At 52.2% G+C, this 68,716-nt stretch overlaps 3 protein-coding genes across 13 annotated transcripts; all 3 read left to right on the top strand.

The window, feature by feature from the left end:
* Window positions 1–10,582: 10,582 nt before the first annotated feature.
* On the top strand, window positions 10,583–42,458 carry Tcf3 (transcription factor 3). 10 transcript variants are annotated; one of them, XM_074054543.1, is made up of 19 exons: window positions 10,583–10,731; window positions 12,815–12,946; window positions 16,307–16,379; window positions 25,640–25,713; window positions 25,829–25,907; window positions 27,826–27,893; window positions 28,653–28,785; window positions 29,904–29,953; window positions 31,154–31,253; window positions 31,324–31,481; window positions 31,565–31,694; window positions 32,043–32,101; window positions 32,175–32,253; window positions 33,064–33,137; window positions 33,711–33,869; window positions 33,953–34,076; window positions 37,036–37,171; window positions 37,315–37,550; window positions 39,841–42,458. In XM_074054543.1, the coding sequence occupies exons 2-19, from the start codon at window positions 12,875–12,877 to the stop codon at window positions 39,981–39,983; spliced, it is 1,947 nt and encodes a 648-aa protein (XP_073910644.1). In that variant the 5' UTR covers window positions 10,583–10,731; window positions 12,815–12,874; the 3' UTR covers window positions 39,984–42,458. The 10 variants fall into 10 exon arrangements, with proteins under 10 accessions (XP_073910644.1, XP_073910646.1, XP_020039790.1 ...); XM_074054545.1 differs by lacking the exon at window positions 10,583–10,731 and adding an exon at window positions 10,754–10,886 and having other exon boundaries at window positions 31,154–31,172; XM_020184201.2 differs by lacking the exons at window positions 10,583–10,731; window positions 37,315–37,550 and adding exons at window positions 10,754–10,886; window positions 39,372–39,598 and having other exon boundaries at window positions 33,714–33,869.
* Window positions 42,459–44,703: 2,245 nt separating this feature from the next.
* Window positions 44,704–48,834, top strand: Uqcr11 (ubiquinol-cytochrome c reductase, complex III subunit XI). Its single transcript, XM_020184211.2, has 3 exons — window positions 44,704–44,801; window positions 47,968–48,092; window positions 48,662–48,834. Exons 1-2 carry the CDS (start codon window positions 44,752–44,754, stop codon window positions 48,086–48,088), a joined length of 171 nt encoding a protein of 56 aa, XP_020039800.1. The 5' UTR covers window positions 44,704–44,751; the 3' UTR covers window positions 48,089–48,092; window positions 48,662–48,834.
* Window positions 48,835–54,553: 5,719 nt separating this feature from the next.
* Window positions 54,554–64,056, top strand: Mbd3 (methyl-CpG binding domain protein 3). Of its 2 annotated transcripts, none has more exons than XM_020184210.2 (7): window positions 54,554–54,714; window positions 59,789–59,948; window positions 60,220–60,357; window positions 60,794–60,884; window positions 61,513–61,690; window positions 63,032–63,235; window positions 63,450–64,056. In XM_020184210.2, exons 1-6 carry the CDS (start codon window positions 54,701–54,703, stop codon window positions 63,228–63,230), a joined length of 780 nt encoding a protein of 259 aa, XP_020039799.1. In that variant the 5' UTR covers window positions 54,554–54,700; the 3' UTR covers window positions 63,231–63,235; window positions 63,450–64,056. The 2 variants fall into 2 exon arrangements, with proteins under 2 accessions (XP_020039799.1, XP_020039798.1); XM_020184209.2 differs by having other exon boundaries at window positions 54,559–54,810.
* Window positions 64,057–68,716: the final 4,660 nt, after the last annotated feature.

Below are 68,716 nucleotides of genomic sequence, written 5' to 3'. Positions count from 1 at the left end.
TCAGAGGTGGGAGCCGTATGTCCCCCAAGGGTCCCTGGGACCCCCCCCAGGCAGGGATGGTTCCCTGGGACAGAGACCCCAGAACCTGAGGCCACCCCCAGGCCAGGCAAGGAAGCTTTGTCCCAGCTTCACCACCTCACAGTTTCCTACTCTGCACCTTTAAAATACACAGCACAATTAGCAGCTCTGCTGTCATTAATATGCAAATATGTAAATAAGAAGGTGCCACAGCCCCCAGGATGTTTCTGTGGTGAGAATTCTATCCTCAGCCAGGTTTGGGAGCTGTAGAGACAAGAGGGCAAGGGTGCTGAGGGTTTCCCACCCCTGTGTCCAATGAGGACCTTAATGGGCAACCATGGGCAGAGGTAGCCAGGGCAGACTCACTGTGTGACTGACTGCCAGTGGGCACTAGGAACTTGACTAAGGGTGGTTGGGGCTTCAGGACCTTGGCACTGACTATGGCCCCAGCCATAATCACTCTGGCCTCCAGATTCCTCCCCAAGAGCCTCTCTGGTCACAGAGCTCTGACCCCATGACAGCTTCATGTGCCTGCAAAGTGACCCCTTTGTGATTGCTCTTTCCTTCCCCACCTGCCATGAGCCATGAGGAACAAAGACCTCCATCCCACAGTCCACAAAGGGCATCTGTGCCCAGCATGTCCTAGCCCAGAGAGTGCATCCTGCAAACACTCTACTGATGGGAAACTGAGGCTCATGGGAGGGGGAACAACTTGTGAAACTCTCAGGTGCCCAAGGAGAGAGAGAGGCCATAACAGGGGGCTAGAAACAGGAACAGTGGTGTTATGTACTCACTCGCTCAGGCACAGGAAAGTAAGTGGAAGCCAAGGAGCCAAATAGGCCCAACCCTCAGCCTTCGTGGAAGGGAGAGGGAGTCAGAGAGAGATAGACAGAAATAAAGACAGGGAGAGACAGAAATAGACAAGGAAAGGGAGATCAGAGATCGAGAAATACAGAGACAAACAGATATGGAGAGAGACAAAACACAGAGACTTAGAGACAGACACAAATGGAGTGAGGGAGAGATAAAAAGATGTTGACAGAGAAAGAGAGAAAGACAGAGAGAAAGAGACACAGAAACAGACTCAGAGAAAGAGAGAAGGCTGCGGACTGTGGCTCAGTGGTAGAGTGCCTGCCTAGCAAGTGTAAGGCCCTGAGTTCAGACCCCAGTAACCCCCTCCCAAAAAAAAAAAAAAAAAAGAAAAAGAAACAGAAACAGAGAAAAAGAGAAAGATGGAGACAGTGAGCAAGAGACAGAGACATAGGGACAGACAGAGACACAGAGAGAGACCTATAAAGAGACAGAAGGAAAGGGAGAGAGGGAAAGGGAGAGAGAAGGGGAGGGAGAGAGAGGAAAGGAGACACAGACAGTCAGAGGCTGAGGCCACAGAAGCTCCATCTGGCATGGGGCCAGCTGCCAGCTGCTGTCTCCCCCTCCCCTCCCCCTCCTGTGGGTGGGGGTGGGGAAGAGCTCCAGCTGCTGCAGCTACACAGCCACACAGGCAGCCTTTGGTTGCTCCACCAGCTGCCCTGGACCCCAGCACAGCCACTGAGTCCAGGAAGTGCCTTCCCCTGGACGGAGCTTCCAGGTGCCCTCACTGTGTGACCTCTAGCCTCCCTTCTGGGAGCCTGTTTCCTCACTGGTGGCGTGGGGATTGCCATTCTTTGCCTCTTCACCCACTGAGGGCCAGACCTGGAGTACCCTCACTGACAAGCAAGACAGAGGAATCTAGATGATCCTGGATTCAAGGGGAAAGATAAACAATAAACTAATGTAACAGCTAGCTACCAAGGGGAAGAGCAGCCCATGCAAAGGCCCTGTGGTTGTTGGACAAAATAAGGCCAGGGGCATTCAGCATGAACATCATGCCCCCCCCACACACACCCCAGTCTGCCTCTTCTGGATTCTTCCTTTTCTCCTGGGCCTGCCTGACCCAGTCCTGGCTCTGGGTGTCTGTGCCCCTTTCCCTAGCTGGGCTTCCCTGAGCTCTGGCAATGCCAGGTGGGAAGGAATCATGAGTTGGTGGGTGAGTCCTTTGCTGCTTTCTGGGGACATTTTCTTTAGAAGAGGGACTGAGAGACAACAGGCCAGGCTTAGACCCAGTCTTCTGCCCTGCCCTGGGGCCAGTTAGGTTTGAATGGGGCCTGAACCCAGAAGACATGGGCCCCACAGGAGTCCAAGGCCTGCCTTCATACAAGTAGCATAATGGGACCATCAGAAGTGTCCCCATGGGTTCTGTGACCCAGTTCCTCCTGAACATCACTTGGGGCCGTCCCTGCTCTCTGGGAAGGGGATGCCCCTCCTTGCTCACCCAGCACCTGCTGGGGACCCAAGGGCCATGCCCATGCCTCAGCTTCGTGTTTCACCAACTCCTCCCTGGGCAGGGCCACCCTGTGACTTCACAGGGCCTGGGCACTGCTGTCCCAAGCTTCTTCTAACAGAAGAAAAGAATTAGAGCCATGTGTGGTAGCACTGCCTGTAATTCCAGCACTGAGGAGGCTGAAGCAGAAGGATCTAGAATTCTAGGCCAGCCTAGGCTCAGCACTGAGCTACATTCCTCAGTCTTTCTTCTGATTTTAGAAGTTAAAATGGAAAAAGCAATTAAAAAGTGAAAATGTTTTCATGAGCCCCTTATACTCCTCGGCCCTGGGCCACTGCGTGTGGTGTAGGTCAGTTTTGACCCTCTCAGGTGGTACGGATGCTCACCCTCTTAGCAGGTAGGAGCCATGAAGTGACCATAATGTGGGTTCACTCTACAACCTCCTCCTCCACAGCTGTTCTCAGGAACAATCTGTGGGGGGTTTTCCCCCAAGGACCCCAGAATAGTTGGAAGCCCTTCCCCTAGAGAAACACAAGTGTCATTAGAGGACCCCACCCCTGATTCTGACACTGGCCACTCCAATCCTGTGGCTTCAGTTGGCGAAGTGAAAAGTTCAACTATCTTTTAATTTAAAAAATATTGAGCCAGGCGTTGTGGTGTATTTCTATAATCCCAGCACTTGGGAAGCTGAGACAAGAGGATGGAAAACTTGAGGCCAGCCTGAGCTACACAGTGAGACCCTATCTCAAACAATGAAAACAAAACAAAACAAAAGTACTGAAGCACACCAAGAAAAGATAAAGTCCAAAATAAAGTGTCAGCTATTCCCACTTCTTAAATAAAAACATAAAGTAAGAACTGAAAGTTCCACCCCCCACACACCGAGTAACCACTAGGCCCTTGGGACCTTTCTCTCCTGCACTTTTTCAACACGCTTTTTTTCTTTACAAAAACCTGACCCTGAGAATGGTGTTGGGTCTCCTTCTCCCAGGCAGTCTGCCTCAGGCACCTTTCTTGCTCAGAGTACACTTATGAACCTCAGGTGCTGAGTAGTCAATGACAGTATTCTTTGTACGGCTATTTCAAATTCTTCTTATGCAGCCTGCTGATGGACACTTAGGTTGGTTCCAAGTACTTGCTGCCACAAACCACAGTCTAGTGAGCATCCCCATTCGTGCTATTATTTGTATTAAATTATGAGGAATGGAGTTTGGGGTGATTAAGGAGACATAGAGTCTTTTTATTGTAATTAGCACTCCAATTAGTGATTCCTCCACACTTATTTTCACCAATTTGTTTTTAATGGTAGTAGGGTTTGAACTCAGTGTCTCACACTTGCTAGGCAGGCACTCTATTGCTTGAGTCACTCCGCCAGCCCTTTTATTGTGTTGAATTTTTTTGAGATAGGGTTTCATGAACTATTTTCCCAGGGTTGGCTTCAAACCTCGATCCTCCAGATCTTTGCCTCCTGAGTAGGTAGGATTACATACACAAGTTACCAGCACCCAGTTAACCAATCTTTGATAATTTTGACAAACATAAAGGCAAAAAGTGCCTTCTTGCCTGCATATTCATTTGTATTACTTTCACTGTGGGTGGCTTTTAATTTCTTTCTCTGTTTACTCAGTAATCATTTGTATTACTTCTTATTTGAGTTAATTGTTCATTTCTTTGGTTCTGGAACATTTTTCTTATTGATTTTCAAGCACTCTTTGTATATGAAGAATGTAAATCCTTCATGTGTTACATTATATTTTCTACCCAGCTATCACATCTCATATAGCTTCATCTGAAAGTCTGCTATAATTCAGTATTTAATGTTTATGTAGTCAAATTTAAAGTTTTTCCTCTTCTTCTTTTGTGCTCTGGGCTTTGTGCCTTTCCACTCCCAAAGAGGGGAAGGATGAAGGAAAGGTGCCAACCTTTGCTGCATCTTTTCTTATCCTAGGAGTACAAGAAGCTTAGTTGAGACCAGAAACTTCCTGCCTATGTGATCCTCCTCCCCCCTCTGGCACACACACACACACACACACACACACACACACACACACACACACACACACACACAGAGTCATTTGAAAACCTGCAACCACACAAAGACAAGTAAGGGTCAGGCCTGAGCCCAGAGGCCTCAGATCCTTCAGACAGCAGGCTGTAACAACCCTCAGAGGAGGAATAAGACACACTTTCCCTCACTGGACCTCTTGGACAACCTATGTGTGCAAATTTTTTTGTTGTGTTGTTTTGTTTTGTAAGATAGGGTCTCTCCCTATGTTGCCCAGGTTGACCTGGAACTCCTGTCTCAGCCTCCTCCATACCTGGCTTTGTACAACTTATTTTCTCTGCAAACACCCAAGGGGGGCAGCCCCAGCTAGGAGAAATCACACGGGGTTGGTGCAGTCCCTTGGAACTGGATGTCAGCTTCCTCCTCTGGGAAATGGAGACCCAGGGCATAAAAACTTCATTGCAACACCACAAGCTCTGGATAACACCATCCACTTGCCATTTTTGTAAAACAGGCAAAAATGTCCATGCAGAGACCCAGCCTGGATGTATGCCTCAGTTTCCCCATCTGCAAAGTTTGTGTCATAACTTTCCTCGCCTCTCAAGTCTAATGATACAGGGAGAGAACCAGTCTCTTTGGGAACACAGATAGGGGACTTGGGAATGGTCACTGTAGGGGCATGACAGCCCAAGGACCACACAATCAAGCCCTGATGGTGTCAGGATTGGAACCCAAATCCACTGGAAAGCTGGGCCCCAGGTCTGGGTTAGGACTTACACTCCATGCCCCAAATCTGTCCCCAAGCCTGGGAGCCCTGCAGCAATGCACTTGCGTCAGAGCTGCCTCCAGGCCAGAGTCTTGGAGTTTGATTATGCCTCACACCTGGTGGCTATGAGAGTGAACAGTACAGGGGTCCCTGCTGCTGGGCCTGGGGACTTCCCAGATGACAGTGGCATTCAAGCTGAGTGGAAGAATGGAACACAAAGAGGTGAGTGAGGGGGGTCATCCCAGGGAGGGCTGCATACAACCAGCCAGCCAGTGTCTGGAGGAGCAGCAAAATGGGGACAGGATGGACGAGGCAGGCAGGTGGGCAGGGGCCCCAGGGCACTGATGAGCAACCAGGACACAATGTCCACAGGGACACAGCTGCCTCTGGGTGTGTGGGGTTGAGCTGAACTGGGACAGAGGAGGTGACTGGGAGGCCAGGACGATCTCCAGATACAGTGGCCTGGGCTAGGGTGGGGACATCAGTGGGTGCCATGACAGCATCCTCAGTACAAACCCACTGATCCAACTCCCATCTTGCCTCCCAGCCTGTGTCTTGGCTGTGCCCTCTACCTGACTGACCTCCTGCCCTCCAGGCTCAGTTCTGGCTGGCTCCAGTCAGTCGCTCCCCTAGCCCCCAAGCACCCCAGCACTGAGTCCCCACCTTAAGCTGAGGGTGTTTGTGTTCTGCTCTGACATAGGATGCTCTTCTCCCAGGGATGCTGCTGCTGATTTCTGTTGCCCTTCCCCCAGGCATTCACCCCACAACCAGATCTCTGGCCTCCACCTTGGTGCCCAACCTTCCCCACCATTCCCTCCATGAGACCCTGGGGCCCTCAAGTAAAACTCTAGTCCTTCTCTGGCCAGTGGCCAGGACTGACTTCTGGCCTCCTGGCCTATTCATGCAGGTCCAGCTGCTCTATGCCTTCCTCCTCTTCCACTAAGCACAGGGAGCAGGTGGAGGCCTTCAGCCTGGCTAAAGGCAAGGGGCCTCTTGAGTCCTAGCCTCAGTTTCCTCATCTGAACAATGGGATATTTTCCTCAATCTTCTGGGATGGAAGGAGACCCCCACTATGCCTCAGAGTGGACAGAAGCACTCTCTACCTTGTCACTGAGGGTAGAGGTCAGCAGGGCAGCCTTGTGGGTGGGTGTGTGGGCAGGAATCTGGCTAGGCTCCCTGTCCCTTGCCCCACCTCCCCCTGGGGTCAATGGGCTGGATAGTGCCTGTGGGGGCTGAGGGAGGTGCCTCATGTTTGCACTGGCTGCCCCGGAATGTGGTGGGACAGGCCTGGGTCCTGAGTCAGGAGTCAGGGCACCTGGCCAGGAAAGGATAGCTGTCCTTATCCTCAACAGGTGGTGCTGTCCTGGGAGGGACCAGGCAGATGAGAAGGAACTGGGGGGCACAGCAGAGTCTGTGTGGCCCAGGACATGGTTGAGCCTCAGTTGGGGTTCAATCCAAGTAGAGGGACTCAGCTAGGGTTGGGGTCCAGTCTGAGGTCACAGTTTAGTCAAGGTCAGGGCTTAGGTTAGATCTGGGGCTCAGCTAAGGTCCGAGGCTCACGCAGGTTGGAGCTGAGCCCCGATGTTGTCTCCTTCATTCATTCATTCACTTTTCAACTGTCCTCCTGGCTCTGTCCCAAGAGGCCTGGACACTGTCCAGCACATGGGCCACTCTCCACATTCATTCCCTCACATGCCTCAGTTGTCCCAGTTCAGAGAAGGGCATCAGTACTCAGTACCCCACCCTGAGCACCAATGGATAGCTGTGCCTCACTTCATTCCTGTCCCTTCCAATATCCCTCAAGGCCATCCCATACCATGTTCACTCACCACCCCATAGTCCCCCTTCTCCCTGATAATAATCCCTTGTCCTTCCCCTTTCTCCTCCCCTATGTGGCAGCCATAGGGGTCTCTGTACAGCACAGACCAGGTAAGGTTCCTTCTTGGTCACACCCCTGCTATGGCTCTCTAGTGCCCTCACCAGAAAGATCCATTTCCTTCTACCGTATCTCTGACTGGCCCTCTCTCTGACCTTGGCTCCTCTCTCCATTTCTCTGGGGTCCCATTGACTTTGGTCCCTAAATGTACCACACTGGGTCCCCACTCTGCCTAGAGGGCTCACCACTCTGCCCATTGACCCACTATACTTGTGATCATGGCCCAAGTGTCACTACCCCAGAGAACCTTCCTCATGGTGCCTCCTCACCTCGTCATACCTACGAGGAGAGTGCCAATAAGTCAGGACCGATTGCCAATTTGTCTCATGCCTATGGGGTTACATCCTGCATCTTCTTTTCTTTGTCCCTTTCCTGTCCCTTTCCCTTTCCTTTTCCCTTCCCTTCCCTTCCACTCAGGGCCTTGAGCTTGCTTGGCAGGCTTGGCCATGCCTTACCCATTTTGACACTAGTTTTATTTTTCAGATAGGGTCTCAGGCTTTTTGCCAAGGGCTGGCTTCAGACCATGATCCTCCTACCTCCACCTCCCCTATAGCTTATATTACAAATGCCTTCCACAATACCCAAATTGTTTGTTAAGATGGAGTCTAATTTTTGCTCCAGCTGGCTTCCAACCTCAGTCCTCCAGATCTCTTCCTCCTGAGTATCTGGGATTGCAGGTATGTACCACCATGCCCAGCCCCCTTTATTTGATTTCTTTTTGAAGTGCTGGGGATGGAACCTGGGTCCTTATTCATGCCAGGCAAGCACTAACCACTGAGCCACACCCTAGCCTCATCATCCATCTTACACCCAATATAGCCAGTGCCTCCTTCCTCCGCTGGAGGAGGATAATAAACTCCCTGTCACTCTGATTTCCAGGAGGCCCTCAGGCCCAGGCCCTGCCACAGAGCCTGAAGAAAATACTTCAGGAAGCCAGGACCACTGCAGCCCAGACCACTGTGGAGAGTTCATGGTGAGCTCAGCATCAGGGATCTGAGTGAAGCAAGTAGCCCTCACCCTTGGATCAGCCCCACCCTGGTGGCCCTGCTCCCTGTAGGTTGCCATGAGGGGGTGGTAGTCAGTGATGGCCCAGTGCCCACCCCACCCCTGCCAGGCCTCTTACCAAAAGAGCAAAGCAAGAGTCTGTGTATTGGGGGGGGGGGGTCAACAATTCAGGAGATGTCAGACATCCCTGGTTTGTAGACAAATGAAGAGACAAGTGTCTTAAGTCCAATTCTACCCACTGAGTGAACAACCAGGACTAGCACACCTACTATCTTCCAGAAGTTTCCACCACTATCCTCCAATTCTGTCTTCTCCCCTTCCCTAGTGGGAATCTGTTCTTAGCATTCATTTTCCCAGCAGAAATCAGTTCAGGTGCCAGGCTGTGCGCATAGTAGGTGTGGCTGGAAGAGAATGGACAAGTGACAGGTAGAGAGGCTCCCGAGGCACTCAAAGGAGAACAAAGGTTTCAGTCAGGAGGGTGGGGGCGGGGTGCCTGTAGGCTGCCCTTGAGGGGCCCTGGCACCAATCACTGGCTCTCTGTCCCTGTTCCAGGGTCCTGTAGGGCGCACCCAGGCCTCAGGGCTAGGCAGAGGTGGCAGCAGAGTGGGGCCTCCATGAGCTGTTCTGCCCTGTGACTCAGCTCCCAGACAGGCCTCCCAGGAAGGCAATGGTGACTTGTGGGTGCCTGGAGAGCTTCCTTGAAGGTGTGTGCTCCAAGGGTGGACTTGGCCCCCTGGGTCTCTTTGTCTGTGCAATGGATTCATACATTTGGGCAAGAAGACCTGACCACCAACACATGGCTGAAAAGAGACACATTTGGGATGAATATGAGAGGGTCTCTGATGGCTCATCTTGCCTTGCAGGGACTAGAAGGGTTACAGCCAACAGGGTCCCAATGCCCAGCACAAAGGCTGGCATACTACCAGGACTTGTCCTGAATGGATGACTTCTCCCCCTTGGGTGATACGCAGGGCTGCTTTAGTAAGGTCAGACCTGACTTTATGGTTTAGACCCTGGACAGCAGTTGAGTGGGAGGTAGGCTGGTCCCAGAAGTCTCAGCTACAGCCTCACCTTCAAGAAACCCTAAACTGGATGGGGGACAGCCAGGACCGGCTAGGCACCCCAGACTCATAGGGTCAGGGTTGGGCCACAGGGAAGGGCTGGGAGGTAAGGGGACTGGAGTGGGAGTGGGGGATCCTGGATCCAGAGTCCCAGGGCCCTAAGTGGAGGGATGCTAAGGGACACAGGCACACGCTATGAACTTGGCACCTGCTGTGTGCCCATGGCTGCTCCCTTATTTTCCTGTCCAGAAAGTAGCAAGAACTTGCCCAAGGTCACAGGTGGGGAAGGATGAGGAATTAGAACTCAGACCTCCAGACCCACACCACTCTCTCCAGAGCTGTGGAATGTGGGGATTCCCCAGATCAGAAGGGGTCAGACTGGGTGAGCCCAATTGGGATGTAGAAGAAGGGAGCTTGTGGCTTTATTAGTAGCACCCTATACCCCTCCCTGGACACCCAGCTCCACTTTCTTCCTTTCAGCTCCACTGCCTGGGTTGGAAGCGACATTGAGCTGAGAAGAGCTGGGGTCTGCAGCCAGGCTGCGCAGAGGGTATAGACAGGGCAAGGGCCCAAGAGCGTGGCAGGGTCTCTCTGGAGCCCCTAGAAAGTCTTAGACGACTTAATCCTTACTTACTGTTCTGATTCTGAAGGGTCTATGGTCCTCAAAGGCTGAGAAGCCTCTCAAGGGGAGAACGTTTGACTTGAATAGTCACAGAGTATCAGAAAGTCTCAATGATACTTGAGTATCAGAAAGTCCCACTGACTCTTGGTTCTGTTCAAACTCAGGTTCAAATTCCACTTCACAAATGAGGAAACAGACTCAGACAGGTACAGACACAGCCAGGAAACGGAGCGAGCCACGGTTTCCCAGCCAGTAATACGGGTCTGATGTCCCTTTCTACCCTGGGATGCCAGCCCTAGAAACTCAGATATAAACAACCCAACACTGCTGCACGGGCGGCCACACCAACCTGAGAATAAAACCCCAATATTCACCCCACCCACCCCCCTCGGCTTCTTGAGGACTCTGGTTGGGAGAGTACCGCCTCTGCCGCGGGGCGGGAATGAAGTGGGGCGGGATCTTATTACGAATGGTCGAAAGCCCCACCAATCACATATTCGTGTCCTTCGATTGGTGAAGGCCTCTGTGCCTTATCTTTCAATCTCACGGTCCTTCCCGCTTGCGTCATAGACGATGCGCTCAGTTCATGTACGCCTCCGCGCAGGAAGATAGTCCCTGCCTCTTTCCCGTGCCTTGGCAATCATATCTCTCCACCGGGTGAACCCACTCCCAGATATCGGACGCCTAGAGCTTTAGGGTTCTCTAGTGGGTACTAGGGACTGAGTCCGCGTCTTTCGGGGACGCGCAGGCGTGGCGGAAGAATCTGTGGAGCACGAACGGGCGGGGCGCGATAGGGGAGGGCCCTGTCTATGGGCGGGGAGTGGGCGGGGCGGTGTCGGAGCGGGCGGCGCGGGGCGGGGGGCGGAACATGTCTCCCGCCGCAGGAAGATGAAGCGGTGGCGGCGGCTGCGGACGTAGCGGGCCGGAGCGGAGCCGTACCCGACGAGGGCGGCGGGCACCGCACGCCGCTGCCCCAGCGCCCCGGCCGGCCGCGCGGGGTAGGCGACGCGGCGGGGGAGGGGACCCGGGCCACGCGCGCTGTCGCCGCCCACGCACGACCCTCGGGGACCTGGCCGTGACGCCCCTTTGTCCGGGTGGGGGACCGTTCATGCCGCCACCTCCCCCGCGCCGCGTGCCGAGCCGCGCCGAGCAGGTGAGCGCTCGGAGACTCGTGGAAGGCAGGCGGGAGGGGCGTGCGGCTTTTGGGGGCCGCGCCCGGGACCCCCGCCGCTTTGTGCAAAGTTGGCCCCAGGCCCCCCCTCGAGGCCCGTGAGGGGTGCGGCAGGGCCTGGACGGTGGCGCTGAGGGGTGCGTGCCCTGTAGGGTGGCCGGGGGCGGTGGACCGGCCCGGGAGGCATTGTTCTCCAACTTTGCGCGCCGGAGGGGGCGGCCGACGTGGAGGGCCCGCGCCGCCCCCCGCCGCCAGCAGTTCGGAAACTTTGCGTAGCCCCAAGCCGGCGCGCGAGGGGCGCTCGTGAGGTTGTCCAACTTCTTGGTGGGGCCCCAGACCCCAGCACAGAGATCCCGGGGTTCCCCCTCCCCAGGGAGGGGCCCAGCCGGGGCTGGAGTTTGGAGGGGGAGCGAGGGAGGGAGGAGAGTCCTTTTGTCTGCGCGGGGAAGGTGCCGCCGCGCACACCGCAAGCTCTGGGTGCTGGGCCCGGACTGGGGGCTGGGGGACCGGGCGGGAACATCTGCTCTGCGTTAATGCGGGGCGCGGTGCGGCTCGGGGTCGAGGACACCGTGGTGGGGCGGCGAGCTTCAAAGGGCTCCCAGGCCGCACCGGCTGCCCGGGAAGGGGGTGTCCCTGGGCCTCTTCCCCTCCCCCCTCAATGAAAGACGTTTCAGTCTGTCCCCTACCCCCCAAAGTGGTTTCAAACATTTTCCAAGTCTGTCTCTAGTCCTCCCCCAAGTCCTTGTGACACCCTGAAATCTTTCACCTCCCTTCTAAAAGCCTCTTTTAGACCTCCCCCAAGTCAGCCTGAAAATCGGTTTCAACTAACCCCACGAAAAAGTGCGGTTTCAAACAACTCAAAAAAAAAAGTTTCACACGCTCTCTAAAAAAGACGAAAAAAAAAAAAAAGACAACGGGGGAGGGGATGAGTTGGGGCGGTTGTTTCACACCCAGTGTGTGAGTTGGCAAACAAAAGGGGGTTCCTCCGCTTTTGAAGTTGGGTCTCCCCAGACCTCAGGTCCCCCTCCCTCAGCCTTCGCGGGTTCTTGTCAGCCGTGGAAAAAGTTTTTTAGGAGAGGGAGACTGTGCTCCCTCTACTGGCGTGGGACAGGGCCTGGCAGGTGGATCCCCCTCCCCCATTCAGAGTGGAGCCCCCTGGGGCCGCCCAGGGAATCCTCCCCACCAGGAGCAGGAGGCAGGGACGATTTCAAAGTTGCTTAGAAATAATTCCCGGATACATCATGACAATAAAAAAAGCCCGAGATTTTTTTTTTACTTTTATGAATTCAGTTGGGTTTTGGGAGGAGGGTTAGGGTAAAGGGATGCTTTGTGGGTCCACAGATAGGGCTTCCCCCCCCAGTCCCAGTTAAGTCCGGAAGCGGGCTGGGGGGAGTGCTTCTGGTTTTTGACTGAATTTCTTTTGCTTTGGATTTGAGAATGACAGGAGCGTTTCACTGCCCTGTGACAGCTGCTGGGAGGGGGGGGGGTCCACCAAACTTTCTCTGAGGGTGGGATCTGGGCCATCCCTCCTCTCCAGGCAGGACAGTGGAGCAGCCTGGAGGGGGTTGGAAGTGAGATTCTGAGCACCCCCATCCAGTTTAAATTGTGCATCTTGATTCTCTAATGGTTGCCCAGGGAGATGAGAGAAGGTTATAGTCACATCACCTCCCCATTGTGCAAGCTCCCCCTGGGCTCTGGGGTTGGTTGTACAGAGACCCAAATGGGAGAATCCCAGCATAATTCCTGCATCCTCCCCCAGAACTCTCATAGACCATCTGTCCCCCCAGACCATTGCTTTCCTATTCTTTTGGTTGGGCTATGTTACTCAAACCTTTCTCTCCCTGTTTCTCTATGTGTGTCTGTCTGTCCCTGTCTCTCCCTGTGTCCACTACCCTGGGGCCACTACACAGGGCTGTCTTTAGGCCTGGGGTAGCCACCCCAGTTCCTGCACCTGCCATTGCTGCTGGAGGATGAACCAGTCGCAGAGAATGGCACCTGTGGGCACGGACAAGGAGCTGAGTGACCTCCTGGACTTCAGCATGGTGAGCCAGACCCCTATACTCCCAGAGATTATGAGCAGGTTTTTAGGGCAGGGAAGCACATATCACAATCACTCTGAACCTGGAAGTACTGAGCTTCTAGCTTGTCTGGATGGAAAATCTCCCAGGTGGAACTTCCCACCTTCCCCCACAGGTTGACACTCCCTAGCAGCACCCAAGCTTTACTCAATCAGGAAATGGGTACATCCATCACTTTACAGAGGGAAACTGAGGCCCAGAGATGGGACTTCCTAGCCCCCTTATGGCAGGGGACTGTACCTCAAGTGTGCTCAGCCCAGAAGCCCCAACCTAGCTGTGTGAACTGTTGGTAGCCTTAAGCTTCTGATCTGTAAAACAAGGACAGTCAGGGTCATTTGCTTCATCACAGGTGCATAAAGCCAAAGGAGATGATACCTCAAAGAGTGGGCCTGGCATATCCCCCTGCACAGGGCTCTGTGCAAGATAGGACAGACTGATTCCTTAGTCATTCACATGCAGTATAGTGAGGTCGGGGTGCCAGGACCTCCTTGTGAGAGAATGAGGATGGTGGCCAGAGCCTGGCCTGGAGGAGGTGCTCAGCATACTGTCTGAGTTAGTTATTGTCACTATGTCACTGTTGGGGAAGATCCATGCCCTCCCTAGGAGGTCTGATCGACCCTGAATGGCCCATTTTCCAGTTGTGCCAGTGGATGCTCAGAGAAGGTGCTGGCTTCCAAAAGACACAGCTCAGACAGGCCTGGTAAGGTAGAGAAACTAGAGTCCTCTGAAGTGCGAGACCTGATAGGCATCTCAAAGGCCTAGGACCCTCAGTTTACCCATCATGTGCAGTGGAGCCCCTTCTGTGGATATCAACCCACAACTATGATTTTTTGCTTCTGACACATGTGTGGATGATTCCCGAAATCCTGGCCCCCATCTGCTATAAGCACCGTTTTGGTTTGAAACAGCTGGAGGGGAGGCACTTTCAGTCTGAATTGAACCCTCCCCTGTGTATGGCTCATGCTGCTAAGGTAATGTCAAAAACAAAAGTCCCAAAGCCGAAACAGCACCAGCCACTCTGCCGATAAACAGCCTGCCGGACGGAGTAACCAAGGCTCCGGAAGGGCCATGCGGTATTTTTAAGCCCTGTTTTCTTTTCCCTCCGTGGCTGAGTAACCAGAGGTGCAGTTTGGTTGTTTTTTTTGTTAAACTGACAGGTCACAGCCTACTGGGCTGGAACACACCAGCTTGGGGGTGGTGCATAGGCTCAGGCCCACAGTAACATGGTCACCCACACATACACTGTGCTTCCCATCCCAGCCCCCTGAGTCCCTTGTCCACCACCTTCCAGAGGTCCCAAGGTCTCCCCCAGCAGCCCATTACACAGATGAGAGACTGAGGCTGAGGGGTGAGAAGCTGGCCTCTCCAGGTGTTCCCTCATTGGGTTTGACGTAGCACTAGAATTTGGTGGCCCTCCTTAGTGTTACAGGGAAAGGCCTGTGTGGCCAGGTTGGGGAGCAGCGACAGTACACCCCTTTCCCCTAGCTGCCCTTGCCACCTGCCCCAGGCTCAGGGAGTTGTTCTTTTGAACAAGATCTTTTAGTCTGAGATACAGACCTTACAGGGGAGCACTTCCCTGGGCCAGGTTCACTAGAGGTAGAGAAAGGGGCCACTGTCAAAATAAATACAAAGAAAAAAGTTGCAGCGTTTAAATCTCACTGGCACTGGAAACTGGATTTAGGTTTCTGTGGTTAAGAAGACTAAGAGGTGCCAGGCGTGGCGGCTCACACCTATAATCCTAGTTACTTGGGAGGTAAAGATCAGGGGGATTGCAGTTGGAGGCCAGCCCTGGCAAATAGTTCTTGAGACTCTATTTCGAAAATACCCAACATAAAAAAGTGCTGGTAGAGTGCTGCATTGAGGCCTCGAGTTCAAACCCCAGTAGACAACTGAGATGTGTAAAGGACCCGTAAGCATAGAGCAGGCATTCTAGGTAATGCCCCCTGCATGAATCTAGAATGGTCCCTGGGCCCATCCCAGGGCAAGGTGGTGGGGGCCTGTGCCCCTTGCTGCTGGTGACCAGCACCCCAGCCATGTGCTGGGTTTCATGATATCCCACACATACCGTTCCCTGAGTCTGTTTCCCAGAAAAGGAAATCAAGGCTCCCAGGAGTGTGGGGGTGGGTCTGGGCCCACAGAATATGGCATAGTCCCCCTCCCCACCAGCAAATATCTTGCCTGTGACAAGATAAAAGTAAATAGAAATGGAATCTACCCATTTCCCCAGGGGCCTGGCTGTAGACACCAGACCTGAGGGCCTCAGTTTCCCCAATGAGAGTGGGGGAATGAGGCATGGAGAGGCTGGGCCAGTTCCCACTTGACAGGGACATAGACCTGGTAAGGACTGCCTGTAGCCTGGACACCCCTCCCTGAATGTTACCCATCTTGGTCTTGCCAGAGTTGGGAGAAAATAAGGGCTCAGGATCCCACTTCCTAGACCTGGAGAAAGGTGGGGCACGTCAGGGATGTGCCTTGTTTTTTATGTGGCAAAAGGGTTTGTTGATGCTGGTCTTTGTGTAATGCTACTAAGCTGTTTAATCTTTAGGGACTTAGCGCCCTGGGTATGGGTGAAAGGGGGGAAGGAAGTCCCATGCCCTTGGCATCTGGGAAAACTGCAGAGCCTACATAGGGGTTGCGCCCATCCTTCACCATGGTCCCTGTGCACGGGACCACCCATGTGCACATAGGTGAGTGGGTGGGGGTGTTTGGCCTATTGGGACAGCAGAGCCCACAGTGATGCAAGTAGGGTATGAGCATTTGGGCCTCTTGTATGGGTGCTTTTTGTGGCTTTTTTTTTTTTTTTTCCTCATTACTGAGGCTTGAACTCAGGGCTTACATCTTGAGTTACTTCACCAACCCTTTTTTTGTGATGGATTTTTTTTTTTTTTTTTTTTGAGATAAGGTCTCAAGCTATTTGCCTGGGCAGGCTTCAAACCACAATCCTCCTGATCTCTTCCTCCTGAGTAGCTGGGATTACAGGCGTGAGCGACTGGCGCCTGGTGACTACTGGCTTTCCTAAACTGAAATGAAAGGAACTTTGCATTATTCCTCAGAGCTCATGGATTGTAGCTCCTTCCTAAATAGGTTACCTCCGGCCCCCAACCAAACAGCACAGACCTGGGGGGCTTGGAGTCCTAGACACTGTTGTCAGGGTGGGCAGTTCAGAGTCATACCTGGAGCCCATCCAGCTTCAGTGCAAGGCAGGTCTATGAGTCTTTGGTCTCGGGTGGGCAGGACAGCCCTGCAGAGAATGTGGTCCCCAGATCGTGGGTTTGGGCTTGCCAACTGCCCCTACTCACTGCTATCCCTTTCTGTTCCTTGCAGATGTTCCCGCTGCCTGTGACCAATGGGAAGGGCCGGCCTGCCTCCCTGGCCGGAACCCAGTTTGGAGGTTCAGGTAGGACCATCTGGAGAGAGAGGCATGTATGAAGGGTCAGTTGGAGACCACACAGGATGTGTGAGGGGTGGGGGGGTGGGCACACACTCGTGGGCATGGGGGCAGCGAGTCCAAGAGCACCAGAGAGTTGCTGCCTGCACTTGTGACTGACTGGCCTGAGGATGGCTGGCAGTCAGCTCTGTGGACAGGGTTGGAATTGAGTGGGGTTTGCTCTTAGGATCAGGCTGCACTGGGTCCAGGAACAAATGGGTCTCTTTTCTCCTTGTCTCCTCCAGATCATGCACAGCAGGAATCTTACAAGCCCAACCTCCCCCTCTGTTTGCATTCGAAGCTGCATTGGGCACTTGCTGTGCACAGGACCCAGCACTACTGTGACTGGCCACCCTGTTGTGCCCAGGACTGGGGGGCTTCTGGGATCAGGGAACACTAACAGCAGAAGCATCCCAGGCTGATCTGGGTGAATTGGTTACCCTTGCTGATGGGGAAATAGTAGGATGGGACTGAAGATTAGCTAACAGAAGGGCAGCAAGCTCAGGTGTTGCATAGTGAGGGTCGTGGGCTACCTGAGCCTCCAGGAGGTCTCCAGGGTGGCAAGCAGAGACCAGAGGGAGCGATTATGAGGGAAGCAGACTCATGTGGGTAGGGGGAGCTAACCAGGTAGTACAGTCTTGGGGAGCCACAATGGGAAACTACCTGTTCCTGCAGCTGCAGGGAGCCATGGAAGGTAGAGGGCAGAGGTCAGTGTGAAAGTTGGAGCCTACCATAGCTGTGGCCAGGGCCTGGTGGGCAGGCTGGGCAGATGTCCCAAGGCGTTTCAGTCCCCATTCACCTCTGGCTGTCCTTGTGGCCAGCCTTGAGTGTCTTCCTGGGGCTCAGATTAGAGCCTCCATGGCTTTATCCTTCCCATTTCTAGGATAGGATGAGAAGTTCTGTCTTATGGTCATATCTGAGACTTATTAAGGGTGACCTGTGGACTGTGGCCAGACAGGGTTTGGAGACTGGCAAGGAAGGTTTGCTCTTATGTACCCCACTCCAAAAGTGAGGACCATCAGCTGCTGCTGCTGGCCTTCCCCTCTGCCTGAGGAAGTGGCCGCAGGGCTACCCGGGTGCTCCCGGAGGTGTGGAAATCCCCCATGGCACCGGAAGCAGCCCCCAAAACCAGGGACTGAGGCTCTTAGCCTCAGACAGAGGGTCAGGCCAAGGGCTGTCAGACACTGTCCCTGGTCCACCTGAGGATGGGGTGGAGTGTTTGTCCTCATTCACTGTCTACCTATCCTCCCAGCCCTTCTGTAGACCCTCTTCAGTCAAGGTCAGGACCATAGTGCATGGGTCCCTGGGCCCAGGACTGTTCCTCAGGGGTGCCACTGCCCATTCCCTGAGTGCCTGGCTAGCAGAGCTGGACCCTGTAGACACTGCAGGCTGGTTTTCATGATTCCTGGCCAGTTTCTTCCTGCCCCCCAGCTCTGCCTTAACCAACTATCCCTTTCCTTTTCCCCATCACACAGCAGGGCTGAGTGTTTGGGGGCCTAGCAAGGCCCATCGGGTTGTGTTTTTTACTTTGGAGGTACAGGTGCACTGGTCCCTGTCCTGCCATGCCTCTTGGTGGCTCCCACCCCCAGTGTATTTGTAGCAGGTAGGGGCAGAAGCCCTCAGGGCAGCAAGGGACTCAGAACCCTGAGACACAAGCCTAAGTCACCCCCTTCTTATCACCAGTTACCAGATAGGCTTTGCCACCTGTCAGTTGATGTCACTTTTACAAATAAGAAGAGGATTTAGCTGGGTCCATGGGTATGAGAGGGCCAAGTAAACTGCCACCTGGCCCTGCTCTGAGCTCATGGTGAAGGACCCCAGGAGCCACAGGAGCTAGATGAGCCAGGGTCTCTTGCTCTGAGGCATCTGTTTGCCTGCTGCTCCTCCATGTTGCTGAGGACCCCAGAAGGGCCCTTGTGGTCCACCAGCGGGTGATGGATTGTGAGTGACTCATCTCAGGTGACGGGTCACACAGTCTTTGTCCCCTTACTGTCTTGAGCCCTTGTTTTGGTTTCTCTCAACTTTTTTTCTGGCAAGCATTTTATTTTAAAATCATTGTGCAGTCACAGGAAGGCACAGAGATGTGTGTGTGGAGAAATTCCATGCACCGAGGGTGATACCTGTGTGTATGCTATATAGTAGGAGCTCACGGATGATGGGGCGGGGGCATTCACAGTTACTCAGATTGCACTTGTATGTAGGTTTGTGTGGTAGAGTCATAGTGGCCACTGAGACCATGCTTGTGCACCATTGTAGTTGGCAACGCCCCCCTTCCCCTGCCACCCCTGACCCTAAGCCACCCTGCTGTTCCATGTCTGCTGTATAATAGAGTCACGTGGCATGAGAGCCTCTGAGATGGTCCCTTCCCACTCAGCATAATCCCTGCAGATTCGTCCAAGTTGTTGCTTGTATCAATAGTTTGTTCCTTTTTATTGCTGCCCGATCAGCTCTTTAACAGCCACATGCTAAGAACAACTTGCATCACCATATGTGTCATATGCTAACCTCAGGTCATATTCAGGGAATTCTCAGTCTTCACAAATTGAAGACAAAATTGAGGTTATTATCCCCATTATACCAACTAGGAAGCTGAAACTTAAGAGTTTCATTCCAACTAACTGCCTTGTGATGGCACCCTGTAATGTCCCAAACCCCACTTTATATGGCTCTTGTTGATTTTGCAGACACTCTTTATATAGGGTGGGAAGAATGAAAAGAAAAGGATTAAGCATTGAGGATGAGAAGTTAGCCAGCCACCAACAGAATAAACTAAAGGAAACATTTTCAGGTGGTTTGAAAAATGCATCATTACACTTCCTAAGAATTTTTTTTTTCCCCATCTGTTTTACTTTTGAGTTATTACCTCAGTACCGTTTTAGTTGTGCTAGCTTTATTGGGCTTGTTTGCTTTCTTTTTCTTTCTTTCTTGCTTCCTTTCTTTCCTTTCTTCCTTTCTCTCTCTCTCTCTCTCTCTCTCTCTCTCTCTCTCTCTCTCTCCTCCCTCTCTCCCTCTCTCTCTCTCTCTCTCTCTCTCTCTCCTCTCTCTTTCCTTTCCTTTCCTTTCCTTTCTCTTTTTTTCTGCTGGGACTCAAATCAGGAGTCTCACCTATGGTAGACAAGCACTCTAACAACTGAGCCTTTCCCCAGTCCTTATAGTTTTAAAAATAAGCCTCAAAAATTGAAGTAGCAGACACATACTTTGTTGTTTTCATTTGTTCACACATTCCCAGATAGGTATGCCTGTGGGCATTTTTGCATTTTCCTGGTCCCTTTCACAGATTTTCCCTCCTGTCTTCCACTGCATCATTTCCTGCCATTCCTTAATTTGCTCTTTTTCCTTGGTTAGGTTTGCTATCCTCCTGCTTTCAGTCTCTCCCAGATCAGTGGTGATGCTCTGTACCCTGTAGCCTTGTCAGTTGTTTGCAGGGGTGACCACCCCAGGCAATCACCAGTTGCCTGTTGACACTAGGCCTGCTTGGTGCTTGCCGCCAGCTTGATGCTGGCTGTTGACTCCTGATAGGCCTGTCTGTCTGTCTGTCTTTTTCATGTTCAGGGTCCTTCTTACCCCTTTTGCTGATTCACAATAAGCAGTGGGCACCATCCTGTGCGTGGTGCCTCATATGGCCTCCTCCACATCGGGTGGTCCTGTGGACCACCTTTCTCACGCTGCACTCTCAAGGAATTTCATGTCCACCAGCCTTGCCTTCTTGCCCTGTGTTCTAGATGGTCTCGTCCTTTGCAGTGTTCTGAACCTGTCAGCAGCTCTTCCTTGGGAGACATTTGCTTCTGAAACTTCTGGGGAGTGTTCTCCAGCCGGTGGGGGTCATGTCCACTCCTCTTGCTCACCACAGCATTTTCTTAGAAAACCCTCTGTATTTCAGCCAGGTTTTAAAACGTGCCAGTGTGAGCCTCTTTCATAACATAAAATCACTGTGGTTCTGTCTGTGTCTCCATCTTAAGTCTACTTACTTTTTCTTCTTTTCCTTTGTCCTTGCTTCTGCTCCTTCTGCTTTAGTTGTTTTATTGAGTTTTCTTCCAGGGATCCATTGCATTGTGGAATCAATAGTTATCCATCGATGATGACTTGCTTTGTTTCCTCTTTTATCTTAATTCTTTTTTTTTTTTTTTTAAAGTTTGTTTTCTTCTTTCTTTCTGGACTTGCATTGAAGGCCTTGTTTGCTTATTTCTGTCTTCTCATGTTTGTGAACCAATGTGCTGAAGATCCTGTTTTCCTCTGAGGACCTTATTTTAATAATGGTATTTTTGTTATATGATTGATACTTGATAATTAAAATTGTTTCTCTCCTTGAGTCAGGTAGTTTCAGAGGTTTGAGTTCAAAGTTGGTGGGAGGAGGGTCCTTTTTTTTTTTTTTTTTTTTTTTTTTTTTTTTTATTCTAGAAATTGAACCCAGGGCCCTGCCCTAGCTGCACTTCTAACCCTTTTTGTTTTTATATTTTGTTTGTGAGACTGAGTCTGCTTTTGAGATTGAGCCCAGCACATAAGAGGCAGAAACAGGAGGATCCCAAGTTTCAGGCCAGCTTAGGCTACATAGCAAGACCCTGTCTCAAAAAAAAAAAGCTTTTTACAAATATCTCAATGCAGTGGTGGTTACCCTTTAACTCCCACTTTCATCTTTGGAGGTAAAATGACAGTGGCTAGGGTCAGTAAGTTGCTATTTAATGAAAATATTGTATCTTTTCCTGGTCTTTGTTGGTCTTGCTTGGCAACATTTGTATCCTTGTGATAGTTACCATCCCAGTTATCTGCATGCTCTGAGAAAATGCCTCAGTTTTCCCATCAGTAAAATGGGGGCAATAGTAACCACTGCAAGGAGCCCCTTCGATGCAGGTACAGTGAGGCTCTGTGGTCTTGGTACTGAGGCCAGGCCTTAGATATACGGTCCAGCATGCTCGCTGTTCCCACCCTGCTCATCTTCTACCTTGCACACTGTTTTGATTCCTGCTCAGGTTGTGTGGTGTTTCTTCGGGAGTCCTCTTTTTCCAAGAGGACTTGGTAATGTAGGTCTTTCCATGTGAGCAACATTGAGGTGGGATGAAGATTCTTGGACTCAAACTCTACTGAGAATGTGTATCTACTTGAGATAGTGTCTCACATTTTTTTGCCCAGGATGGCCTCGTGATCCTCCTGATCTCTACCTCCTGAATAGTTAGGATTACAGGTAGGAGCCCTTGGGTTGATTTTAATTAATTACTATACTAATTTACAGACAGGGCAGAGTGGCTCAGGTGGTAGAGTGCCTGCCTAGCAGGCATGAAGCCCTGAGTTCAAACCCCAGTATCACCAGAAAGAAAAAAGAATATATATCACAGACAGTCTCTCAGTTCTTGGCCCAGTTTGGCCTCAAAGTCACTGTCCTCTTTTCCATTCGGAGTTTGTCTCCCTCACGAATCTTTTTCTTGTGCCAAGCCTCAAAATGGCTCTGAGCTCTCATTCAAGGGTAGACTTTCCCATCCTGCACTCGGACCCCACATGGGTCGCTGATACTAAAGGTTTCTGTTGTCCCTGAGGTCAGTCAGCTGACTTTTGCAGCAGGGAGGGGCCAGGTGGCCTTTGTAGCTGCGAGCTGTTTCCCTTGTAATTATTACCTACAGACTTGTCAGACCCTCACTCTTAAGCTGGCTCTGTGCACTGTGAAGGCCCCTGGGCTGGGGGTTCTGCTCTAGGGGCTTGACAAGGACCCAATCCTTCACTATCCTGGAGCTATCCAAGGGCAGATTGGTTGACTCCCCAGGTGTAGAGCCCATGGATACTGAGGGTGGCTACATTTTAGTCAGTGTCTTTGGGGATGCACCAACTAATACAGTGGTCATTGGCCACATACAGTTGTCCCCAGTAGTTAGAATCACGTTAAAAGATGGGTGTGGTGGCACATGCCTATCTTAGCTAATAGGGGAGGAGGATTCTGGTAAGAGGATCATGGTCCAGGCTAGGCTGGGCAAAAAACATGAGACCTTACCCAAAAAAATAAAAACAAAAAGGGATAGGGGCTTGGCTCAGGTTGTAGAGCACCTGCCTAGTAAGCGTAAGGCCTTGAGTTTAAACCCTAGTACGAAAAAAAAAAAAATCACATAAAACTGAATGTTCTTTCTCAGCCCTGCTGGCCATATGTGAAACTCTGAGTAGCTTCTTAGCTGCTATGTGCAACAGCACAGGTGGAAACCATTTTGATCCTTGTGGAAAGTTCTTTTGAAGACGTGAATTGCTGGGCCGTTTGTGGCCTCAGCCCTGTTCCAGGCAGTGATGGGGACACAGAGGCCTCAGACTGGAGGGGGATAGCAAGGTGACTTCCCTGAAGGTCAACCAAGAAGTAGACCTGGAGACCAGGGGGTGAACCTCTGAAGGGGGCACAGGCCCCCAGTTCAGGGGAGAAGAGAGTGCTAAGGTCAGGGAGAAAGGAATTTGGTCTTTACCCTGAGGGTCATGGGGAGATATAGGAGCGTTAAAGGGAGAGAGGACAGCCAGATTTTGCTTCTGAAAGCCCTCTCGGGTTACCTAGGGACAATCAGCAGGCCCCTGGATGGAAGCTGCTTTCGAGAATGGCTGACCCAGGCTTTAGCTGCCAGGAGGGTGGGCTGTAGGAGTAAAGGAAAGAGAGGAGGTTCCTGGGGTTTTTGCCCAAGAAGACTCATGCAGGCCACCTGGCAGTGGACCTGAACGCTGTGGTGGGCCCTGCCCCGGAACCCAGCCCCAGGCCTGATGCTGAAGTCTGTAGATGGGATGGGCCTAGCAATCTTCCTCCATGTGGAAGTCTCCATGTCAATGATGGGTAGATAGTGAAGATTTCTGCTGGTCTCTCGTCAGGACTCAGTTCTGCCATGGTGTTCAAGGGAGCCACAGGCAATGTAGGCACAAACCGGCTGTGTGCCAGTAAAACTTTATTTATACAAATGAGCAAATGAGGCCTTGATCCAGGGACCAAAATTTCCAAGCCCTGCAAATGAATGGAGCCCGGGACTGAAGGCATGGCTCAAGCAGTAGAGCACCTGCCTAGCATGTTTGGAGCTCTGACTTCAAGCCTTAAATCTCAGTACTGCCTAGGGGAAAAGAAAGAAAACAAAAAACTTCAAAAATGGAGCCCTAGACACAGGCCACACAGTCCTAACCAGGGTTACTGAAGGCTTTCAAAGCCTCCCCTACTTGTAAAAGGGACATCAAGCAAGGGCACCTGAGGTCCAGAGGCCAAGTACATGGTTATTCCTGCAGCCCTCTGGGCACCTGTCTTCCCTAGTTGACTGGGATTCTTGAGCTCTTGATGGGATGGGCAAAACCCAGCCTCTGCCTTCCACACCCCACTTCCAGCATGGAAAAAAAGGAATCAAAAAAATTCGAGAGCAATGCCTTATTCTATTAGTACATTTTAATTAGTGGAGGAGTGAGCTCGTGTTATGAATATTCATGGATGGGTTATTAAAATACATAATTGATCAGTGGGGAATTTTAATAACTGTATTAATGGGGGTAGGGGAGGTTCTTCCCTATTTCTGTCATTTCTAGAAGAGAGGATGAGGACTGGGCTTAGGGGTGGGGGGGTTGTTGTCTCTGCCAGGGGCTTATCTATGGACCCCTGGAGAGCCTCTCACCTCTGCCAGACCTTTGGAGTAGATACTTTGGGGCCTGGGTTCTAGTACTGTTCAGTTTAGTTTTTGTTTTTTGGTGGCACTGGGGTTCGAACTTAGGGCCTCACATTTGCTAGGCAGGCGCTCTACTGCTTGAGCCACTTTGCCAGCTCTCTAGTGCTGTTCACATGCACCCTGGCTGCTGTCTTGGGGAAAAGTCCCTCAATTTAGTACTTCTAGGTTCCAGTGTTTATGAGAAGGGGGCTGTGGCCCCTATAGGACAGCCAACAGGTGTGTGCAGAGGTAACCTCAGAAGCCTGAGGGCCTGGGCACTTGGCCCAAGCTCACACTGCCAGCCCACCCCTGCCTTGTCAGAAGACCAAGTTGGGGCCTAAGATCATAGGTTATAGATACCTCAAACTGAGCAACGCATGCCAGCTGGATATCTAGAGCCAATGGTAACCCCTTGCCCAGATCCCAACTTGCTGAGGCAGCATCCCAATCCCCCACCCATAATCACATTGGAAATTTTTTATTTGAAAACAAAAATCTAAACGAGATATGAATATTCATTTGACTGGGAGATTAATATGCATGATTATGCAAATTAGACAGCAATTAAACACCTGTTCTCTAGGGGAATGATTAACACAAAGGCACCAAAATAAAAGAATTTGGTTTGAAAGAAGTTCCTGGTGTAAGGAGCAGGGGAGGGAGGACAGAAGGCAGCGCAGGAGCCACTGGCGTGCCATTGTGGGGTGAGGGTATGGAGGGGCATTGAGGGGCCTCTGACCCCAAGTTGGACAGGGACATCCCAGGCATGCAAGACAGTGACTACTCATAACCCCTGTGGCCAGGCTGAAGAGTCTGGGGGCTGTTCTGCTCCTTTTCCAGGAGCTCTGTAGCCCTCATGGATAGACACGAGACATGGGGAAGGAGCCAAGCTAGCTGTCTGTGGAGAACATTCCAGAGTCCTAGGCAGTTGCCTGTGAGAGTGGTGGGGGAGATAAGGGCCCCACCCTGCCTTGCCCCACCCCTTGGGACAAGGTTCTTTCCCCAGACCGATTAACCTCTGCCACACTGCAGGCTCCCCAGCTTCCCCAGAGGGCCGGACTGTAGGAGCCCCAGGACCAGGGTACCTGTGTGTCCTCTTCAAGTGGGATTCTGCCCCATCCACCTACTGCCAATTGGCCTCCCCAGTGGTGTCAGCAGGACCCCCACTTTCCGAAGATTACAGCTCACTATTCCTTACCTGTTTACCAAGGCCCTAATAAACCTTTCTTGAAAGGTTGAAAGAGAGTATGCCTGACGCAGACACCTGTTCCTGTGTGGTTCAGAGTTAGGCCTGAGGGAGAGGCATGAGGCTAGGAAAAGAAGCTCAGAATAAGAGCTTTGTCCAGAGTGGGCATGGTGTCTGGGGCTTTCATAGATGGGTAGAAGTTTGCCAGCAGAGACAGCTGATGAAAGAGATAATCAGCTATATACCTGAAAGGATTCTAAGGCCCTGGGTGTCTGGGGCCTTGGCTGCTGACCATGGCATTGGTTCCAGCTGGGTTGAGTACCTCGAGGTTCTCCCCTGTGGCAGGAGAAGCTAAAGCTAGAAATGGACTGGCTGCAGGGACCCTGTCTCTCTTTCTTGCCCCCCCCCACCAGGACTTGAGGACCGGCCCAGCTCAGGCTCATGGGGAACCAGTGACCAGAGCAACCCGTCCTTTGATGCCAGCCGGGTAAGGAACCCCACACAACCCCAGGCCTCCCTTGGGTGAGGAGGTGAGGGAATCGGGGCTAGAGGGGGAAAATTACATGTGCCCAGTGCACCCTCACCCCACCTGCCTCCCATAGACCTACAGTGAAGGTGCCCACTTCGGCGAATCCCACAGCAGCCTCTCTTCATCCACATTCCTGGGACCCGGGCTCGGAGGTGAGTGTGCAGTCTGGGAGCTGGTGCAGGTGGACACAGGCCTTCCATGGCTCAGTTTCCCTGTCTGGGAGTTGAGTCAGGAAGGTGCTGTGGTTGCTACTCTGCCTGGGTGATTGTAGCTCTGCCTTCTTCCTTAGAGGGCACTGGACAGTGGGCTCAGGAGTCCCCAGTGTAGGAGAGCTTGGGTCCTTCCACAGACAGAGGCATCATCCTAACCAAGGTCTGCACTCACACTCTGTGCAGACCCTGGATTCTCTGCAACCTCAGTTTCCCACCTGTGATATAGGGACTTCCCAGAATCTTCCTGGCCGAAGGTGGCAAGTGAGGCTCACAGAAAGGGCTGTCCCAGGGCTGGGACTGGGTCCAAGCTGACCAATCCCATTGTGGTTATAGAGTTGGGGGAGCATTAGATGTGTCATTGGGGCTGGGCACTGAGCATGAACTGTGGCTCTCAGTGTTAGTGGTCAGTGGGGAAACTAAGGCCTGAGGATTCTTGTAAAGACCTAGTCTTTTCCCTGGACTGTGAGGGACAGTCTGAGCTTGGCAGGTGCTAGTGCCCTAAACAGGAAGGGAACCCAGTACAGGGAGGGAGTTGAGCATGCACCTTATCCTTCACTGCAGACAGCACTGGGCCCATTTCCCAGAAGGGAAGGCAAGGCCTACCCCAGGGCCCAGGTGGCCTGCATACCTACTAGAATGTCAGGCTTTCTTCTTAGCTTTCTTTCTCAGGTGTCCTGCTGGCAGGAGTGGCTCAAGGTCAGCAGTGTCCAGAGCCCAGCCGTGTCCTGGCCCACCCTGCTTCCTCCCTCTCCCGCATCCCTGCTGTGTGTGGGACTTGTGAGCAGAGAGGGCAGGAAGGGTCCCTGGGAGCCTTAGTGTTCTTCTAGCATGGAGATGCTGGCTGCCATGTGCAGAGCTCCTCTGGAGCCTCTTTTGTCCCCAGTCCCCAGGGTCACTGATGAACCCAGAGGGAGTAACATTAGGCTCCAGCAGCCCTCTTTTGGGGGGTCTGATTGAAATTGTTCTGAAGTGTGTTAGATACTCCTGTCGTCTCAGCATTTATGAGGCAGAAGACAGGAGCATTGGAGTGCCAAGCAAGCCTGGGTTACACAGCATGGCCCAGTCTGAAAAAAAAAAAAATGGAATGAACAATCAATCAGAGTCCTCACGTAGGACAAGACTGTTTGCTGTTCACCCTTCAGTCAAATTTGGCACCCAGGGCTGGGGTGTGGCTCCTGCCTAGCAAGCATGAGGCCCTGAGTTCAAACCTCAGTACCACAAAAGGTAAATAAATAAATAAAAACTTGGCACCTAGCTTAAGGTCAGAGGGAACCTTTGGCTTAGATACTAAGTAATCCGGGGATTCTGCTTCAGGTGAAGCTGGATCCAAGTGTCTGTGGGGAGAGCACATTCACAGGGTCCCCCACATAGCTCTTTGGGCAGACGACCTGACTCTTCTCACCAAGTGGTTAGAATCAGCATTGCTGGGGCGGTGCTCGTGGTTGAGCTGGCTTACAAAGTGACCCCTCACTGGAAGGCTGGGCTGCTGTGTTGGCAGACTGTGAGACAGGAGTTGAGCCTTGACACGGGTCTGATGGGTGCTGTGTGCACACAGCCACACTCTCCTAATGGCTCCCTGCCAAGGACCCCGCAGGCCTGTCCCTGGGACAGACAAGGGCCCTGTGTGAGCCCAGTACCCCAGAAAGTGCCAGGCATGTCCAAGGTTAAGGATGGCCAGCAAGAGACTGAGACAGAACAGAGCTCCCAGTCAACTTGGTCCACAAGCACCCAGGGACCCACTCTTGTCCTGAGCCTGTCTCCAGGGGAACTGGGAGACTGGGTTGTATTCAGGCATGTGTCAAGGACCAGGTGGACCCAGCCTGGGATCTGCTCCAGTGACCCTTTTTCTCCCCTGCAGGTAAGGGTGGCGAGAGGAGCACCTACACCACCTTCGGGAGAGATGCGAGTGTCAGTGGCCTGACTCAAGTAAGTGGTGGCAGGGCACCTGTCATGCCCCTCAGTGGTAGAAATATTGGGCGATCCTCCAGGTGGCTCCACAAATCTGAGCCTGTGCTTAGCTCCTGGCCCTCCCTTGTGAGCCTCAGTAGCCTAGCTTGGCCTCCTGTCCTGGTCTTTTGGCAGCCCTGTCCCAGGTGGCTCTACCTGTCTGCCTTGTGCCTAAGCCAGAGCAGCTGCAGCTGTTGAGGACAGTGGGTGCCAGGCCCTGTGATAAGGACAGCACCTGCAGAGCGTTGGTTCACAAGCAGAGTATAGTGAGGTGCCTCCTGCAGTAGCCACCCCCATGAGGAGCAGAGCTTCGTGACATTGGGTCTTGAACCCTGGGCTCTGCTGCTCACCGGGTCCACTGGGCACAAGTTCAGAGAGCAGAGGCCGCTCACACAGCAGTGGCACAAAGGCAAGAAAGAGCACAGACCATGCAGACGAGATGTGGGGCATGATTCCTAGGGAAGGAAGCTTGTTCTCCAATAGTGCACGCAGTAGTAACTGGAATGCTTAGAAAGAGAGGCCACAGTAAATAGCATCTCTCACTGGCCAAAGACAGCCACTCAGCCAGCCTCTTCTTTATGAAGATGCTGAGTGGCTCAAGGCCTGCTGTGTTTGGATCAGAGGCAGGGAAGGTGTCCTGCATGGGCTAGTGGTACCACTTCTACAGTGGTGGGTTTTAGCAGGGATTGGCCTGGGAGGTATACACCAGCCCAGTCTCCTGATGCCCTGTCCCCTCAGCCTGGTTTCCTTCCGAGTGAGCTGGGACTCAGCAGCCCTGGACCACTGTCCCCCTCTGGCATGAAGGGAAGCTCCCAATACTATTCCTCGTACCCCAGCAACCCTCGGCGGAGAGCTGCAGATGGCGGCCTGGGTGAGTCCCCCTTTCAGGTCCAGCTGAGCCTCACAGTTCACACAGTTCTGATCCCCAGAGTTGTATTTGTGGTGACAAATACCACTGGGATTAGTTCCTGAAAGCATCTGGTCACATGACTATCGCCAAAGGACACTCTCATTTTTGCATGTTTCCATCATCAGCATCTGGTTGTCACTCTCTCTCATTGAGCCTAGCTAATCTCACCCTGTGAGGCTCAGCACAGCCTCTGTCAGAGAGACATTGCCCTGTCTTTCATTGTGCTTGGGATGTTTTAAATAGCAAAGTCGCAAACAGAAAGTGCAAGAACATGACAAACCACATCTCTGAGTAGGCTGGAGCCAGGACCTTTGTTTATAGTGTGAGCTGCATGAGGCGGCCATGCATGTACTCATTGGTGGTTCAGAGTCTTTGCCACCCTGTGTGGGACCTGAATAGAGAAAGGGTCTGAGGATAGAATCTACCTAGCATGATTTGTATGTGAACCCTGAGGACTGGCTGTACAATGGTTGGGATGACATTGGTTGATGCTGTTCTGAAGAGGACCTTGGGGCACATCTGACTCTAGAGCTGACTTAGCCCAGATATCTGTTAATGCCTAGCTTCTGAAACTCCCATGCAAGGAAATCTTCTCCCAGACCCCCATGGTGTTTTACGTCTTTCAACTCACGTAGGTGGACCCAAGGTTTTTCCTTTTTTTTTTTTTTTTTTTTTTTTTTTTGAATAGTACTGGGGTTTGAACTCAGGGCCTCACACTTGCTAGGCAGGTGCTCTACCACTTGAACCACTCCTCCAGCCCTGAACCCAAGGCTTTTATTTTGTTTTATTTTATTTTGTGCTAGTGCCTTCACCTTGAGCCATTCCACCAGCCCAATTTTTGTGCAGTGTTTTCTCAAGATAGGGTCTCATGAACTATTTACCCAGGCTGGCTTCAAACCACTATCCTCCTGAGTAGCTAGGAGTACAGGCATGAGCCACTGGCACCTAGCCATCCAAGGTTTTTAGTAGTGGGAGTTTTGAGCCTCTGGGGTATAGGCAGGGCTGCTCTTGTGACCTGGCTACACCTGGGCGGGGGGAGGGCTATGACAGAGGTCGCTTTCTGCTCTTGCTCCCAACAGATACCCAGCCCAAGAAGGTCCGGAAGGTTCCACCTGGTCTTCCCTCCTCGGTGAGTGGTGGGACTGGGTACTCCACAGACCAAGTGCCTCTCATGCCTCTTAAGTCTTGGGGCTCTTCCTGCAAAGACCATGCATGTCCTGAGGGCACCAGGCTATGGGGACCCTGATAAGTGGGAATCCACCCCTGCACACTCTGAGCCATGGTCCACTCTCAGAAACCAAGGTCCTTCCTTAGGTCCAGCCTTGCTCTCACTATAAGGGCGTGAGTGGGGCCCATCCCCACCCACCTGCATCTCCACCCCATTCCCGCTGCATGGTGGTTGGCCCACTGCCAGGCCTAGCAGATGGTGCTGGCTCACAGCACCACACTTCTGTGATGTAATCACACTGGAAGAAAGGCAGTTTGGTGAATTTCCTGGCTTGGTCACCACTGTCCTCCCTGCCTGGTCTGTGTTCAGCAGCCAGGAAGCCCTGGACCAACCAGCCAGGCACATGTGCCCCGGGGCTAGCTGTGCTCATTCCAGTCAGGCCAAGGCCATCAAGCGAGACCAGGCTTGGGTTGCTGGTTGTTTTAAGACTTAATTTATCAAGACAGCCTCCTCCCTGCCTCCCCCAATGCATTTCCTCACGGCCTGCCATACCCCATTTAATAGTGTAGGTCAAAGGATACAGAGCACAGGCCTGGAGAATGGATAGATCCTGTACGACTCATGTACAGCATAAGAACTGGGGTCACAAAATCATACAACTGTCAGAGTTGGGAGCCCTAGCCCGATGCCCTGCTACCTACTCCTGTGTTGAGCAGACATCAGCAGTGGTTCCAAAGTGTCCTGTTGGGCCCAGCTTCTAGGTGGGACGACCTGCTAGGACTTGGTACTGACTGTGAACCCCTTTGTACCTTGGCTGCCTCAGAGAAGACATCACTCCAGGGCCCATGGTCTTGTGTGTCTAGGCAGGGGGCTAAAGAAGGTTCCAGCACTGGTATATTCTAAACAGGGGAGCAAGGAAGAACTGAGGGCATTAGAACTGAGACTGTGATGGGTCAAATGAATTGTGTGGATGAAGGAAGATGGGGCATCACAAAGGCCTCAGCTGCAAGAAGCCAGAACTATGACAGGGGGGAAGCAGGGCAGCATTGGAGGAGTGGTGGAGAGACTGGGATAAGGGATGGGATAGGGAAACAAGGTAGGGGACCCTTACTGTAACCACCCATCCTATCCCTCCTGCCTGACCATGCCATCCTGCCACAGGTGTACCCACCCAGCTCAGGTGATGACTACAGCAGGGATGCCGCCTACCCCTCCGCCAAGACCCCCAGCAGCACCTACCCCGCCCCCTTCTATGTGGCAGGTGCGTGGGGACCCCTGGGCTGGCATTATGGGCAGGTCCTCTGCCCACGCTCACCTCCCCCTCTCTGCAGATGGCAGTGTACACCCATCAGCAGAGCTCTGGAGCACCCCCGGCCAGGCAGGCTTCGGGCCCATGCTGGGTGGCTCATCCCCACTGTCCCTGACACCAGGCAGTGGCTCTGTGGGCGGCAGCAGCGGGTTTGGCAGCCTGCACCAGCATGAGCGCATGGTAGGCCTCAGTGGTGGTGGGCCTGGTGGTTCCTGGCAGACCTTCAGCCCACCCTCATCTGACCCCTCACCCATTCTCCTCAGGGCTACCAGCTGCATGGAGCTGAAGTCAACGGTGGTCTCCCTGCAGTGTCCAGCTTCCCTTCAGCCCCAGGTGCCTATGGAAGTGCCTCCAGCCACACGCCACCTGTCAGCGGGGCTGACAGCCTCATGGGTACGGCCACCCTCCGGATGCACGCCCTGCAGCCAAGGGACACTTGGCCCAACAGAAGCCAGGGGGTAGCATTGGGGGCTGGGTGGGGACACAGTGTTTCCAGGGCCCCAGGACTGGTGTCACATCGCTTCCGTTTCTGCCATTGGCATCCACCCCCTACACAGCCAATCTGTGCTGGCTTGTAATTCAGGAAACAGCTGTATAAGGAGTGGGTTTTCCACTTCACAAGGGCCACGAGGAATAGGGCGTGGAGGAGGCTCACCACAGAGGTAGATCTTGGGTATCAAGGAACCAGGGTGTGGCTTCAACTGACAAGGTTCACGCTGAACTCACCTCTCTTCCCCACAGTCTCCCGCGGGACCACAGCTGGCAGCTCTGGGGATGCCCTTGGGAAGGCACTGGCCTCGGTGAGTGGGGCCTTGGGCCAGGGTGGGCTGGGGACCCTTTGGTGGCCCTGACTTTCTGTCTCCACCACTGCAGATCTATTCCCCAGACCACTCCAGCAGTAACTTCTCACCCAGTCCCTCAACACCCGTGGGCTCCCCGCAGGGCCTGGCAGGTATGTAGGGGACGAGTGCTGTGGGAGGCTTGTGGGACCAGCAGGTATTTAGAGGTTTAGAAGCCAAACTGGAACAAAGCCTGTGATGGACTCTCATTCACCCAGCGATCCTGGCAGTCCCCGAGGAGGTGGCATCAAGGCTGTCCTTGTGCCACAGTGCTGGCCAGGCAGTGAGGTGGTGTCTAGCCAGGTTGGGTCAGTGGGAGCAGAGGCTGGGAGGCAGAGTTTGTAAATCAGTGCTGTGGGAACTGTTGAGGCTTACGTGAAGGCAGCCGGACCGTGCTCTGGCCTGGTGTCCAGAGCACGCACCTGTTAACGCTCACCTACCTGACAACTACTAGATACCAACTGTATACCCAAGGTTTGGCTCTGGCAAGGGGGACAGAAGCTGTTGTCCCTGCTTGGAGACTGAGGCATCAGCTGGGAGCCAGGGGAAGTAGGAGCTGGAGATTTCTAGAATACCTGGGCAGTTGCTTTAAAGTACCACCAGGTCCTCCCTTTGCGCTGTGGGAAGTCTCAGACTTCTGCTTCTCCTTGACCTTCCTGGTCCTCCCTGAAGCTTCCCACCTCCCTGCTAGAGCCTGAAGTAGTCGGCCAGGATAAGGCATTACAAGGAGGATCAGAGATCAGAGATGCAGCCCTCCTGGGCTCCCAAGGCAGGGGACTCTGGGGATTCAAACTGAGGCCTCCTAGAGCAGCTTTGCAATGTTGCATGCCTCAGAGTGGCCCTCTGAGGGCACTCATTCACTCATGAGTTCCTCCTGCTCTGCACCCTGCCTTGCCTTGTTCATCTGCCTCCTCCCCTTCCAGGGACATCACAGTGGCCCCGAGCAGGAGGCCCTGGTGCCTTATCACCCAGCTATGATGGAGGTCTCCATGGCCTGGTGAGTGTCCTGCCCTGCCACCATGGGGCTGGTCAGCATGGGTCCCTTCGAAGAGCCATTAGGCTGCCCAGCAAGCACAAAGCATTGAATTCAAACCCAGTACCACAAAAAGAAGAAGAAGGGGAAAAAAAGCTATCAGGTCTCTTGTGACTGACAAAATGCAATGGTCCAACTCCCCTTGGATGAGAAGAGAGTTTAGACAACTCTCAGGAGTGCATTCCAAAGTGGGTGGACACCCGAAGGCATTGCCAAGGCACTGCTTGGTGAAGGCATACAGCTGAGCCAACCAAAGCAAAGCACAGAATTTCTTGGGAAGGGGAGATTGGGATGGAACCACTCACTGTACATGTGCAAAAGGGTGTGTTATGGGTGGATTTTTGTGGTGTTGGAGAATAAAGACCCAGGACCTCACAAACATTAGACAAGTGTTCTGTTGTTGAGTCACAGCCCAGCCCAGTGTGTGTGTGTGTGCATGTTGTGCATACACATGTGTATGCCTGCCAATTGCAGAAGGGCTGTGCGAGATTTCTGGGGCCCAGGCCCCTCACTGGTCACCCCATGCCCACCCCACAGCAGAGCAAGATGGAGGACCACCTGGACGAGGCGATCCATGTGCTCCGCAGCCATGCTGTGGGCACAGCCGGCGATATGCATGGGCTGCTACCCAGTCATGGAGCATTGACCACAGGCTTCGCTGGCCCCATGCCACTGAGTGGACGGCATGCCAGCCTGGTGAGCATTGTGTCTCGGCTGGGCTGGGTTGGGTGGAGGGTGGGGACCCCTTCCAACCTGACATGTCCCTGCTTCTTCCACAGGTCGGGGGCACCCACTCAGAGGACAGCCTCGTGGGCACCGCCAACCTCTTGCACAACCATACTGCCCTCCCCAGCCAGCCCAGTACCCTCCCTGACCTTTCACGGCCACCTGACTCCTACAGTGGTAAGTTCCCGAGGCAGGGCAGCCAGGTTGTGTACCCTCCATCCCCTCATCACTAGGGGACTCAAAATCATCTGCTCTATTCCTGGCATGGGGTCTTGGTGTGGCCTCCTGTTACTTGGCAAACCTTCACTGTGGTCCTCTGGCTTGGGACTGTTGGACTCCATTTCTAGCTAGGGGAACTGAGGCAGGAGGTCAGACCAGAAATCCCAGCAGGGCAGGGCAAACCCCTTCAAGACCAATGGATCCTGCAGGGAGAGTCCCACAGGGAAGGTCCCCAGAGCAGGTGTCATTCCCAAAGGGCATGGTGTTCCCTAGTGGCACCTTTGGGGCAGTAGGATCAGTATGTCTGGTGTCAGTCTCTCAGTGGGTAATGATGTCACAGCCTCAAGGCCACTACCTCTGCATTCACAGGTTCCTGCGTGCCATTCATTGACCCTGCTCAGCAGGCATATATAGGTTACCAGCTGTGTGTCTGGCACTATCTTAGGCACCAGGGACTAAAATGGAATGGAACAGAGGAGCTCCTTAGGGGAGACAGACTTGGAGCCACTGTGCAAGACAAATGTTGGAAGGAAAAGAAATGGGGGGCAGGGGAGTCAAATCTGTGTTCTTTAAGAGATGGTGGCACCTCAGCAGAGCATGAGAGGGGAAGGGCATCCTTCCCATGCAAAGGCCCTGGGGCAAGAACCTGGCTTGTGGGAAGGGGAGCAAGGAAGCCCATGTGGCTGGAAGCCCATGTGGGAGGAGGGGAGACGGAGGAGGTGGGGCCTGCAGGACCTTGTTGGCTGCAGGGAGGACTTGGAGGGCTATGAGCCAGGCAGGAATGAACAACCTTGGTGCTCACAGGTGCCCTCTGTTGGCATGGGGATGACACTGGCACTGGGAACACTGATTGTCCTACTGGAAGTTCTCTTGACAAGGAATGGATACAGGCAGGGAAACCTGCTCAACCCCTTACAGGGCTCAGAATGGCCACCCCAGAGAGCTGTCCAGCCCCAGAAATCAATAGTGGCCTCAGGCTGGTTCCAGTGGTTCACACTTGAAATCCTAGCTACTCAGGAGGCAGAGATAAGGAGGATCATAGTTCAAAACCAGCTTGGGCAAATGGGTCTCAAGAACGTATCTTGAAAAAACGTATCACAAAAAAGTGGGGGGAGAGGCTGGTGGAGTGGCTCAAGGTGTAGGCCCTGAGTTCAAAGTCCAGTGCCACCAAAAAAAAAAGGTGTGTGTGTGTGTGTGTGTGTGTGTGTGTGTGTGTGTGTGTGTGTGTGTTTGACAGAGCTGAGAACCTGCAAACCATGCACTTTCCTCTTCTGGATTTTTTATTGTTTCGGTTTTGTGGTCTCGCTGTACAGCCCAGGCTGGCCTTCATCTTCCTGCCTCCTGAGTGCTGGGATCACAGGCAGGGCCACGTCCCAGCTGCTTTCCCAATTTTGTGCTTCATAAAAATGACAACCCACATGCAGTACATCCTTCACCTGGTTTCTTGCATGTGCTGTGTGTGTGTGAGATCTGCCCATAGTTCCTGTGACTGAGGTCACCCAGCCTGTGTGCTTTTCCTCAGCTAGGGTGCATGTCTCGAGTGTGTTGCCTGATGTGTGCCCACAAAGATTTTGCAATATACACACTGTTCCTTTCAGAGCAAGGTTGGTCACTATGCTCCTGTATTGCATTTCTTCAGTTTCCTGATGTTCAGGATTCCCATGCATTCTGCCATGTGACTTCCTTGAGTGAAATGCCCAGTCTCGAACCTTTCTGTTGGGCTGCTTGTCTTCTGGTTGATGTAAGGACATTCTTTGCTTTTTTTTTTTTTTTTGCTGTACTGGGGCTTGAACTCAGGGCCTATACCTCGAGCCACTCCACCAGCCCTTTTTTTGTGATGGGGCTTTTCAAGATAGGGTCTCACGGAACTATTTGCCCGGCTGGCTTTGAATCGTGATCCTCCTGATCTCTGCCTCCTGAGTAGCTAGGATTACAGGCGTGAGCCACTGGCACCTGGCCATTCTTTGCATATTTTGGAGACCAGTCCTTTATTGGTTACAGGGTAGCAGCTATCATAGCCTCTTTATTCTCTTGGTACTAGTTTTTGGTGATTAGAATGGTCAATTTTGATACTGTCTGGCTTATCTGTCTGTTTTTTGTTTATTCTGGAGGGGTTTAAACTCAGGGCCTCATGCTTGCTAGATGGATACTCTACCATTTGAGCCACTCTGCCAGCCCTTTTTTGTGAAGGGTTTTTTGGGATAGGGTCTCTCGATCTGTTTGCCCAGGGCTGGCTTCGAACCATGATCCTCTCATCTCAGCCTCCTGAGTAGCTAGCATTACAGGTGTAAGCCACCAGCCTGGCTTATCTGTTTCTTCTTTTGGAAGCAGCTGTTCTAGTGTTTCCCATGATAGCATGTGCAACATTGCAACAGTCAGTGCACGATTAACAAGGACCCTGTGCAACAATGACAGAAAACTCCATGAAGCATCCTGATCTTTTTTTTTTTTTTTTTTTATGTATTTGTGTATCTATTTATTTATTTTGAGGTACTGGGGCTTGAACTCAGGGCCTACACCTTGAGCCACTCCACAAGCTACCCCTCCCCTTTCCCTTTTTTGTGGTGGGTTTTTTCGAGATAGGGTCTGGAGACCTATTTGCCAAGGCTGGCTTTGAACTACTGTCCTCCTGATCTCTGCCTCCTTAGTAACTAGGATTTCAGGCATTAGCCACTGGTGCCTGGCTGTACACTTTCTTCTGAAGGTTGTAAAGTTGTCTTTGCTTTTCATCTTTGGAATTGGTACCTGTGTATGGTGTGAGGGCTCCAAATTACATTTCTTTGTTGTTTTCATACTCCTTTTCTGCAAATGAAGACCTGGCTTTGTCCTCAAGAGAGCTCGTGCCCTCCTTACAAGAGGGTCAGAGGAGCTCCTTAGGTAGTTCTGGCCACAACTCCTGACTCCAGACCCGTTGCAGGACTTGGGCGGGTGGGTGCTGCAGCGAGTGCCAGTGAAATCAAGCGGGAAGAGAAAGAGGATGAAGAGAACGCCTCTGTGGCCGACACCTCCGAGGAGGACAAGAAGGAGCTGAAGGCCCCCCGCACACGGACCAGGTGCCAGCCCCTCCTGGGCCCCCTCCTGCTCCCGCAGGACACACATGGGTACATGCACACCGTGCCGACACTGGGAGGCCACGAGGGCCGTACCCGCCCCCACCTCACTGTTTCCCTCTGGCCCCTGGTCCCCTCCCCCATAGCCCAGACGAGGACGAGGACGACCTTCTCCCCCCAGAGCAGAAGGCTGAGCGGGAGAAGGAGCGCCGGGTGGCCAATAACGCCCGCGAGCGGCTGCGGGTCCGGGACATCAATGAGGCGTTTAAGGAGCTGGGCCGCATGTGCCAGCTGCACCTCCACAGCGAGAAGCCACAGACCAAACTGCTCATCCTGCACCAGGCTGTGTCGGTCATCCTCAACCTGGAGCAGCAAGTGCGAGGTCAGTGGGCGGCCTGCCGCTCCTGCCCCTGCTTGCCTTCCCTGCAGTGACCATCCCTTGCTTCCTGGAGCCAGCCCTGCAGAGACTGTCCCCAACAGTGACCGTCCCCATCCTTGTAGTCACTGTCTCCTACTCCTGCAATAACCATCCCCCACACTGACTGTCCCCCCACCCCTGCACTGACCATCTCCCATCCCCTGTATTGACCATCCCACATACTGACCACCTTGCCCAGCCTCAGTGACTCCTCTCTTGGAGGACTAGACTTGTCCCCAGCCCTCCAGGCCTGGGTACTTTTGCTCAGAGCTGTGTCCCAGTCCCCAGGGTTCTTGCCCATCCTTCTCAGGAAGCCTGGAGCCCAGAGGCACGAGCTGGTGTGTAAACCACTCGTTCACCCTGAACAGATGCCAGGGCCCTCTTGGCTTGTCCCCTGACTCCACTATTCCCCCATCTGCAAGTGGGTGTTGACCCGCCCGTTCCCCGGGCAGGGTGAGGGTGAATGATGGCTGCTGCCGGCCCATGTGACTGGCCCCTCCACTGTGGCTGCTTTCTAACCTGCGCTTTTGCCTGGCCGTTAACCTTTCTCTCCTGCAGCCCTGTTGCTTGCACAGGAGCCAGAGCCATGGTCCGCTGCCCCCTCGATTCTGAAGTTTCCACGTCTCCAAGGCAGTGTGCACATCCTGCCTTGTGTCCCTGAGCCTGCCTCTGCTCTCTGCCTCTTGCACTGTCCCTTCCACCCTGGCTGTCTGCTGCCTCTGCTTTCTACCGCCGGCCCCTCCTTACCTCGCACTTGCTGCCCGACGGGGATGGCCGCGCCACAACCTCAGGGCCTTTCCTCCTGTGAAGCCCTGTCATAGGGCCTTGAGGGAAGGAGAAACACCTCGAAGCACACGGCCTCTGGTCCTCACAGGCAGTTTGGTCTGCGCGCTTGTCCTGGGCTGGGGCTTCAGCCACTGCCCCCCAGAGGGATCTGCTCCCATCTGAGGGCAGGGTGGGCAGATGCCCTGTCCAGGGTCCTGGTCAGACACAGGGTTTACCCTTCGGGGCACTTAGGTGAAGTCAGCTGGAGGTACCAAGGCTCTAATTGGCAACTGTTCTCAGGAGGAAACCCAGGCACAGGGGTGAGGCAGGAGTCCAAAGCCAAAACTAGCAGGGCCCTAGCCAGGATTTGTGTCCTGGTGTCTGGTGTCCATTCCAGATCCCTGGCAGGAAAAGGTCTTAGCTCTACACCCCAGTGCTGGCTGTTAAGTACCTGAAGCTGCCAGGGCCTAGGGGAGGACTTGGCCAAGGGACTGTGCCAGGCCTAGCTGGGATAGCCAGCGTCCACCATGACAGACAGTGCTTCTAAAGCTCCTCATGCGTCATGACTTTCAGGGTCTCGGACCTTTCAGCCCTGAGCTGTGGGGGGTCCAGGGCTCTGCCACTTCCACCCTAGACAGGCCAGGCCCGGCGCTCCATCACCCAGCATGCCACTGCTCTGCATGGAGAGGTTGTCTTGCAGGGAGTCACAGCTACAGGGGCCAGCTCATGGGGCACATGGGGTGAGCATCTAGGAAGCATTCACACAGCTTGGGAAATTGGGTCTGAGGGTACACACGTGCTATAGTCACCTGTACACAAAGTGCCCAGTCACCACCCTCCATGGGAATGTGGCCGTGTGCACACAGGCAGTACTCTTTCAGCAGCTCTCAATCACGATGCTACGGCCCCTCCCACATCGCCTGCATTGCCATACATACAAGGGCCACACAGCAGCCCTTCCACACTGCTCCACCCAGCCTGCCCCCACTTGACTAACAGAGGCCCCGTGCTGTGACCCAGCAGTACAGACGAGGTGCTGTCCCTGGAAGAGAAAGACCTGAGGGACCGGGAGAGGCGCATGGCCAATAACGCACGGGAGCGGGTGCGTGTGCGGGACATTAACGAGGCCTTCCGGGAGCTGGGACGCATGTGCCAGCTGCACCTCAAGTCGGACAAGGCGCAGACCAAACTGCTGATCCTGCAGCAGGCCGTGCAGGTCATCCTGGGCCTGGAGCAGCAGGTGCGAGGTAGGCTCCCAGGCCGGCGTCCCCATCGCCTGCGTCCTGCTTCCACGGATGCCAGGCCGCGGCTCAGGCTTGCGACTCTTGATGAGTTTGTGGTTGCTTGTGCTGCACCCTGACTTTTGGTCTCTACACCCCAAACTCCCCATGTCCTCTGGGAGGAGTAAGTGGAAGCGGGGTGCTATCAGGCCCTGCCCTGTGCCACCCCTGTCCCTGGACCGACTCCCACTGCACTCTTCTTCCCCCAGAGCGAAACCTGAACCCCAAAGCAGCCTGCCTGAAGCGGCGAGAGGAGGAGAAAGTGTCTGGTGTGGTTGGGGACCCCCAGATGGCCCTCTCAGCCACACACCCGGGCCTGAGTGAGTCCCACAACCCTGCTGGGCACCTGTGAGCAGCCACTGGCAGCGCCATGGGACAAGGAACTGGCCATAATCTGCACCCTCAGCCTGAGAAGGTCCTGCCCAGTACCAGCTTGGCACAGAGAAGTGGGTCAGGGATTCACCTCAGTCATCAACATTGAGCCCGCACGGTGAGGCTCAGACGGATGCGGGGTTCTGGGGAGACAGGTCTCACCTGCTCCCCATGTAGCCGCCTTGGCGTGTGATCCGCTCCATGGTCCTGAGACCCCAGTGACCTGACTAAAGGGAGTCTTTTTTTTTTTTTTTTCCTCCCCTTTGCGTAAACAAAACCAGAAAGCAAACGCAACAAAAGATACACTTTGTCAGAAAATGCCTTAACTGTATAAAGTGAAGTGGAAACCTGTCACCTGGACAAGGGTGACCCTGCAGAACTGGCTTGTTCTATGAGAGCCACCAGCAAATTGTGCCTAAGCATAATATTTTTTTTAAGAAGAATAAAAACATTAGTCATGAGATTTTTTTTTTTTAACGTAGAAGAAAATTAGCAAGAATGATGCCTTTGGTGTCTTTTTTTTTTTTTAGCTTCCTTTTGCATATGTTTTGTAAGCAACAAATTTTTTTGTATAAAAGTCATGTCTCTTGCTGTTTCTAGAAGTGAGCGTTACATTTCATGATCAACCAGATTATTAAAAATTGTATTGAAAGCACCCAACGTTGATCTGAGGTTCCCCACCCGAGCCACGTGAAACTGTGTAGAGCACAAGTAGCCTGTGTCCCCTTATCATTTTTTTGCCAGATACTGGGGTCTTCCTTGAGTTTATGCCAGAGTTGCAAGCGGGTCCCCTCCCCATCCTCTGTCTTCCTCTGGAATAGGCTGGCCTCAATTCATACCTACTTTGCCCTTGTGGGGAAGGGACAGGCCAGCAGGCCACCAAAGAACACCCACAGCAAGTCTGGTCCCTCAAGGCACCAGCCACACCCTCCCCAGGACCCCAAATCCCTCTCCCTTGAAACCTAAACACATCCCTGGAGTGGGGGATTTTGTCAAGATCAAAGACCACACTAAGCCACTAGACAATCCTCTGTCATTCCTTTAGCCCAGGGACCCCAGCTTTTTCTCTGGACTTTGGTGGGGGACCAGCCAACACAAAATACGCACCTATGACAGCATATTCCTGCCTTAGCAGACAGCCATTGTGGTGTAAAGGCCAGCCAGCGTTCCATTATTGGAAGCATCCAGGGTCAGGCCAGTTACCCTTGGACCAATAGCCAGTGTAACCAGAGCAGGGAGCAGGTAGATCCCTGTCCCTGTGCCTCAGAAAAGTCTCCAGTCTGACTATACTGCTACCCAGCTATAAAACCAAGGGGGTGGACCACTCTGGGGTCTGAGATCCTTTGTCCTGGTGCCAGCTTAGAACTGACTGCCTTAGTTCTAAACTGCAAGTCTCATATATAGCCCCATACATACACCATCCCTAGCACATGGGGACAGTTGGTCACTGCTGTGGGGTCAGCCTATTTTTCCTCCCTTCTGTTCCTGGCATAGAGACTATATGGTCTCCCAAGCTGTAGCCCCAGCATCTTACACTCCTCCCACAAGGCTTCCTCCAGAGGCAAGACCCATGCACTCACCCAAGAGAATCGGGACTGTCTGGAATTGACCAGCATTGGGAAAGCTGGGGCCCCAATGTCAAGGGACATCCTATAGGCACCTGAAGGTGAGAGGATCCAGTGACCTCACATCACCTGGGTCCTCCCCATTCCACAGCCTTGATGCACACTACTCCCAGGACAGGTCTGTGGACAGTGAATCCTTTGGTGATTTCTCCCTCCTCTGTGTGGGTTCTATCTAACAGTTCCTTATTTTGCGTTTTTTTTTTTTCTTTGTAATAATGGGGTTTGAACTCAGAGCCTACACCTTAAGCCACTCCATTGGCCCTTTTTTTGTGAAGGGTTTTTTTGACATAGGATCTCGAAAACTACCTGGGCTGGCTTTGAACGATGATCCTCCTGATCTCTGCCTCCTGAAATCGGGGATTACAGGTGTGAGCCACTGGCGCCTGGCAATATTTACTTTTCTCTTTTGACCTAAGCAAACAATCTCATAATAGTCAAATAGGAGGTCAGTATTGGAGTTGGAACTTTGGGCCTCATGCTTGCTAGGCAGATGCTCTACCACTTGAGCCACTACACCAGCCCTATATTTCTTTTCATGGGTCCAGACAGGCAGTGGCACAGATTCCTACACCAGCTCCATAGACTATGGAAGTGTGAATTATATGTGTAAGTTACATGAGATGAGATTAGCCCAGCCTAAGGGGTGGTGGGACAAAACCACTGGTACTGAAATCGCTCTGAGTGCCTCAAAAGAACTGGTTTTCAAAAAAGATTTTGGGGGACCTGGTGGGGATGGCCTAACTAATGTACAATGTAAGGCTATTTGGAATTGTCACAATGTACAACAAATACATCCTAATAAAAATAGGGAAAAAATTTATACACATCAACACAGTTAGCTGGGTTGTTTGGAGTTTTTCAAATGACCCTCTTTAAAGTCAATTTGGAGGCTGCCCTGTGTCTAACAGCAGTGTGACAATAAATACGACTTTTTTGACGGTACTGGGATTTGAATTCAGGGACTCATACTTGTTAGGCAGGCACTCTACCAGTCCTTTTTGTGTGTTTTTGTTTTGTTTGGTGGCACTGGGATTTGAATTCAGGGCTTCATGCTTGCTAGGCAGGTGTTCTTACCAATTGAGCCACTCTGCCAGCCCTGTGTTTGGTATTTTTGAAATAGGGTCTCTTGAACCCAGGTTGGCTTCGAACCACAATCCTACTGATTTCTGCCTCCGAAGTAGCTAGGATTACAGGCGTGAGCCACTGGCACCCAGCTAAATGTGACATTTTACAATGACCTTGGCTATCTTGAGTCTATCAGACATGGCATGTTTATGAATGGAAAGGGTGGAAGGGTCAGGAAGGCTGGCCTTGAATTCTCCACGCCCTTGGTGTCTACACTGTAAGGCATCAGTTTGTCCATGTCCAAGTGTCCGTTTTCTTGTGTGGTTCTGCACTCTGGTCTCCACCAACTCCATGCCAGGAGCACCCCCAGTTGCAGCAACCATTATTGTCCCCAGACACTACTCAGTGTTCCCTGGGGGCAGAACTGCCCCTGGGATGAGACCCCTCCCTGTAATCAGGCATCATTATTTGGCAAAAGAAGGAGCAACAATGAAGCTGTAGCTGGATCCAGGACCTGTAGCTCTCAGGCCCTGTGCCCATCTCCACTCACCTGTTCAGCTGCTTTATTCTCTCTCGTAATAGTCTTCATGACTGCCTCTACATCCCACTTGCTAAATTTCTACCAACAGCACAGTCTCATCCAGGTGATTTCCAATCCCAAGCACCAAAAACTCCAGAGCATGGAAAAATCTACAAGTAATGTCCAACCCAATTGCAGTGCACACCTCTGGAGCTTCTATTACCATTTCTACATCAGTCTCAGGGACATCAGCATGTCAAAACCTGCAGCTCTGAGGAGAGTCACAGGAGCTAGGCCCCAGGAGCACAGTTAGGGCTGGGCAAGCAAACCCCAAGGTCTGTCCCTTACTATCATCCCCACTTGCAACACTGGGACCCTAAGGACAAATAACACCCAGACTCTCATGAGCCTCTCAGAAAGGCTATCGCCTTTCTGTCCATTCTTTCCAGGTGCCTGGGGCTCCCTGAAGGAGGCGGTAGTGGAGGAAAAGGCATAATGGTGTGATGGCACATCCAACACTTTGTCCCCCTTCTTTCTACCCACACCTGTCCAGGTGGGGGCTGGAAGCTGGGAGTTTACTGGGAAGTTAGGATGTGTCAGGTTCTGGGAGGTCAGAGGAGGCAGGGACTGGAGAAAAGCAAGCCTAAGCAGTAGGAAGTGATCAAGGAGGGACAGCAGGGGTCACTGTGTGGCAGGTTAGGTCAGGGATATCTGGGACTGCTCCCCCTCTTGACTCAAGGGCTCCTCCTCCTAGCCCACAGGTGAGAGGAGCCAGGTGATGAGATATTGTCTCCCCATCTCCACCTTCAAGGTGGTATAAAGAGATGATCTACCAAGAGACCCTGGTCCTTCTTCCCTTTCCTCACCTGGCAAAACAGGTGACTCCCCTTCCCTCAAGAAAACTATTTTACCTCACCCTATCCACGTGTTCTGCTTGGATTCTTCCATTTGGAACGCACCGTTTGCCATAACAACTGGGCAAGGTGCTAGGCCTCTCTGCTGCAAGGAGGAATCACCAAGGCTCTCCAATAGAAATGCACACAAAGGGGCCTCCAAGCAAAAACTCAGGATGAGCAAACAGGTTCAGGGTGACACTACCACGTGGTCAAAGTACAACGACAAGCCAATAACACCTGTTAACATGTTCATATCCCAGCCTTTCTCTTCTGTGTGACTCTTCCTCGTTTGGGCTCAGTTTCCTTCAGCGTAAATAACGTTCGGACACGTACTGAAGGGCACAAAGCCACTCCAAACGTCAAACGGCACAAGCCAGAGTGAGCTAATTGCTACCTGCCGCGCTGGTTGGAGCTGACTACCAGACCTGAGAACCAGTCACTCGGGATCCCTTGTTCAGAAAGTCCAGCCCATAGCCCATAGTTCCCTCGTGTGTGAAGGTCTTCCGACCTTCCCGGAAGTAACTAAAGATCTTCCGAGTCTGCGCACGCAGCCGTCAGACATGGGGAGGCCCGCCCCCGCACGAGGCGATTTGTGCACATGCGCGTTGCAGGACAGGGTGACCCTGAGGCTATCTGACGGCGATGCTGAGCAGGTTCCTGGGTCCGCGCTACCGGGAGCTGGTCAAGAACTGGTGAGGTCACCTCCCCACCCGCCCCCCGCCCCCCTCCTGCACCCCTGCAGTCGGCTCTGTTGTGACCGGGGACAGGGCGAACCGCTGCGTGTCTGAGAGCCCCAGAGATGGAGGATCCGGTACCAGACCCCGACTCTCTCTCCCTGTGGCTGGGGAGCTTAGTGGTGCCAGCTGAACAAAAACGCTCAGGAGGCGCGGTGTTTTGGGCAGCCACCCGCGTGCTCTGCAATTCTGGACCGGCTCTACCAACTCTGCATCCTTAGGCCTGAAACTGGTCCTGTCAACTTGTGCTTTGCTTTGGCTTTTTAATTTTTCAGTTAATTTTTTAAGTGTTGGGGATGGAACTCAGGGCTTCTAGCATGCTAGGCTAGCATGATTTAAGTCATTTTCAATAAGGAGTACAACAGAACTGTCTCTGAACTTAACGTGGGACGCAGGATGGGATTGCAGTGATTTGGGCTGTGATCGCCTGCTGTTCATGTGGGGTGCTAAGAAACAAGGACTTATACCTGGCAGGGTTGGAATGAGGTGTGTAGAGTGAGAACTGATGGTGGTCTTTGACACCTGGGTTGTTGAGTGAGGAAGGCCATCCCTGGCATCCAGCTGAGAAGTCCATCTCCCTGGCCTGGTACCTCTATTTCCATCCGTACCTGGTCTGAACTATGCCCACCCCCATTCATGCTTGTGTTCCACAGATGTTTATTGAACACTTGCTATGTACTGGAGACCCTGCCATAAGCCATCATGAGCTGACATTCTAGCTGATAGGCAAGAAAAAGAAATGAGATCTGAGCCAGGCACTGGTGACTCATGCCTGTAATCCTAGCCACTTTGGAGGTAGAGATCGGAGGAATCACGGTTCCAAGCCACCCCAGGCAAAAAAACCCTATTTCAAAAATACCCACCACATAAAAAGGGCTAGCGATATGGCTCAAGTTGTGGAGCGCCTGCCTAGGAAGCATGAGGCCCTGAGTTCAAGTCCCAGTACTTCCAAAAAAGAAAGGAAATGAGATACATGGGGGAAGAGGGGGTGCATGCACCTGAGAGAGGAACCCTGCATTCCTGATTCATCAGCTTCTGGCTGTGGAAGGCCAAGAAGTAGGTGTCCCCCACAGGATACACTATGAGTTTGTGTGAGACTTGGAGGGTCTCTGCTCATTACCCTGCTGTTCACAATCCCACTAAGTCCCAGTGTGGTTGATCTGGGAAAGGGGAGCAGAGGGAGGTTTCTGCAGGGTAGTCAGCATGTCCATCATTTTTTGTTTTTCTTGGCACCTGGTGAAGCTCAGGTTTACAGGACTTCCTGTGCAAGTCCACATGATCCCAAAAGTCATGACCAGGACAGTGGAGGAAGCAGAATCTGATTGGCCCAGCATATTTACCTCAAGGGGAAGAGTCTTCTGATAAATAATCACCTACAAAGCTGTTGCACTAGTAGAGTAAGCATTTCCACTCTTGGTGGCCCATGCCCAAAGTCATGTTCCAGTAGCAGTGGTGACTCCATTGAGGAACAAAACTGAACTGTGTGGACCATGGAGTGTGAGCAGGGGGCCAACCTGTGTTCAGGGTGCTGTTTCCAGTGAGACAGCTTGGGGCGGGGCAGGGCAGGCCAGGCTTGCTTATCTCCTTCTCATCTCAAGTAGAAGCTCCTCCAGTGTCCCCGGAACAAGACTTACTATGGCCTAGTAAATGGGGTCTTGGCTTCAAATTCCAACCCCCTTCCTCCAACAATGGGACCTGTCAGTTATTCACTGCTGTATAACAAATGGTCCCCAAGTTTAGCACCATAAAACAACAATGTTCTAGGCATGGCATTGCACACCTGTAATCTCAAGGTAAAGGCAAGAAAGACTGTGAGTTGGAGGCTAGCCTAGCAAGGCTAACCTGGGTTACATAGTGAAACCCTGCCTCAAACAAACAATGTTAATTTTCTCACAGGTTCTGTGGGTTGGGTCAAACCCTCGGATCAGTGTCTCTCCTTAGGCTTCGGTCTCATCTGAAGGCTCAGCTGGAGAGGCCCCTTTCTGGGCTCACTCAAGTGTTTGTTGGTTGGTTTCTCAGTGGCTGGGCAAGGGCAGCTCACAACATGGCAGCATGGGCAGCTGTGATAGAAGCCACAGCCTTTTTATAAGTGAGGTTTGGAAGCCATGTCCATAGTTCTGCTGTGGTCTGTTACTTAGAAGTGAGTCCCTTACACACTCTGTGAGGGAGTATCAGGAGCTGGTACTTCTAGGCCCTCTTAACACCCTGCCAGCCAGGGAGTACAAATGCAACCTTTGGGAAAGCCCTGGTAGTATTTGCTGTGATGGACAGGAGTTCACTCTGAAAGCGTGGAGGTCTGTGCTTCCCAGGCTGTGCATCCTCAAATGAGCAAATCCCCCTCTCTGTTGTTTGGTCTCCTGCTCAGGGACTGTGATCTTCAGGCCTGCTGTGGCCTAGGATCAGGTCACAGGGGCTGTGGAAAACAACATGCCTATGTTCAGATAGCACCTGTTCTCTCAGGGATTGCAGACTTGATTTTGTCTTTCAGCAGCAGAATTCCTCACATGGAACCTTAAACATGTGAACTTTGCTTGATTAGTCATGGCACTGCATACATCACAGTGCCCTGTGAATGTATACAGTTATGTGCTGATCAAAAGGGGGCTGGATGCCAGTGGCTCACTCCTGTAATCCTAACTACTCAGGAGGCAGAGATCAGGAGGATCACAGTTCAAAACCAGCCTGGGCAAATCGTTCACAAGACCCTGTCTCGAAAAAAACCCATCTCAAAAAAGGCTGGTAGAATGGCTCAAAGTGTAGGCCCTGAGTTCAAACCCCAGTAACACACACAAAAAAAAAAAGGAGGGGGTTGGGCCCAAGCTACTAGCACTTGCCTAGCATGCACACAGCCCTGGGCTTATCCCCAGCACCACAAAACAAAAACCTTAACTAGAACCCTAATGCAATGTGAAAGGAAATTGGGGTGCGGGTGCTTAGACAAAGGCAAAGGGGGTGGCTCTTGGGGAAACAGCAGCTCGGGGCTAGATGACCCTGTTCTAAGCTTGAGCTCCCTGGGGGCTGACAGCACAGCAGGTCACAGAATGTGTGGGGCTTCTCCAGAACGGCACCTAAGTGGGGGCAGGAGACAGTCCTGAACAGGACCCAATTGTTGCTGTCCTTGCAGGGTCCCCACAGCCAGCATGTGGGGCACTGTGGGTGCTGTGGGGCTGGTGTGGGCCACTGACTGGCGGCTAATCCTGGACTGGGTGCCATACATCAACGGCAAGTTTAAGAAGGAGGATTAACTGGGTGAGTAAAGCTTTCAAATGAATGGGTGAGTTGGTTGGCCAAGAGGTGACTGGAAGGTAGAGCAGAAGGTCTCAGACTCCTAGGACTGCTCACCCTGGATGGTCCTGCACAGAGGTGGAGCTTGGGACACCCCACTGGGTGGCACAGAGTTAGCAGCCTAGTTCATAGCTGTGGTCATAAGACTTAAGGTGAGCCTTGTCCCTCCAAGCTAGACAGCCCCCTTCAGCCCCATCTGAGTGTAGAGTTTGCACTGCAGTACTGAGCAAGATGAAGATGACCCATTTTGCAGGAAGTAAAGTTGAGGCTGATCCCTGCTGCCACCTCCCTGGGCCAGCCATACTGACAACTTTGCCTGTACCATTACTTCATTGTCCACATGACAGACTGTGTGAACAGCAACCTCAGCCCCAGTGCCAGGCAGCTTGTGAACCAGAGACACTTCTGGCTCTGGGCTCCATTCACCTTCCCAAACTTGGAGTTGGGAACCATCCACGAATTCAGTGAGGCTGGTGGCTGGAGTTCTCTGGCCACTACACAGACTGCTCACTCTACCTTGTCCCTTCCCCCAGATATCTGTTGGTGTCATCTTCTCCCACCTCGGTGCCTGCTGCATCCAGAACAGCCCAAGCCTTGATGATGGATCCTGAGGAAATCCACAGTGCAGCTGGGGACCCTCATTGCTGAACAGCATTGATGTGTTGGTGTTCTAATGCATGTAGCATTAAATCCCTCTGCAATCTGCCTGGCTCTTGTCCTGCCCTGGATTTCTTTCCTCCACTGTGTCCCAGGCTCAGGTGACCCAAGGGTCCTTTCAATTCCAAAAGTTTGCAATACAGGGTTTTTCCAGAGCTGACGTGTGTTACAGTGTTTCAAACTCTAGTGGATAATAACTGCACCTGTGTCTGTGTATTCATCTATTGCTGTCTTACAAGGTACCCACAGCTTTCATAGTTTTGTTGTTGTTGTTGTTGTTTGGAGACAGGGTCTTGCTATGTAGCCCAGGCTGCCCTGGAAGTCTCCATCCTCCTGCCTCCATCTTGAGAGTGCTGAGTTCATAGGTGAGCTCCCCCACACCCAGCTTTTAATGACTTAAAGCAACCAACATTCCTAATCTTCCAGTGTCTGTGAATAAAGGACTTGGGCCCAGGGTCTCAGTAGGTTGCTGTCATGGCATCTGCTGGGGTGCAGCTGATGAGGCCATACCTTCTGTAGGTGCCAATGGAGGCCTGAGCTGCAACCTGTGCCTGAGCTTCCTCACAGCATGGCTGTTGGCACTGGGGAAGAGGAGGAGGAGCACAGTGCTTTTGTAAATGATGTTCAGAAGTCACACTCTGTCCTTTCCTTTGCACTGTAAGTCCAGCCTACATAAGGGGAGGAGAATTAGGGTTTTTTTTTTTTTTTTTTCAGTGCTGAACATAGAATCCTAGAACCCTTCAGATGCTCTACCACTAAGCTATTCCCTCACCTCAGGATCTATATTTTTAAACCATCACCTGAGGTACAAAAGTGAGCATGTATAATCTTGCCCAATTCTCTCCAACTCTTGCCAATTTTTTTAAAATTCTTCCAGAAACGTTCTATGTATATGTAAGCATATCTTGGAAAATAGCTATTGTGTTGAAGTGCCCAGGCTGTGTAAGAAAACAGCCCAGTCCATGTGGCCTAAACAATAGACATATTTCCTCACCATTCTGGAGGCTGGAGGTACAAAATCAAGGTCTGAGCTGGCTGCTGGTGATTCATCCCTATAATCCTTAGCTACTTGGGAGGCTGAAAACAGGAGGATCACAGTTCAAGGCCAGCTCAGGCAAATAGTTTGTGAGACACCCATCTCCAAAATAACCAGACCAAAATGGGTGGCTGAAGTGGTAGAATGGTAGAGCGCCTGCTTTGCAAGAATGAAGCCCTGAATTCAAACCCTAGTCCTATCTGTGGGATCAGGGCCCCTCCCTTAGGACCTCATTGAACCTCCATCACTTCCCTAGAGGTCTCATCTTCAGATCATCTCAGTGGAGGTTAGTGTTTTCAGTATATGAGTTTAACGGACACAACACCTAGTCCGTATCAGCTGTCTTTTTTTTTTTTTTTTTTTTTTGGGTGGTACTGTTATTTGAACTCAGCCTCCTGCTTGCTAGGGAAGTGCTCTACCACTTCAGCCATGCCCCCAGTCCTTTTTGCTTTAGCTTATCAGCCAAGGTCCAGCACTCAGAACTCCACCTCCTGAACTTGGCACCATTGGCTCACACCTGTAGTCCTAGCTACTCATGAGGCAGAGATCAGGAGGATCATGGTTCAAAGACAGTCTGGGCAAATAGTGAGACCCCATCTTGAAAAAACCCATCACAAAAATAGAACTGGTGAAATAGTTCAAGGTGAAGGTCCTCAGTTCAAGCCCCAGTTCTCTCCAACTCTTGCCAATTTTTTGAAAATTCTTCCAGAAATGTTCTATGTATATGTAAGCATATCTTGGAAAACAGCTATTGCGTTGATGTGCCCAGGCTGTGCCCAGAAAAAAAATGAGCTCCACCTCCTGAGGCAGACAGTGGGGAAGGCCAGCGCATGAGGATGGAGTGCTTTGAGGGGCTACAGGTAGAAGTATGTTAGGAAATGTTAAATAATTCATGTTGCAATTCATTTCTTAGGAATTTATCTAACATACCTATATCTGAAATAATGTCACTACAAGGATATCACTGTAAAAGCAGATGATAAAATATGAATGTCCCTCTGTAACAGAACAGTTACCAAATGCTGGCTGGGCTACTAGGTGGCTGAATAATAAATGAGAACGTTCTGTGTTTATCTACATGGAATATGACACCAAGAAACAGGCTGTAACTTTTTTAAAAAGCAGGTACACAACAGTATGTTGCAAATGTCACTATGTTAAAAAATAGCTTGGAACTGGAGATGTGGCTTAAGTAGTAGAACCTAGCAAGCATGAAGCCCTGAGTTCAAGCCTCAGCACTTCAAAAACATTTCCAAAACAAATGATAGATTTAAATAGATATATATAGTGAGAGGGAGACTAGCCAGCATGGTGGTATGTGCCTGTAATCCCAGCTACTTGGGAGGCATAGGTAGGAGGATCTCCATCCAAGGCAGAGGCCAGCCTGGGCCAAAACTTGAGACCCTCCCTGAAAAATAATTAAAGTAAAAATGGCTGAGGGCATGGCTAAAGTGGTAAAGTGTGATAAAGCACCTGCTTAGGAAATGAGCCCAGTCGCACACACAAAAAAAAAAGCACATTAATTTTACACAGAAGCCCATGGACAGGACAAGTTGAACAACAAAGTAAAAGTAATGGCTAATATACTGTAAAGTAAATGCCTGAAAATGTAGGCTGCTAGAGATAAGTTCCTGAATAAATGAGTAGTGGGGAAAATGGTGAGTTGTTATGGTGGAGTCCATGGATATAGTAAGGCTATCTTGATCCTGCTAGCACACTGGGCTTACATGATTTCCCAGACTCCTACAGGCACCTGGGGGCTGCCACATGGAGCTATCTGCCTTCCCTTCCCTGGTTCCCCACCCAGAAATAGGCAGGAGGGTCTCACTGCTAGGGGTCAGGCAGCCTGCAGTCAGTGCTCCATCAGGGGATTCTTTTGGGGAGAGAATGGTTCTGGGGCTTGAACTCAAGTCCCCATGCTTGCTAGGCAGGTGCTGTACTGCTTGAGCCACCACACCAGCCCTTTTTTGTGTATTGGTATTTTCAACATTGGATCTTGCTAATTATTTGCCTGGGCTGGCCCTGAATCACAGTCCCCCTGATCTGCCTCCCTAGTAGCTTGGATTACAGGTGTGAGCCACTGGCACCTGCTGGCAATTCTTCCTAAATGCACAGTTCAGTAGCATTAAGCACATGCACATGTCTGGGCAGCTGTCAACACCATCCACCTCTAGAACTTTTTCATCTTCCCCAACTGAGCTCTGCCCTTATGAAACACTAACTCCCACGTGTCCCCTGCCACTGGCACCCATGAGTCCACTTCCTGTCTCTGAATTCACCTGTTCTAGATATTTATTGTCAGTGGAGCCACACACTATGGGACCTTTTGTGTCTGTGCTTCTCCCGCTGAGCACAATGTCCTCTAGGTCCTTCCACACTGCAGCCTGTGTCAGTCTCATTCTTTCCATGCTGAGTAATAGTCCAGCTTGAGGATGGACCACACTGTGCATACCCATTCATCTGTTGTAGACACCTGTGTTGTTTCTACCTTTTGGCTGCCGTAAATAATGCTATGAGATTTACAGACAAGTATTTGAGCCTCTGCTTTCAATTCCTTTATGTGTTGAAACACCTAGGAGTGGAATTTCTATATTTAACTCTCCTCCTTCCCTCACTTGGAATTTGGGTGATCTCAAATTCTTGGGCTCAAGTGAGCCTGCTGCCTGTTTCCTGGGTAGCTTGGACTATAGGCAAGCTTGGACTATATTTGGCACTGTGCCTAGCTTTTCAAGGGACCACTGAAGTGTTTGCCACAACTGCCACACCTTAGTATGTTCTCACCAGCCAAGCACGAAGGCCACAATTTTTCCACTTGCTCACCAACAACTGTTATCTACTGTATCCTACTTTCCAACACAAAATATTCTGTTTACCCTCCACTTACCCAGACCCAGTCCTGGAATGGGCCAGATTAATTTTTATTTTTTGGACTGGGGTTTGAACTCCTGGCTTCACATTTGCAAAGCAGGTGCTTTACTGCTTGAGCCATGCCTCCAGTCCATTTTTCTCTGGTTATTTTTTGGAGATGGCTTAGAATGGACCATTTAAAAATTAAGCCGAGCACCAGTGGCTCATGCCTGTTATCTTAGCTACTTGGAAGGCTGAGATAGGGAGGATGGAGGTTCCAGGCAAACCCAGTGCAAATAGTTCATGACACCCCATCTCCACAATAACTGAAACAGAAGTGTGGCTCAAGCAGAAGAGTGCCAAATTCAAACTCCAGTCCCACCAAAAAGAAAAACCCCAAAAAACAGGAGTGTTGGCATGTGTACTCCTAGTACTCAGGAGACTGAAGCAGGAAGATTCAGAATTCCCAGCCAGTAGGGGCTGCAGAGAGATCCTGTCTCTTAAAGAGGTGGTGGTGGGGAGGGGGTTGGAGCTTTCCTTAGGGATGGAGGCATGCAGTAGAGCACCTGTGTAGCAAATGCCAGGCCCTGAGTTCAAATCCCAGTACAGCAAAAAAGAAAAATGAAGCCGTGTGCTGGTGGCTCATGCCTGTAATCCTAGCTACTTAGGAGGCAGAAATCAGGAGGATGGCGGTTTGAAGCCAGCCTGAGGAAAGTCGTTCGGGAGACCATATCTCGAAAAGCCCAATACAAAACAGGACTGGTGGAGTGGCTCAAGTGGTAGACCACCTGCCTAGCAACTGTGAGGCCCTGAATTCAAACCCCAGTACCGCCAAAATTAGAAGAAAAGAGAAATGGAAAGAAAAGCTTCCTAATTCTCAGCATTTTACTAATACCAAGTGTAGGATGGCACATAAAAGCCAAATAGGATCTTTAAGCCAAATTGGTTCTAGTTTCATCTTTTGACCTTTGGATGGACCCAGTGTCAGCGCTGGGCTCATTAAAACCTGGGAAACTACTTCAGGTGGCAGCAGAGGAAAGGCAGTTCATTTCTTGTAAACCTACTCTGGGCGGACCAGGCTGGCTGTGTGAGGGGAACAAGGCAGCCGGTGGGGACCAAGTGAGAGTGACCCCCTTCCCATTCCTCTGGCTGGAGTGGGGAAGTTCTGGAGCCCTCTAGGAAAAGAGGTGCTGTACTAAGGTGGAGACATAGAGAGGCAGGATTTTGAGGGTTCAGAAAAGTATTGAGAGGGCCAAGGGTGTATGTAGCTCAGTGACAGACGCTTTGCCTAGCATGCGCAAGGCCCTGGGTTAGGTCCCCAACACTGGAAAAATTAAAAAAGAAACGAAGTGTTGGGTGAGACTTGAGATAGGGAGGGAAGTTACCAACATAGCCTCGGGATTTGGACGAGCCTGGAGTCTGGGATATCAGAGGACAGCAGGAGTCGAGTCCCGGCGCTGGAAGGAGATCCCTCAGTCTCCGGCGGAAGGACCAGGCGCGGACGTAGGGAAAAGTCTCTCTGCCAGGTGTACATCGGCGGGAGCTGCGGCCTGCGGAGAAAGACCCCGGCCGAGAAAAAGTGACCCCAGACAAGGGACTAGAGCGCTGTGTTAGCGCCCACGGCGCACCACCGATAGTCCATCTGGGATAGCGCACTGATACTGAGAGCGCACGCGCACCCCGCTCAGAGGTCCCGCCTCCCACTACGCGCTGATTGGCTTCGTCGTCTCGGGGCTGGGCCTGAGTGCGGTCGGGGACGGGGCCGGCGCTGCGGCTGCGCAGACGGGCGACAGGCCCCGCGCGCGGGCGGGTGGGCGGAGCGGCCCCCCAAGCGGGGGCTGGCGAGCGCGGGGAGGGGGCCGAGAGGGCGGCAAAGCCGGCGCACGCCCGGCTGGGGGCGGAGGGCGGGGGCGCACGGGCAGGAACAGCCGCAGCAAGTGGCGGCGGCGGAGGCAGCTGAGGCGGCGGTGACCACGAGCGGGGGTCGCGGCGGCGGCGGCGGGCCCGGAGGCGGGCCGAGGAGCCGGGTGCAATGGAGCGGAAGAGGTGGGAGTGCCCGGCGCTCCCGCAGGGCTGGGAGAGGGAAGAAGTGCCCAGAAGGTCGGGGCTGTCGGCCGGCCACAGGGATGTCTTTTACTATAGGTGAATGAGCGCGCCGGCCGCGCAGGGCCCCAACGGGCGCCTCCCAGCGGCCTCTGCGGCGACCTGGGCGCCCCTGTCCTGGGCCGCGGCCTGGGCCGCGGGCGTGCGTCATGCGTGCAAACGTGCGTCGTGCGTGTGAGCTAGGCAGCCCAGTGCGCGTGCGCTCCGCCTGGCGTGGGACTGCTTGGTGGGCGGGCGGGCTGCAGTGGGGGCTTTTGTCCCGACAGCAGAAAGGCCTTACATATTTGACTAGGGGCGTCCGACGGTCACCAGACGCTGCTGGGAGGCGGGGGTGGGGATTGGGTTCTCCCTTTGGACCCCTGTGAGGAGCTCCCAGGACCGTGTAGAGCCCGAGGCAGGTGGCCAAGCCTGTGTTTTTCGGAGAGCAGGGCTCGTTTTGGGGGAGCCCGGGGAAGACCTGATTGAAAATTCGAATCCCGGGGACTACCCTAGTCCTGGGAATGAGCTCCCCAAGATGGCTGGGCCTCCCAGCTGCGATGTTTTAAGGGGATTTAAACACACACACACACACACACTCGCTTGCTCACTCACTCAGTCTCTCTCTTGAGCATGTTCCAAGGCTGATACCTCTTGGGTCGTGTCCCTAGCCTTGAGACCTGCGACAGCTCCTCTCTAGCCCCGTATTCACTTACCTTTGCGTAGATGGTGGTGGGCTAAGGCTTTCAGGGCCCTCCTACCCCACCTGCTGTTCGTCTTTTCCCTCCTCTCGAAAGATGTCTGTCCCCTCTACTGGGGATGAAACCAGGGCCTCCAGCGTGCTAGGCAAGCACTTTACCACTGATCTGCACTCTACAGCCAGAAGGATGCTTTTGGTTCTGGACCAGCTTTAATTGCTCCCTCTGCATTGCTTTAGTGTGGAGCAGGCACATGCCACGTGCATAGTGCCGGGCAGGTGCTCAGAGAATGCCTGGGGGAGTAGAGTGGAGCTAGGGAGGGACTGTACATCACCTCATCCGTCGACTGCTGCTTTTCTTTGGTTTTTCTGCTGTCCCTGTTTTGGGAGATAAAGCGAGGGACAGCTTGTATTTAAAAGTATGGGGACTCATCCAGGACAATCTCAAGTTCTTATTTCCAAAAAGTGCAGGTGTGCAAAGAGGAGGTTGGGACTGTTGGTCTCTAAAGACGTATGATCACTGGCTGTAACCCTTCCAATATCAGGCATTGCAAGGTAGGGCTGCAAGCAGTGTCTCCTAGTGTCTCTACATTTCCCTTTGCAACCCCTCTGCCTTTGGTGATTTCACTTCTTGTCTGGTTCCTTAAAAAGTATAAAGCCTTAGGGTTCTGACCTCCACACCAGAGCCAATTCCCAGTACACTCTGCCTATGTCTTCCTTTCAGACACAAAGGTGATGCAGGCCTGTGTCTGCCTCTCTCATCCTTTGTTAAATTAACAAACGCCTCTTCAGTACCTGTGCCATTCAGCTAGCTAGGCAGTAAGAGCAGTCCCTCCCCTCATGATAAGTGTGAGGGCTCTAGCCATCTCCCTGTGCATGCGCTGAGGCATTGGGATGTGTGAGGCAGATAACTGTGTGCCTGGTTAGGTGACTGAAGCAGAGAGGAGTGATCCAGGCAGGCATATCTGTGCAAAGGCCAAGGAGGCTGAAGGCTTGAGTGTAGCTTGAGCTGGACCAAGCCCCAGTGGGCCAATGTCATCCTGCCTGACCCATCCCCACCTGACCTGGAGCTTCTAAGCACTCAACTTTGGGGATCCCCATACTGAGCCCCAGCCTGGAGCACAGAAATCTGACGGTTAAAAAAAACACTGTAAGAGGGCTGGAGAGAGTGGTTTCTGGTTCTTGCTGCAGGAGGTATAGTAAACTAATGCAGGGTGCCCCCCCCCAAGGTGCAGCCTGGGGTGCACCTCAATCTCAGGGCTAGACATGGAAGAGCGCAGGTTGAATGTTGGCTGCTTTCTGTGTGGTTTTATTAAATCTGTTTATTCTTCATTCAATAAAATAACAGGGACATCTTTGTCAATACAGATCTGTATAACCTTTTTCAAAAATTACGGTGTAATTCATGTTCCATAAGTTACTCTTTTAATTGTAGGAGTGTTTAGTACATTCACAGACTTTTGCAACCATCACCACCATCTAATTTCATGAGCTCATCACCCCCAAAACAAGTGCTGTCCCATTAGCACTGCCCATTTCCCCCACCCCTTGGCCATCATTCATCTTTTTTTTGGAGGGTGGGTCTGGGTGGAAATGAGGTTTGCTCTCAGAGGTTCACACTTGCAAAGCAGGTGCTCTATCACTTGAGTACACCTCCAGTCTGTTTTGCTCTGGTTATTTTGGAAATGGGGGGTCTCATGAACTATTTGCCTAACCTTGAACCTCTATCTTCCTGATAGCCTCCCAACTAGCTAGGATTACAGGCATGAGCCACCGGCTTCCAGCACCATACATCTTTTTGTCTTGGATTTATTTTATTCATTTATTTATTGGATGATACTGGGGATTGGAGGTGCTTTGCACTTGCCAGGCAGGTACTCTACCACTTGAGCCACATTCCCAGCCCTTTTTGCCTTAGGTATTTTTCTTTTCTTTTATTTATTTTTGGTGGTACTGGGGCTTGAACTCAGGGGCTTGCACTTGATAAGCAGGTTCTCTACCGCATGAGCCACTCCACAAGCCCTGTTTTGTGTTGGGTTTTTTTGAGATAGGGTCTCACAAACCATTTGCTTGGGCTGGCTTCAAACTGTGATCCTTCTGATATCTGCCTCCCAAGTAACTAGGATTGCAGGCATGAGCCATTGGCACCCTGGTGCTTTATGGTTTTTTTTTTTTTGCTTTTTGCTTTAGGTATTTTTCAATAGGGTCTCACATTTATGCCTGAGCTGGCCTGGACTTTAGTCCTCCTGTTTATGCTCCCTGTGTAGCTGGGATGACAGGAGTGCATCACTGCACCCAGCTCTTAATGATTGAAATAGGGGATCTTGAGAACTGTTTTTCTCTGTGTTGGCCTCTAACACTGATCTTGATCTCTACCATCTGAGTAGCTCGGTTACAGTCCTGGCTCTATTGAGGTAGGACTCACTCACCTACTTGAAGCCTAACAGGCATTGTTTTTATTTGTTTTTGTTTTGGTAGGCCTGGGTGTGTTTGTTTGGTATATTCACAAATATGTGCAGCCACCACCAGATTACTAGACTCAATTTTATAATTTTTTTATGGTACTGGGGTTTGAACTCAGGACCACTCTACCACTTGAACCACACCTCCAGCCTCAATTTTAGAATTTTCATCACTCCACAAAGAAGACCTAGACCCTTTTAACTTCCACTCTCCTGTGCTCCCTCCCACAGCCCCTTAAACCACCACTAGTCTGAGTCCTGTGTCTCCATTTCCCTGTTATCTGCATCTTAAGTAGAGGCAATAAGAAAAACAGAAAAGGGGAGATGAGCATTTCTTGGGGTCCTTCTTCCCTCCTTGTGGCTACACTCAAAGTCTAAGTCTTCTGCCACCCTGGTCCTCTTGGCTGTTTTAACATCAGTTAAGTGCTTTCAGCCCCAGGCAACTGTGGGTTCTGGGGGGAGTGAAGGTGGGGAGACCCTGACCTAGCAAATGTGCCTGAGCCTTGCCTGGCCCCTGTAACCATTCCATTTTCCTGGGAGAGTGTGAAATTAAACTTTCTGGTATGGGTGTCCCAGTCTAGGGCATCCATCCCACAGGGTTATGGTATGTCATGCTAAGTATATGACCAAACATTTCCATACAGTCTGGGTTTCCTCTGTTCCTGGCTGGAATGGATTCTTATCCATTCTCTTCATTGACCTCCAATCCCCACCCCAGTGTCAAGGGCAGGAGGATCCTGACCTAGAGGTTTTCAGTGGGGAACAGTCAAGCCACCCACCATTTATTGAGTTTGTAAAAGTGTTTAAGACCCTTGGCCTAGTAAATACCACACAGTGCTTATAACTGTTGAATGGCTTTGTTGAAGTCCTTGGGCTTCATCCATTTAAATTCAATGTGCAATTCAGTGATGCATTCCAAAGGGTGTGTAACCATCACCACAAGCAATACCTAAACACTCCCATCACCCAAAAGAAAGCCATAGCCCCCACAGCCACACACTGTGGGGCCTTTGTGTCTTGTTCTCTCACTGAGCACCATGTCCTCAAGGTCACTCCACACTATGATGTGTGTCACAACCTCTTCCTGTTCCTGGCTGAGTGCTGTTCCATCGCGTGGAGGGACCATGCTATGTGTGTTCACTCATCCATGGCTGCTTGGACTGTCCCCACCTTTTGGGCATTGTGTCATGCTGCTGTGAGCATTTAGTACAAGTTTCAGTGTGGATTTTTTTTTTTAATGTAGTTTCAAATATTTTTATTTCTTATAAAGCTTTTTGTTGAATTACAGGGTTATTTATTTATTTATTTATTGGCAGCACTAGGGTTTGAACTCAAGTCCTCACACATGCTAGGCAGGCACTCTTACCCTTTGAGCCACTCTACCAGCAGTGTGGATGGTTTTCATGGCTCCTGGTGGATGCCTAGGAGTGGAGTTAGCCTACTCCTTGGAGTAGCCATTTCCACAGGTGCTACTCTCTTTGACATCCATCTGTTAGCTCTCTTGAGTTTGCTGGCCATTGTGTAGTATGATCTCAGGTGAGCCCTTGCAGCTCTGGAACCCTGTAGGTCCAGAGAGAGGTGCCTGGAAGTGCATTGCACATCCACCCGTTTCTGCCTCCCCCAATGCTGTGACCATGAAGGAGGGTGGCTAGGGCTGTCCCTCCACCACCTGCTGCCCTCGGGTCTTAACAAGACCTAATTCTGGCCTGGGGACAGATTGCAGTAGATCCTGAGGTTGCCCCGGGTGGGGGGACTTCACCAAGGTGTGTCGAGGGTCTCCCCCCTCAGGATAGTGGTGGTGCGGGTCTCGGACTCCCCGTGGGGCCGGGCTGGGTCTCAGAGCCCCTCCCCCAGGCCTGCGCCGACCCGCCTCCACCCGCAGCCCCAGCGGGAAGAAGTTCCGCAGCAAGCCACAGCTGGCACGCTACTTGGGGGGCTCCATGGACCTGAGCACCTTTGACTTCCGCACCGGCAAGATGCTGATGAGCAAGATGAACAAGAGCCGCCAGCGCGTGCGCTACGACTCCTCCAACCAGGTCAAGGTGAGCCATAGGAAGAGTGACGTAAGGAGGCGGTCCCTCACCCTCACTGTGTGCGGACTGGCAGTGCCGCAGGAGCTGGGCCACTGGCAGGCGCATGGCGAGGACACGGTCCGCAAAATCCTTAGAACTCGGGCTGTGCCCGCCTGAGCCAAGACTTTGCCAGTCTGAGCGCCTGCCTGCCATGGTGGCCCTGGCTGAGCACGCGCCTGGTCCCCTTAGCCCTCAGTGGACCCTGGCCTGGGCGGCCCGCTGCAGTGCCTTGTCCCCACAGGGCAAGCCTGACTTGAACACAGCGCTGCCTGTACGGCAGACGGCGTCCATCTTTAAGCAGCCAGTGACGAAGATCACCAACCACCCCAGCAACAAGGTGAAGAGCGACCCGCAGAAGGCGGTCGACCAACCGCGGCAGGTGAGGACCTTTTCTTGTATGGAGACTGTGCGGTCTAAAGGTGTCCCCACCTTTAAAAGCAAGTTCAGGGCTTTACTCCCTGGAGTGCCTCCCTGCCCTTCTCCCCATGTGTGGCCTCTTCTGGCCTCCTGTTTTCTCAAGGAGATGGTTCAGTGTAGGGGCAGATGTCTTAAATAAAATGGTAGGTAGATGACTTTATAACCTAAAAAACTTGAGGACCATTTGTGATTGCTGCACTTAACAAACATCCCACTGGATACTTGGGTGTGTTGGTTGAACAAAGCAGGGAGCTTGAAGTAGAGATGTGCCACTGCTACCATCCAGCCATTCCCCGGTCTTGCCCAGGCTTTCCCGGGGAAATCACAGTGGCTGGCACTGGGAGCCCAGGTCCCTACTGCAGCCTGGTGGACTTGTGCTGCCTTTCTACCCTCCACAGCTGTTTTGGGAGAAGAAGCTAAGTGGCCTGAGTGCCTTCGACATTGCAGAGGAACTAGTCAGGACCATGGACCTGCCCAAGGGCCTGCAAGGTGAGCCAGGCCTGCCCTCCCTTGCTGTGAGGAATGACTATTCACAGTTTCCTGAGGTGGAGTCCCTTGGCAGGGGAGGGCCAGGGCTTTCCGGTCACACCCTGCTTACTTAACCTTGACCTTGGGAATGTGGGTGGGTAGATTCTAGGGAGGAAGAGCTGCCTCCAGAGCCCTGGAGCAGAGGGGAGTCAGTTTGTCCTCAGGTGTCCTGAAAAGACTTGCCCAGGGCTGGAAGTGCTACTCAGTGAAAAGAGTCATGGGAGGCCCAGGTTTCTTTGCAGCACCACAAAAGAAAAATACCAGCCCTGCAGGAATGTTTGATTTTGTCCCTGCTCTGGAAGTCACACACTGGTCCCCCTGCAGGAGGGAGAGCCAAGCTGGTATTTTTTTCTGTTAAAGTAGTGACAAAGTGGAGTGGCTCTAGTGGTAGAATGCCTGCCCAGCTAGCAGGAGGTCTTGAGTTCAGTCTCTAGTACCACCAAAACAGAAAAGAAGAAAGTAATGGCAACATGAGAAAATTTGGGGACCAAGACCAAGGCAAAAGGGAAAGGCAGAAGCCTGGTTCTCGGCATTTCCTCGGCTCCCTGTGACCGCACTACATCTGGCTGTCCCTTTTGTACCCTGGCAGGGGTGGGCCCAGGCTGCACTGATGAGACGCTGCTGTCAGCCATTGCCAGCGCCCTGCACACCAGCACCATGCCCATTACAGGGCAGCTGTCAGCCGCAGTGGAGAAGAACCCTGGTGTGTGGCTGAACACCACACAGCCCCTGTGCAAAGCCTTCATGGTGACCGACGAGGACATCAGGTAGCTGGCAGCCCTTCCCCTCCCCCAAGCCAGGCTCTGGGGCCAGCACCCTGTAGCACCTGCACATGCTTCCCAGGTACTGGGAACCTGCATGGTCTGTCCATGCTGCTAGGCTTTGGAACAGAAGGGGCCAGCCCAGGTGTGCAGACTAGGTGTCTGCAATGCAGCACAGGCTGGAAAGAGAATGGTTCTTTCAGCCAGTGTTGACACCTGATACTGAAGGTAGCCAGAGCACCCTGCCCTCATGGTAAATGGCTGTGGGCACCTGTTGGGAAGGCTGATGCTGAAACTAGACAGTCTCAGGGTCCCAAGGAGAGGGTCATCAGGAGGGATTCAGAGCAGAGCCAGTACTAGAGTGCAGGGAGAGCACAATGGTCCCGGGGGTGGCCCTATGCTAGAACCATCTGGAAAAGAGGTGACTTGAACTTGCCTTAGAGACTGTGTGGACATGGCAGAAAGCATCTAGAAATGCTAGAAAGGAGACATTGCAACTTTTTAACCTGAAAGTGCCAGGTTCATTTTCAAGTCAGGCCAGGGGAGCTCCAGGGATCCATAACAGTGGAGAAACTGGAATCCAGAGGGGTCCAGCGCAGGTTTCCTATTAGGGACAAGAAGGGACTCTAGATGCCACCTCCCCCACATTATTGGGACCTCAGAGGGTCTCATCCTGGGTAGACAGTGAGCCAGTGTGTCTGCTCTGACCGGCATGCAGCTGGGTTGAAAGTTCACACTCCACAAGGTGTGGGAGTAAAGAGGATATCATAGAAGAAATTGAAAATGTAAGAAAAGAACAAGACAGTGCAGAGACACCTCCTGGATACTTAACAACCACAAAAAACTTGTAGAAGTAGGAAGTCTTTGAGTTCAGAGCTGGTGAGGTTTGGGATCTTGGATAGTGAGGAACTGATAGTTAAATTGAAGTGAGGCAGCCAGTATGTGCCCCAGCCAGACAGGGACCCACAGAAGGCTCAGGGAGAGGCATGAGGAGGTGGGCCTGAAGGGGCCAAGGAGACAAAGGGTGAGTTCCCAGTAGGCTAAAAAGGCAGAAAGCATGCAGGGGGAAGGTGTCTGTGGGAAGGGAGCTGGTGGTCGGCTTCTCAGCCAGAGGGCAACAGGCAAAAAGATGGTCAGCACCAGCCCCAGCCCTTGGAGCCAGGAGCCACTGCTCAGGCAGGGCATTGAACACATAAGGGTTTTTTTTGTTTTGTTTTCTCTTTCCACACTTTTAAGGGATAGTAAAAGAAATTTGCAGGACTGGGGATATAGCTCCATGGTGGAGTGCTTGCCAAGCATGCTTGAAGCCCTTGCTTTGGCCTCTCCTGACAGCCTCTGTGTCCTCAGGAAGCAGGAGGAGCTGGTACAGCAGGTGCGGAAGCGGCTGGAGGAGGCACTGATGGCTGACATGTTGGCCCATGTGGAGGAGCTGGCCCGTGATGGCGAGGCACCACTGGACAAAGCCTGTGTGGATGAAGATGATGACGAGGAAGACGACGATGAGGAGGAGGAGCCTGAGCCAGACCAGGAGCTGGAGCGCATCTAGAGCAGGTGCTACACATCACCAGGATGGGATCTCAGACCACACATCTGGGCAGGGCAGGCCAAGAGCCACTGAAGTGCTAACACTTTAGCCTGGTGTGTGGTGGCAGCTGGACAAGGGAACTCTCCCAGAAGCCCTAGCACCTGTATAGAGTGAGTGCCTTGCTGAGCACTTGTATCTCCAGTCAAGTTGCTAATGGCATCCTGTCCCCTCTCTTTCCAGACGCTCTGCCTGAGAGTCTCGTGCTGTGGGGCACCAGCTTGCATTGCATGGCCACACTTGGAACCAGGCTGGGTAGCCAGGCCCATCTGGGGGAGAGCAGCCCTTCTTGCTCCTTTCTAGGCAAGGCTTTCCTCCTCAGGGCCTGGAGGGGCACTGCTGGGGTCATCCCCATTCTCCTTCCAAAGCAGGCCTGAGTTCTGGAAGGGTCACTCGCTTCTGGGCCCCACCTGGCAGGAGGTCCCTCCATGGTGAACTCAGGGCTATTGGTGCTCCGACATAGAGGCCAGCCTTGTCTTCATGGCCACTGCCCCAAGCTCCTTCACACAGAAGGTGCCAGCAGGCTTGTCTGGCAGTGTGCGTGTGGAGCCTGGATGTGGTGAGTTGCTGGGTTGCCCTGTCTCCAGCAGCTGGGGAAATGCTCTTGAAACATGGTCTCCCTTCTACCTGCAGTATGAGGAGGGCTGACCTGGGCTAGTGGTCAGCCCTGTGGGACCGAGTCAGAACAGCCCCTCCCCACCCAGTGGGCACAGCTGGTGACCCACAGCCGAGAGCCGGCAGCTACCCAGGAGGTCACTTTCCTTCAATAAATTGATAACAAATGGCTGGACCTTGGTGTGACTGTTTGACCCCGTGTATGAGCTTGCCCTTCCTCCTCTGAACCCACACAGCCCATAGCCGCCATCCTGACCTTGTGCAGATGCTGCTGGGGCATAGATAGATGGGTCTCCAAGGCAGAGGAACTGCCTGCCTCTGCCTCAGTTTCCCTCTGTGGCAGGCGTGGAGGCACTCAGCTTTTAGGGAGGAACTGGCACTTTTCTCCATCACTGGTTCCCTGAGCACAGATACAGGTCCCTAGGGCTCATCTCTTGGGACATCCCTACCTCAGTGTGCTGAGGGTGCCACAGTGATGGAAACTTCCTTAAACACCCCTCGTTCCCCAGTCACCCAGGCTAGGGCCTCCACCTGGTAGATACCTACCAAGTACACATAGCCTACACCTCTCCCCTGGCTCCCAGGGCCACCCTTAGGACCAAGAGTCCTGTCCCCCAGGCCCAGTGAGCCCCTCAGTTCAGTGCATCCAGCTGATTCCTTTGGCCCCTCCCTGTCCCCTGCTCTGCTCCAGTGGTTCCTCCTGTGGCCTTGCCCTTCCTAGCTGGTGGGGGCTCTGGGCTGCACCTGGCCTCACATGTGGGGACTGCTTGCCTGAGCCAGAGGCACTGAGCTGAGGCCTGTGCTCCACCAGAGGTGGTGCGAACCATGATGTTTGGGGATACAAGATGGCAATTCCTGTGCTCTGTCAGTAAAGTCACCTTCAGAGAGCCTGTGTTCAAAAGACCCAGAGTGTCCCTTCACCCAGGGTGAAGGGAGTCAGCCATGGAGGATTCTGTGGGGCAAGTCGCAAATCATCATGTCCCCCTTTTTTTTTTTTAAGCTGTATTGGGGCTTGAACTCAGGGCCTCAAGCTTGTTAGGCAAGCACTCTATCACTTGAGCCACTCCACTAGCCCTGTTTTGTGTTGAGTATTTTCGAGATAGGGTCTCTCGAACTATTTGCCAGGGCTGACTTTGAACCTTAATCCTCCCAGGTAGCTAGGATTATAGGTGGGCCACTGGTGCCTGGCTCATGTCCCTTTAGGCTAGGAGAGGATTAGCTTCCAGACCCCAGGCTCTGCCCTGAGGTGCCAATCAGAGGCCCCACTGCAGGTTACATCCCCAGCTGCCCAGAGCACAGAGGGTGGGCTAAAGTCAGGCCAACCAACTCTCACCAGGAGAAGTGGGACAGGAGGGATGTCCTGGGAGAGCCTCAAGGTGCACCTGGCCCTGGGGTGAGGGACCCCAAGGGAGGCCATCCTCTGGGTTCCAGGATACCTGTAGTTGTACCAACTTCCCCAGCTCACTACTTTGCCCCATGACCCTGAGAAACCGTTTTATCAGGATCCAGGGCTTCTATCCCCAGCCTGGGGCCCCACGAAGGCCCAGGTAACTTGAACCCCTCTCTGCTCACCCCTCCATGGGGCTGTGTCTCTGCCAGGCCCCATCTGCAACCCAGACCCACCTGCCACAGGATGACCAGGTGTGAGTTCCAGCCTGCCTCCAGTGACCACCATAGAATAACTCCAACCTGCCAATCTCAGCTGTGATCTTCCAGATGGCCCAGCAGTAGCTGGGGTTCCTGTGCTCAGGCTCCTGTCTCCCAAAGAATGCACCCCACAAGGGTAGCCCATGAGGGCCAAGGATGACTCAGCTGGGTCACCTTGACCTGAGGATGGGCAACGGAAGCTCCAGTCTTGGCCACGTGGACATATCAGGACTCCCCACTCTCCCAACACCATTGCTCAGGTAAAGCTGCCACACAGACTTTGGGCCACTTAGCACCTCCTGCTGCCCTTCCAACCTCTTCTGGCCCTGCAGCCCCAACCTGGCAAGCAGAAGCAGCTTTCTGAACACCCTACATCCACCCTGTTCAACCCTCCCAGAGAGACTTCTAATCCAGAAACCTCTACCCTAGCTAGTTGCCATCAATATGGATGCACAGAAGAGGGCCATCATCTGGAAAGTTCTACAGACAGCACCATTCTAGGTGGAGATCTTAGCCTGGGGGCAGTGGATATCCTCATAAGATCCTATAAAAAGTTGGTCAAGACCCAAGGGTTTTAAAAAGTAGTAATAGCTGGGCACCGGTGGCTCTCACCTGTAATCCTAGCTACTTGGGAGGCAGAGATCAGGATGGTGGTGTTTCAAAGCCAGCCCAGGCAGATAGTTCACAAGAATCTTGAAAATACCCAACACACACACACACAAAAGTGTTGTTGAGTGTCTCAAGAGGTAGAGTGCCTGCTTAGCAAGTGTGAGACCCTGAGTTCAAAACCCCAATACCACCAAACAAACAAACAAAAAAAAACAGCAAATTTTGAGCTGGGTATGGGGTGGTGCACACCTGTAATCCCAGCTGAGGCAGGAAGATTGTTAGATCAAGGCCAGCCTGGGCTACATAGTGAGATACTATGTCAAAAAAGATGAGTTTTGATGTAAGTTAATTACATATATTTGAATCTTTCTTTTGATGGTATGGGATTTGAACTCAGAGCCTCATGCTTGCTAAGCAATTGTTCTACCACTTAAGCCACTCCACCAGCTCTTTTTTGTGTTGGTAATTTCTGAAAGGGTCTCAGCAAACTATTTGCCTAGGCTTGCATGGAACCATGATCCTCCTGATCTCTGCCCTGAGTAGCCAGAATTACAGGTGGGAACCACTGGCGACCAGCCAAAACCCCCTGCCTAATTGTTATGAGCTAAGTAAAGGATTGACTTCTGATACTGAAGTATTCAGAAAAAGAGATGGATGGCTGCAGGCAAGGCTGGATCTGGTGCTCAAGCAAAGGACAAGTACTTCCTGGCTCTCTTCTCCTTTCTCATTCTGTATCTTTAGCTCTACCATCCTGTTTTGCCTTCACTCTTCAGCAAGCTTTTGTGACATGGTGGCAAAAATGGCATCAGGCATGGGCTGATAGCTGACTGAGCAGTTCAGCAAACCTAGGGGAACAGCAACAGCCAAACTCTCCCATTAGGTTGGGTTAGTGGCAGCAAAGTCCAGGGTTGGGACTGGGGCTGGGCTCAGTGGTACAGCTCTTGCCTATCATGTGCAAGGCACTACATTCCATCCCAGCACTGCAAAAGGAACAAGTCCCAGAGTGTAAGCTCATTGCCAGGCCTGGATCACATGATAGCCCTAGGCACTGAGTGGAGAGAATGAGAAGAGGTAGTGGTTGTTGCCTTCTCAGCACCCCCATCTTTTCTTTCTCTCTCTTTTTTTTTTTTTTTGGTGGGACAGGGCTTTGAGATTGCAAAGTAGGTACTCTACCGGTTGAGGCACACCTCAGTCTATTTTGCTCTAGAAGTATTTGCTCAGAATGACCTTGAACTTTTAATCATCCCAATCTCAGCCTCCCAAGTAGTTAGGGTTACAGGCATGAGCTGCCAACTGCTAACTGAGACTTTTTTTGGCAGCAGTAAGGCTTGAACTCAGGGCCTACACCTCAAGCCACTCCATCAGCCCTTTTTTGAGATGGATCTCAAAAACTATTTTAACTGTGCTAGCTTTGAACTGTAATCCTCCTGATCTCTGCTTTCTGCTAGGATTACAGGTATGAGTCACTGGTACCCGGCTCTGGCCCACTTTTTTTTTTTTTTGGTGGTGGTACTGGGGCTTGAACTCGGGGCTTTCACCTTGAGCCACTCCACCAGCCCTATTTTTGTGAAAAATTTTTTGAGATCGAGCCTCCTAAACTTTTTGCCTGGGCTGGCTTCAAAGTGTGATCCTCCTGATCTCTGTCTCCTGAGTAGCTAGGATTACAGGCGTAAGCCACCAGCGCCTAGTTCCGGCCCACTCTTGATGGACAAAGTTTCTGCTGTTTCCCAGAATCTGCTTCCCAAGAGAATGAGCATTTCAATTCTTCATCCCTCCCCAAGGGACTAGACCCAGTTGCCTGAGCTGGAGATCCAATCCAAGACTCTTTATATTTTCCCTTATGTTAACAATCACCTCATTTAGATTTTTAAATACATACAAGTTGGGCATTGGTGGCTCATGCTGTAACAAAAAAAAACTTCACAAAACAAGGGCTGGTGTAGTGGCTCAAGGTGTAGGCCCTGAGTTCAAGCCCCAGTACCGCAAATAAATAAATAGATAAATACAAAAGAGAATGTAGAACCAGCTCTCCTTACTCTACCCATCTTGTTTCCTTGCTGTGCCTACCTGGAAGGGGCAGTCATTGGTGCTAGTTCTATCTACAGGCATTCCGAATGAATCTCAAAGGATGCTTTTTTTTTTTTTTTTTTGGTGCTGGGGGTATATTGTGACATTTACAAAAGTTCTCACAATATATCATAGTTGAATTCACTCCCCTCCATCATTCTCCTTTATCCCCCACTCCCCCATTCCTAGAATAGTTTCAACAGGTCTCATTTTTCCATTTACATACATGAAGGATGCTTCATAAAACTTAAAGAAAGTATTGCTAGGCATGGTAGTGCACACCTATGATTCCAGAATGGGAGGCAGAGACAGGAGGAGCTCAAGTTCTTGGCCAGCCTAGGCTACACAGCAAGACTCTGTCTCAAACAAAAGTGATAAAAAAAAAAAAGAATTTTAGACATACAGCAGAGATGAATTTTACAGTGATGGCTGTCTGCCTGCCACCTAGATACTTTAGTGTGCCTGTCACTTACTAGACATCAGTGGTTCATCTTTTCTTTTTTTTTTTTGAG

This window comes from Castor canadensis, chromosome 14 (assembly GCF_047511655.1).
Source record: "Castor canadensis chromosome 14, mCasCan1.hap1v2, whole genome shotgun sequence".
NCBI classification, from domain to species: Eukaryota; Metazoa; Chordata; class Mammalia; order Rodentia; family Castoridae; genus Castor; species Castor canadensis.
The sequence above is the reverse complement of the archived record's forward strand: the minus strand, read 5'-3'. Positions and strand labels throughout refer to the sequence as shown.

Excerpts from the sequence above, each read along its gene's own strand:
- Tcf3 (XM_074054543.1), top strand. The coding sequence starts at position 12,875 with ATGAACCAGTCGCAGAGAATGGCACCTGTGGGCACGGACAAGGAGCTG. Across the intron at positions 25,714-25,828 it reads CGTCCTTTGATGCCAGCCGG|ACCTACAGTGAAGGTGCCCA; the intron begins GTAAGGAACCCC and ends TGCCTCCCATAG. Across the intron at positions 31,695-32,042 it reads CGGGGCTGACAGCCTCATGG|TCTCCCGCGGGACCACAGCT; the intron begins GTACGGCCACCC and ends TCTTCCCCACAG.
- Uqcr11 (XM_020184211.2), top strand. The coding sequence starts at position 44,752 with ATGCTGAGCAGGTTCCTGGGTCCGCGCTACCGGGAGCTGGTCAAGAAC. Across the intron at positions 44,802-47,967 it reads CGGGAGCTGGTCAAGAACTG|GGTCCCCACAGCCAGCATGT; the intron begins GTGAGGTCACCT and ends CTGTCCTTGCAG.
- Mbd3 (XM_020184209.2), top strand. The coding sequence starts at position 54,701 with ATGGAGCGGAAGAGGTGGGAGTGCCCGGCGCTCCCGCAGGGCTGGGAG. Across the intron at positions 54,811-59,788 it reads AGGGATGTCTTTTACTATAG|CCCCAGCGGGAAGAAGTTCC; the intron begins GTGAATGAGCGC and ends CTCCACCCGCAG. Across the intron at positions 59,949-60,219 it reads ACTCCTCCAACCAGGTCAAG|GGCAAGCCTGACTTGAACAC; the intron begins GTGAGCCATAGG and ends TTGTCCCCACAG.